The 72,089-nt window shown below is 31.0% G+C and overlaps 3 protein-coding genes and 1 non-coding gene across 4 annotated transcripts; 1 reads left to right on the top strand and 3 right to left on the bottom strand.

The window, feature by feature from the left end:
• The first annotated feature begins 16,346 nt into the window (after positions 1-16,346).
• Positions 16,347-16,454, top strand: LOC131175634 (small nucleolar RNA R71). Its single transcript, XR_009145828.1, has one exon. It is a non-coding gene; the product is annotated as a small nucleolar RNA R71 (small nucleolar RNA).
• Positions 16,455-43,467: 27,013 nt separating this feature from the next.
• LOC110657546 (ribulose bisphosphate carboxylase small subunit, chloroplastic 3-like) lies at positions 43,468-45,305 on the bottom strand. The gene is made up of 4 exons (XM_058139026.1): positions 45,298-45,305; positions 45,132-45,192; positions 44,221-44,350; positions 43,468-43,881 (listed from the first exon to the last, which is right to left on the bottom strand). The coding sequence occupies exons 1-4, from the start codon at positions 45,303-45,305 to the stop codon at positions 43,640-43,642; spliced, it is 441 nt and encodes a 146-aa protein (XP_057995009.1). The 3' UTR covers positions 43,468-43,639.
• LOC131175510 (pentatricopeptide repeat-containing protein At4g18840-like) lies at positions 44,751-46,562 on the bottom strand. The gene is made up of 2 exons (XM_058139968.1): positions 45,298-46,562; positions 44,751-45,192 (listed from the first exon to the last, which is right to left on the bottom strand). The coding sequence occupies exon 1, from the start codon at positions 46,339-46,341 to the stop codon at positions 45,355-45,357; it is 987 nt and encodes a 328-aa protein (XP_057995951.1). The 5' UTR covers positions 46,342-46,562; the 3' UTR covers positions 44,751-45,192; positions 45,298-45,354.
• A 3,789-nt stretch (positions 46,563-50,351) lies between these two features.
• On the bottom strand, positions 50,352-54,013 carry LOC110658782 (ankyrin repeat-containing protein At5g02620). The gene is made up of 4 exons (XM_058139025.1): positions 52,914-54,013; positions 51,878-52,371; positions 50,566-51,131; positions 50,352-50,469 (listed from the first exon to the last, which is right to left on the bottom strand). The coding sequence occupies exons 1-4, from the start codon at positions 53,860-53,862 to the stop codon at positions 50,352-50,354; spliced, it is 2,127 nt and encodes a 708-aa protein (XP_057995008.1). The 5' UTR covers positions 53,863-54,013.
• Positions 54,014-72,089: the final 18,076 nt, after the last annotated feature.

The raw sequence follows: 72,089 nt of genomic DNA, 5'->3' as shown, positions 1-72,089 counted from the left end.
ATCAAAATTATTTGAGCATAACGAATAAAGGCAAAGCTGGTGGGCCCCCAAATTGATTGTTTGATAAAAGTACAGTATTGTATGGATTTTCCGAATAGATACATTCCTATTATGAGGGCATTATTAGATACTCAACTCAACTCAACTCAGCTAAGCCTTTATGGGGTCGGCTATATGGATTCGCTTTTTCCACTCTGAACGATTTTGGGTTAAATCCTCAGAAATGTGTAATGCTTCTAAGTCATGCTGTACTACTCTCCTCCAAGTCAATTTAGGTCTACCCCTTTTTTTCTTTCTATCCTCTAGCCTAATGTGCTCTACTTGTCTAACTGGAGCCTCCGTATGTCTACGCTTCACATGACCAAACCACCTCAATCTCCCTTCTCTCAACTTATCTTCAATTGGAGGGCATTATTAGATAAATTTTGATAATTGTCCCTGAACTTATCTAGTTGTAATATTACAGTCTCTCAACTTAAAAAAATAACGTAAATCTCATCAACTTTTAAATTTTGCACAGTAAAATCATTCTAATATCTAATTATCAATTTTTCAGTTAGACGCTAACCTGAACAGTTCCAGCATTGAGCTTAGTTAGTATTTTTCTTTTCTCTTTCAAGCCATGTGTAAATTGAATCATTTTTCTCTCTATAGATAGAATAATTTTTCATGCGTAATGAGAATAATTTTACACTTTGCATAAGAGAGGAGAGAAAAATGTTGACTAAGTGTCATGCGAGAGCTATTCACATCAGTTTCTAACTGAAAAATCACTAATTGAAAGTCAGAGAGATTTTACTGTGTAAAGTTTGAAAGTTTATGGGGTTTTATGTTACTTTTTAAAGTTAAAGGACTGTAGTATTACAACTATATAAATTCAGGGACAGTTGTTGAAATTTATCCGGGCATTATTCCTTGTTTGGTAGAAAGCTAACGCCATGTTTGGATACAAAATGGGGAAGAGGGAAAAAGTCTTTATCTATTTTAATAATATTATAAATTTATAATTTAATTCTTAAATAATAAAAAAGGCTTTGTAAAGGGTGGCATCACAGTAGTAAAAAATGAAAATAATAAATTGATATCTACTAGGACTATAATTGGACAGAGAATGTGCATAGATTATAGAAAATTAAATAGTGCAACTAGAAAGGACCATTTTTCATTGCCATTTATAGATCAGAAGCTTGAGAGATTAGCTCATTGTTCTTATTTTTGCTATTTAGATGGTTATTCAGGATTCTTTTAGATCCCTATTCACCCAGAAAATCAGGATAAAACTATCTTCACATGTCCTTATGGTACCTTGCATATCGAAGGATGCTATTTGGATTATGTAATGCCCCAGCCACATTTCAAAGATGTATGATGTCCATTTTTTCTAACTTCATTGAGGATATTTTGAAAGTGTTCATGGATAATTTTTCTATTTATGGTAAATCTTTTGATGAATGCTTATTTAACTTGTCTAAGGTTTTGTAGAGATGTGAAGAGTTTAATTTAGTTTTGAATTGGGAAAAATGCCATCTTATGGTACAAGAATAAATTTTTTTGAGACATCTTATATCAAACAGTGGTGTTAAGGTAGACAAGGTAAAGATAAAAGTAATTGAGAAAATGCCACTACTAACATCTGTGAAAACAGTAGTGAGTTTTTTGGGACATGCTGAATTTTACATAAGATTCATCAAAGATTTTTCTAAGATTTCTAAAACTCTTAGTAATTTATTGAGTAAAGATGTGAAATTTAATTGTGATATTGATTGTATGAATACTTTTTGCAGGATAAAGAGGCTTTGATATCTGCTCCTATTATGCAGCCACCTGATTGGTCCTTACCTTTTGAGTTGATGTGTGATGCAAGCGATTATGCCATTAGGGTAGGGCAAAGAAAAGATAAGAAGGTGTATATTGTATATTATGCAAGTAGGATCTTGGATGATGCTCAAGCGAATTATGCTACTACAGAAAAAAAAAATTTTAACAGTAGTATTTGCAGTAGATAAATTTAAGTCTTATCTTACAGGGTTAAAGGTAATAGTGTACACAAACTATTTAGCTATCAAATACCTTTTACAGAAGAAAAGGGCTAAGGCTAGGTTGATAAGATGGGTACTACTCCTTCAAGAGTTTGATTTGGAGATTAAGGACAAGAAAGGAGTAGAAAATGTGGTAGGTGATCATTTGTCTAGATTGAGGCAAGAACAAGGAGAAAGTTTGGGGAAAGAACTTACAATTGATGATTACTTTCCTAATGAGCAGCTTTTGGCAACTATTAGTGAAAAAATCCTTTGTTATAGGAAATATGTGAAGAATTTTGTAAGCTCTTATGATAGATGTCAAAGAATAGGAAATATCTCCAAAAGAGATGAGATGCCCTTCCAAAACATATTAGAAGTGGGGCTATTTGATGTGTAAGGTATTGACTTTATGGGACCTTTTCCATGGGTAAATTTTGACAACTGTCCCTGAGCTTATCTAATTGTAATATTATAGTCCCTTAACTTAAAAATGTAACATAAAACCCCATCAACTTTCAAATTTTGCACAGTAAAATCCCTTTAACCTCCAATTACTAGTTTTTCAGTTAGACACTGATCTGGACAATTCCAGCATGGAGCTTAGTTAGTATTTCTCTTTTCTCTCTCAAGCCATGTGTAAATTGAATCATTTTTCTCTCTATAGACAGAATAATTTTTTATGCATAAAGAGAATAATTTTACACTTTGCACAAGAGAGGAGAGAGAAATGTTGACTAAGTGTCATGCAGGAGCTATTCACATCAGTTTCTGACTGAAAAATCAGTAATTGAAAGTCAGAGAGATTTTACTGTGTAAAATTTGAAAGTTTAGGGGGTTTAATGTTACATTTTAAAGTTAAAGGACTATAGTATTACAACTATATAAGTTCAGGGACAGTTGTTGAAATTTATCCTCTTTTCCATCATTCTTTGGGAATAAATATATCTTCGTTGGAGTAGATTATCTGAGCAAATGGATTGAAGCTATACCATCTCCAACTAATGATGTTAGAATTATGGTCAAATTTCTGAAGAAATTCATTTTTATAAGATTTGGAGCTCCACATGCCATTATAAGTGATGGAGGTTCTCACTTTTGCAACCATCAATTTGAGGGATAAATTTTGACAACTGTCCCTGAACTTATCTAGTTTTAATATTACAGTCCCTCAACTTAAAAATGTAATATAAAACTCAATTAACTTTCAAATTTTACATAGTAAAATCCCTCTAACCTCCAATTACTAGTTTTTCAGTTAGACGCTGACCTGGACAGTTTCAGCATGGAGCTTAGTCAATATTTCTCTTTTTTCTCTCAAGTCATGTGTAAATTGAATCATTTTTTTCTCTATAGACAAAATAATTTTTTATGCGTAAAGAAAATAATTTTACACTTTGCATAAGAGATGAGAGAGAAATGTTGACTAAGCGTTATGCAAGAGCTATTCACATTAGTTTCTAACTAAAAAATCAGTAATTGAAAGTCAGAAGAATTTTACTGTGTAAAATTTAAAAGTTTAGAGGGTTTTATATTACATTTTAAAATTAAAGAACTGTAGTATTATAACTATATAAGTTCAAGAATAGTTGCTGAAATTTATCCTCAATTTGAGAGATTATTGCAAAAATATGGAGTTAGACACAAGTTTACAACACCATACCATCCTTAAACTAATAGCTAATTGGGGATTTCAAATAAAAAGCTAAAAAGGATTCTTAAAAAGACAGTGAATAGTTTAAGAAAAGACTAGTCATTAAAGTTAGATGATGCTTTTTGGGCTTATAGGATAGCTTTTAAAACTCTCATTGGTACAATCCCTTTTAGATTAGTTTATGAAAAAGCTTATCATTTGCCATTGGAATTGGAACATGGAGCATATTAGGCCATAAGGACACTAAATTTTGATTTGAAGACTGTTGGAGAAAAGAGAATGTTGCGAATTTGAGGTGCTTAGACTTGATGCTTATGTCAAGCTTTACAAGGAAAGAACTAAAAGATGGCATGATAAGCACATTAGGAGGAGAGAATTTAAGGAAGGAGATGTTGTTCTTTCATTTAATTTCAGGTTAAGTTGTTTCCTGAAAAATTGAAGTCAAGATGGTCAGGGCCTGATACAGTAACAAAAGTATATCCATATGGGGCTATGATGCGTCCCAACCGCAAGTGCACGGGTCGTACAAGTAGTATAGAAAAATATCGATCCCACGAGGAGTTGTGTTAATGATTGAATTTTCGATATAAAAGTTGATTAAATTGAAGTATTTATGAAATTAAAATAATGAATTAATGGGTAATGGAGTATGAAATCTAAATGTGCAAAATTAATATTCTATTCAACAATGTATTAATTAAACTAAAATTGCATCAAATTGAAATAAGCAAGTTCAAATATGGCAATATTTAAAATGGCAAATGATTAAATTCGATTAGAAATTAACAATGGTAAAAAGGCGATTCCGGAGTTCGGGATTTCATATTCGAGCTATTTTGGGATTTTAAATTGGTTATCCAATCTTGTGAAACTAATGGGTTTTAAGGAGATTAATTCTTAAATCCTTTGAATTCCCTTTCGAGTGAGACAAAGAGTGCCTTAATCAAACTAATCCTACTTTCTTGGAGTTAGAATTAATTAAGACCCATTAAGTTCTTTAATTAATCTGTGAATCCTCTTAATCCTTAGCCTATTTCTAGGTCTAAGTTAATTAAGTCCAATTTCTTGATTATCTATCACAAGGCCTTCTCCTTTCGGTGCTTCAACCATGGATTAAGAACATCACTTAATGGGATCCTACACTAAGCATGTCATTTAGCATACAAGAAATGAATAAAACTCATTAAGACCACAAAATATGGATTACCCAATCAAAATCCACAAAATATCTCAAATATTACAACCCTTACTCCAGAATCAAAAGTAAACTACTCACTATCCATAATGCTTACAAGATATGATGAGTTTAAATGGAAATATAGCTTTAATCTAAGCTAAGAAGTAAGAAATTAAACACTAGAAATGTAGAAAAATGTAAAGGAAGGAAGAAATATGCAAATCTTGGTTGAAAATGGTGTGGAAGGTGAAAATGACTCCTCAAATTCTGCCTCTCTTCTCCTCTTCTTCTTTGCTCCTTGTCTCCTTTCTAAAATGGGAAAATGTGACTATTTATAGCATTTTTCTGACATGGAGCCCTAAAATAGTATGTTCTAGGAGGAATTAATTGAGGGAATCTTCTGCCAGCTCATTAATGAACTCTTTATGGGACTGCATAAGTTATGCAGTCCCTTATGCAGTTTTCGGCTGGTTCTGAGTCACTTATGCGAAGCTGCATGACTTGGTGCATAAGTTATGCACAATTCCGTGAAGGTGCATAAGGGAGGCGGGAATGTGCATAACCTATGCTGTCTCCTTATGCACACTTCGGCTGGTTCTGGAACAGTGACTTATGCAGATCTGCATAGCTTATGCGGCAAGTTATGCACAATTTGGTCAATGCATATTTCAGCTTGAAAACTTGTTTTTGACATCTTTGGCTGTAGAAGACACTCCTCAATGGCAAAATTCTCTTCAGTCCTTCAAAAACACCATTTTTCCCTACAAAACAAAGTAAAAATTACAAATTAATCCAAAATCGACAATTATGAAAAACTAACTAACTTACTAATGAAATTAGCTAAAAATGGCTAATAATCAAATAAAAATGGTTATAAAATTAGACCTAAATGACTATGCAAAATGTATGCATCAAATACCCCCAAACTCAAGCTTTTGCTTGTCCTCAAGCAAACTTTAGAATGTGATGCAACGTTTTTTTAGGGGTGCCTTATCCAAAGAGCTATGAAAATTACCTATTAAAGTAACTAAACACACCTTTAGCCATACCAACAATCCATATACCCATCCTTCAAAATGCAAAGAATTTAATGCTTATCCAAGCTTTCACCGCTTAGCCATCAAGTCAATTATCATTCAAAATCCCCAAACCAACCAATCAAAAGAGAGGGTCATGCTCAAAAGGAATTCTAGAACAATCAATAGTCAAAGTGTCTCTATATGGAATGATGGAATTGAATGAATGAATGAATAGTTCTCCAATCCCATAGGCAAATTCCCCACTCCTATCTCCACTAATGTAGCAAGTACTTTCAAGAGATCAAAGGTCTTTTTATGGATGTAATGGGGCCATGGGGTTCAAAAAGAGGCTAAGAAGAAGAATGGGTAAAAAGGATTCAAAGCATGAGAATATGTTGCAATTTTGAAACATAAGGTACACTTTATTATGTATTTTTTTCTTTTTCTCTTTTTTTATATGGGAGAGAGAAATACACAATGAGGATTGTCAAGTGCTAGCATAGTTTACAAAACACATAAAAATGGAGGGACATTTTGATACTTTAAACTTGTATTTTGCATTTTCTTTTGATGCTTGTCCCTAAAATTTTGCCACCCCTAAACTCATTTCTTTTAATACTTTGGGTGGATTTCTTTCATTTTGAATGACAATGGTGAAAAGCACATATACTAGCACTTTTTTACAAGATGACAAGCATTTCTTCTCCCTTTTATTGTATTTTTTTTTCTTCTTTTTTTTTATTTTTTTATTTTTTTATTTTTTATTTTATTTTTTTAATATATGTACCTAATGTTGTAAATAATTATTCTCATGAAAAAGGTTGGAGTGTTTGGTTCATTGGCTAGGTAACAATAAGGATGTCAAGAAAAATTAGGGATAAAAAGGTTCAAAGGGGTTTGCAAGGGTAAATTTTAATTGGGAAAAAGGGCCAAAGGTTTAAAATGAGAAGGTTTAAATCAAAGAATGCCTAATCATCTCTCTTTTCAAGTACAAGCTGGTATTTCGCCTTGAAAGGTTTAGAAAATTTGTTCTAGGATTGGTGAGACATCATTTGACTACCTTATATCCAATAACTCCCTCTAAACACTTCCATCTCCAAATGACTAGTTGGGTGGCTTTTTGGCTAAGAAGATATAGGCAAGGGATAACACTTCAAAACTTTGCACCTCTTAGGAAACTTTCAATCCACAAACCCGACTAAAAGGTGAGTCAAATCACTCTCATAGGCACATTTTCAATACTCAAGGGATTTGGCAAAAGATTTTAATGCATGGTGCATGATTCCTAAAATGAGTAATGCATGAACTAAATGGAGGAAATCTATTTGTATGTTTGTGTGCAATGTGATGTATAATGTGTGTGTATGTGTGTGTGTGTAGGGATGTATATGTGAAATATTTACAATATATGTAAATGAAATGGAATGAGATGCTCCTATACTCAAAATGTGAAAAATAAAGCTAAAATCAAAATGTGCACCCCCAAACTCAAAATTGGACATTGTCCTCAATGTCTCATGCAATGTATTATCAAAAGTCAAAGCAAATAGTAATTACCAGAAATTGTAAAGATTAAGAGCAAAAAGAAAGAGTTACCTGGTATGTAGCAGATGAGAATTCAAGATAAAGGGATGCATAAGAAACTGCATAGGTCATGCAGAGTTAAGAGCTGTCCAGAGTATGTGCATAGGTAAGGTGCATAAGCCATGCGGTGCTGCATAAGAGGCAATATATGTTGCATAGGCTATGCAGGACAGTTGCATAAGGGGAATACAACCTGTGCAGTTCTGCAGAAGTAGCAGAAAGAGTTGCACAGGCTGGGCAAAACAATTGCATGAGGAAATTCATAGCTGTGCAGTGTATACAAAAGCTGCTGCATGGGAATTGGCAAGGGGAAATGTACAACCAGCAGTAAAAGTATTGAAATATATACAGAGTATGGGCAAATATGTACAAAAGGGCAATAAGTGCAATAAAAACAAAGAAGACTAATGTAATAGCTATCCAATAAAACTTCAAGAAAAACAGAATTTAAAACAAACTAATTCAGAACTAACAAACATAATCCAAAACAAACTATAAATGTTTGAACATATTTACAAAGGAAAAGTCCTACAAGTTGGAACAAAAGTAAAACAAACACTAATCTAGTTCTATGGTCTTGCCCTTGTCCAAGGATGTTGCTAAGGAGCTTGTGGCTGCTGCCGGCTGTCGAAAAGATGGTGCTGGAGGAGGTGATGGAGGTGGGGGTGGCATGCCCAAAAAGATCATGAGTTGCTTCACCATCTCCTTCAGTTCTTTCTGTTTGTCCCTGGTTTCCATGACAAGGTCAAATAGTTGATCATGACGATCCTTGAGTGTATCAAGACCAGTGTCAAGCTTCCTATCCATAAAGAATATATCATCACTAAGCCTTTCAAGATAGGTGAATAAGGCTTTAGTGTTGAATGCAGGAGGTGCTGTGGATGAGGAAGGTTCAGCTGTAGGAGGTATGGGCCGATCGAGGTCTTGGGATGTCTGTGTAGGTGAGGGGTGGGGTAGGTGTAGTAGGGTCTTTGTGGACCGTGTGAAAGGTTGGGTTTCGGTTGCACCATAGGCCTGGCCACTGCAGGTGGGCGATGATCAAAACATGACAGATTGAACCCGGTTGTGGTTAAGTGTGCAGTATCAAAATATGAAGTGTCCTTAAGTGCTGGTATTGAGTGCTCTGCAGGATTAAAACCAAAATGCTTGGCTATGACAGTGATGAGCCCACCCAAAACAATGTCACCTATGGATTTGGTGGCAATATGCAGCACATGTTCACAAAAGAAGTAACCAGGAGATACCTTAACTTTGTGAAATGCACACCATAACATAAATAGTTGGATTTTCCCACAAAGACTGAACTAGTCCCTCTGCCCAATATGGTGCTAGCCATCAGCCTATGAATAAACCTAAGTGCAGGGTCAAGGATTTGGGATGTTTTTGATCTTCCAGCAGAGAAAGTTTGAGGTTGGTTTGTTATGATTCTCCAAAATTGGGCAGCATTCCAAATGCCCTTGTTGGCTACCTCTACTCCAGTATGTGGTACTCTAAATAACCCATCGATAGCAAAACCAAAAATGCTATGAAATTGGTCTAATGACAGTTCTCTATTTTGCCCCAAGCATCTAAATTTCATAATTGACTTATGATCTACATCATGCAAATTGAGGGTAGCAGAGAATGAAGAAATAAACTCCAAAACTAGAATTGGATAAACTACCTCTTGCTTATACACAAATTCTGTCCAACCCATACCATCAAGATATGTAACTACATTGTCAAATAAACCAAGAGATTGTAAAGCATCAGCAGAGATATACCTAGTGGGTTGTACCTTCCTATCCTGAAGTCGCTTAAATGCTGCTTTTTGAATCGTATCAGGGAGAGGCCAGGGTAGCTTTGATACAAATGGGGTTGCCGAAATTGTCTTTTTGCTGGAAGAGGGTATAGAGGCTGGAGCTTTTGGCTTTTTAGGAGGTGGTTCCGAAAATGGGGTGGGTGGGTCTTTGCGTTTGGACAGAGGAGGAGCAGAGGACATGGGTCGCACAGATTTGGACCGGATTTTGCGTTTGTATGTGGTTGGGGGAGGTGGTGGGGGTGTCGCTTGTGGAGGAGAATTGGAAGTGGGGGGTATCGATGACAATGGAGAGACTTCGAGAGGAGAAGCGGGGCGGGAATGTGGAGGGGACTCCATTGCCGATGGAGAAGAGATAGGGGGAAATGAAAATGTAGGGGGAATTTAGGGTTTTCGTGATGAGAGTGCTAGTGGAGAAGATGGGAGAGAGACAGCGAGAATGCCGGAAGGAATGGAGGTTGAAGGGCGGTCGTGGGGTGAAGAGTCGAGAAGTGGAGGTGGGAAGTTTTGTTTGCCGAAAATGAATTTGAATCGGGTTTGTAAGAGACTGCATAAGGGGAAAATGATTTATGCATAACCTGTGCACTCTTTTGTACATGTTTCAGAATGATTTAAACTTTAGAGAAATGGCTTATGCACAAGTGCATAGGTCATGCACTGTCCTTATGCATGTTTCGGTGACCCTTGAAATGTTGAGGAGCGAAGTCATGCGGGAGTGCATAAGTTATGCACTCCCCTTATGCATCTCTCGGCAGAAGTGGTGTTTCAGAAAATCGGGTCATGCAGAAGTGCATAGGTTATGCACTCTACTTATGCACTGTTCGGCAATTTTTGGAATTTTGGTTGGTGGTCATGCAGATGTGCATAAGCTATGCACTCTGCTTATGCACTCTTCGGTGGGTTTTGAAATTCAGAATCTTTGGTTATGCAGAAGTGCATAACTTATGCACATTGCTTATGCAGGTCTCGGCAACTTTGATTCTTTTGGGTTTCTGGTCATGCAGAAGTGCATAGGTTATGCACTCTGCTTATGCACCCCTCGGCAAGTTTGATTTTTCTGGATTTCTGGTTATGCGGAAGTGCATAACTTATGCACCTTCCTTATGCAAGCTTCGGCAAGTTTGATTTTTCTGGGTTTCTGGTCATGCAGAAGTGCATAGGTTATGCACTCTGCTTATGCACCCCTCGGTAAAGTTTGGATTTTTGGAGTTTTTGGTTATGCAGAAGTGCATAGGTTATGCACTCTGCTTATGCAAGCTTTGGCAGAGAGAGAAAATGAAGAATTTGAGGTTATGCAAATATGCATAGGTCATGCACTCTGCTTATGCAAGTTTCTGGAGATGTGAAATTTGACAAAATTAGGCTATGCAGAGTTGCATAAGCTATGCACCCTCCTTATGCACTTGCATTAAAGGGAAAAAATGGCAAGAATTGTGGTTATGCAGGATTGCATAAGCTATGCAGTTGCTTATGCACAATTTAACAAGATCAAGAATGCAATAGAACATGGATTGCAAGTGTGAAAAATACCCTAGAATGAGGAAATATAATTCCATGAAGCATAAACCATGAGAATTTTTCACCAAAAACACATCAATATATACAAAGTTCATCAAAAATGCATCACACAGGCATGTAGACATTGATCCTACATAAAAAAAACCTTTAAGAGCTATGCCATTTTGACTCAAATTCTGCAAATCAACATTCAGCACATAAAACTCCATAAAAATCTGCATAAAGTTGCATCTAACCACAAATGAGAAATGAACTCTCCAAGATTTGCCAAGAAAATGCAGCATTTCTACCTTGAATTCTACAACCCAAATAAGCTCAAAACTGCAAAAATGATTCACTTACCACCATATTAACATTATAAGCACAAGTATTAAAAAGTTACACACCCAACCTCACCAAAAGCACAAGTCATTAGCTGCAGACACTCTTTTTGCTGCAGAATGTACTTTTCCTCTGCATAAACCAGATTGCAGCTCCTGCACAGGTTATGCAGCAAAAACCAATCAGTTTTTGGGAAAATTTGAAGGACAAAATTTTCAAGTTAAGAATCACTTCCCCATCAGTTTACCAGCCTTTCTTCATTGAATTACATCTACAAGGGACAAGATTTAACAATGTCAAAAATTTAATTTGGGGAGATTTAAGATAAAAACAAAATTAATGAAAATGAAAGTAAATCAACAAAAGCAAAATAAAAGGACTTGGGATGCCTCCCAAGAGGGCTATTTTATAGTCCTTAGTTGGACTCTTCATGAATTTCACTGAAAAGAGGTGAGGGATTGGAGAGCTTGTAACAGTTTGCTCCCTTTATTGGGTCTCCAGTTATGTAATGCTTCAATCTATGCCCATTGACCTTAAAATTCCCAGATTTTTCACTCCAAATTTCAATTGCTCCATAAGGGAAAACCTTAGAAATTCTATATGGACCAGTCCACCTTGACTTGAGTTTTCCAGGGAACAATTTCAATCTTGAGTTGAACAACAAAACTGAATCACCTTCTTTGAATTCCTTTTTCCTCAGATGCTTATCATGCCAAACTTTAGTTCTTTCTTTGTAAATACGGGCACTTTCATAAGCATCCATCCTCAATTCCTCAAGCTCATTAAGTTGTAACAACCTTTTTTCACCAGATTTCTTAAGATCAAAATTCAAGGTCTGAATGGCCCAATATGCTCTATGTTCTAGCTCCACAGGTAAATGACAAGACTTACCATACACCAACCTAAAGGGAGTAGTTCCTATAGGGGTTTTGTAGGCAGTCCTATATGCCCATAAAGCATCATCTAGTTTGATAGACCAATCTTTCCGAGAATTGTTCACTGTTTTCTCCAAAATATGCTTGAGCTCTCTGTTAGAAATTTCAACTTGTCCTGAAGTTTGAGGATGGTATGGGGTAGCTATCTTGTGCACTACACCATACTTCCTCATTAAGCTCTCAAATTGCTTATTACAAAAATAGGAACCCCCATCACTAATTATAGCCCTAGGAGCTCCAAATCTGCTCAAGACAAATTTCTTCAAGAATTTCACTACCACTCTAGCATCATTAGTTGGAGTTGCAATAGCTTCCACCCACTTTGATACATAGTCAACCCCAACTAAGATGTATCTATTACCATATGAAGGAGGGAATGGCCCCATAAAATCTATTCCCCAAACATCAAATAATTCCACTTCAAGAATATTATTTAGGGGCATTTGATCTCTTTTTGACAAATTTCCACTCCTTTGACATTTATCACAATCCAACACAAATTTCCTCACATCCTTAAAAAGATTTGGCCAAAAGAAACCAGCTTGCAAAATTTTACTAGCTGTCTTAGAGATGCCAAAATGTCCTCCATAATCAGAAGCATGGCAATGATGCAAAATACTCTGTACCTCCTCTTCAGGAATACATCTTCTAATTAGACCATCACAACATCTCCTAAAGAGTAAAGGATCATCCCATCTATAAAACTTCACCTCATGCAAAAACTTTTTCTTTTGTTGCCATGTCATACCTAGAGGTAAAACTCCACAAGATAGATAATTCACAAAGTCTGCATACCAAGGTAGTTTAGCAACAAGAGAGAAAAGTTGTTCATCCAAGAAAAACTCATCAATAGGTATTTCATCTAATTCTTCACCATCCAATTTCAACCTACTAAGATTGTCAGCAACTACATTTTCAGCTCCTTTCTTATCTCTAATCTCCAAATCAAACTCTTGTAGCATCAGAATCCACCTAATGAGCCTAGGTTTGGCCTCCTTTTTACGGAGCAAATACCTGATGGCTGCATGATCTGAAAATATAACCACCTTTGAGTCAATAATGTAAGGTCTGAATTTTTCCAATGCAAAGACAATTGCTAAAAATTCCTTTTCAGTTGTTGCATAATTTGTTTGAGCCTCATCCAGTGTTCTACTAGCATAATAAATAGCATAAGCCTTTTTGTCCTTTCTTTGGCCAAGAACAGCCCCAATTGCATAGTTGCTAGCATCACACATAATTTCAAAAGGTAGGCTCCAATCAGGTGGTTGCATGATTGGTGCAGTGATAAGAGCTTGCTTCAACCTGCAAAAGGCATCCAAACACTCTTGGTCAAATACAAATGGTGTATCATTACTTAACAAATTAGACAAAGGTTTAGCTATTTTAGAAAAATCCTTAATAAAGCGTCTGTAGAACCCGGCGTGTCCTAGGAAACTTCGAATTCCCTTGACATTGGTAGGAGGAGCCATCTTCTCTATCACTTCAACTTTGGCTTTATCAACCTCTATTCCTCTGTTAGACACCAAATGTCCAAGCACTATCCCTTCCTGAACCATGAAATGACACTTTTTCCAGTTTAACACAAGGTCAGTATCTGCACATTGCTGCAAAACCTTAGAAAGGTTAGCCAAGCATATATCAAATGAAGATCCATAAACAGAAAAATCGTCCATAAAAACCTCCATTATGTCTTCAATGAAATCTGAGAAGATTGCCATCATGCACCTTTGAAAAGTGGCTGGTGCATTACACAACCCAAATGGCATCCTTCTATAAGCAAAGGTTCCATATGGACAAGTAAAAGTGGTTTTTTCTTGATCATTTGGATGGATAGGGATTTGAAAAAAACCTGAATATCCATCTAAATAGCAAAAGTAAGAATGCCTAGCCAGTCTTTCTAACATCTGATCAATGAAGGGAAGTGGAAAATGATCTTTTCTAGTGGCAACATTTAATTTTCTGTAATCTATGCACATTCGCCAACTAGTCACTGTTCTGGTGGGAATTAATTCATTATTTTCATTTTTGACAACTGTCATTCCACCCTTTTTTGGAACAACATGTACTGGGCTCACCCAAGTACTATCTGAGATAGGGTAAATGATCCCTGCATCAAGCAACTTCAAAATTTCCTTTTTAACAACTTCTTTCATATTTGGGTTCAACCTCCTTTGATGTTCAATAGATGGTTTACAATTTTCTTCCAAAATGATTCTATGCATACAAAAGTGTGGGCTTATTCCCTTAATGTCATCTATGGTGTATCCTAAGACTTTCCTAAATTGCCTCAACACTCTTAACAACTTATCAGCCTCTAAAGTACTCAAATTTGCATTTACAATTACTGGATAAGTGTTATTAGTGCCAAGAAATTCATACCTGAGCTGAGAAGGAAGTTGCTTAAGTTCTACCTTAGGTGCATCTTCTTCCTTGAATGATGGTTGCTTAAATTCGACTTTTTCCTTTTGTGTGAGTTGAAAAACTGGAGCAGAAATGAATGGTGGACTACCCTCTAGATGTTGAGCATATGCAGCCACATGAGGGTTGTCATAATCTATGCCTCCTCCATGAACCAAACAATTTTCGAGTGGATCTTCTGGATATTTCTTTCTGAAGTGTTCTTTAACCAGCTCATCAATGATATCAACTCTCAAGCAAGTATCAGCTTCAGAATGATGCTTTTTCATAGTGTTATTAATATTGAAAACCAATTGCTCTTCACCAACTCTAAGAGTAAGCTTTTCTCCCTTAACATCAATCAATGCTCCTGCTGTAGCTAGAAAGGGTCTCCCCAAGATAATTGGAATATTAAAATCTTCCTCCATGTCCAAAATGACAAAGTCAACAGGTATATAGAACTTTCCAACCTTCAGAGGCACATTCTCCAAAATCCCTTCAGGATACTTGATTGTTCTGTCAGCTAACTGAAGAGAAATGTGGGTTGGCTTTAGATCTCCCATGTTGAGCTTCTCATAGATAGAAAGGGGCATAAGGCTAACACTAGCCCCTAAATCACATAGAGCTTTTGTAGAACAAGACTCTCCAATGTGGCATGGAATTGAAAAACTCCCTGGATCCTTAAGCTTTGGAGGAAGTTTCCTTTGGAGGATAGCACTACATTCTTCTGTCAAAGCTACAGTTTCATCATCTTCAAGTTCCTCTTGTTTGAGAGAATTTCTTTCAAGAATTTTGCATAAGAGGGCATTTGTGAAAGAGCATCAACAAAAGGCACATTTATGTAAAGTTTCTTCAAAACCTCTAAGAACTTCCCAAATTACCTATCAAGCTTGGCTTTGTGAAATCTTTGTGGAAAGGGAAGCTGTGGCTTGTAGGGTTCAGGAGGTATATATTTCTCTTCTTTTTCTTCAAATTTCTCCTTACATTTTTCTGCACTCTCTTGTTTTTCACTCTCATCAGTCCCTTTTTCATTTTCTCTCTTCTCACTGTTTTCACTCTTCTCATCATTTATAACTTTTCCACTTCTTAAAGTAATAGCTTGACACTGCTCTCTTGGATTTTCTGGTTGACTTGGAAGCTTTCTAAAAGACTTAGCACTTGAGGAAGATGCTTGTTGTGCAATCTGATTTTCCAAAGATTCTGTATGTGTCTGCATCTGCTCCACCTTGCTTTCATCTCTCTCATCTCCTCATCATGCTTATTTTGGTTAGCAAGTATCATTTGCAATAAAGCTTGAGTGGTGGAATTTCGTTCTTCTTTGTTTTGGTGGAGGGTTCATATTTTTCTGCTGAAAATTAGGCAATGGTTGCCTATTTTGCTGATATGGAACTCCTTGTTGCTGTTGTGGTTGAAAATTCTGATTTTGAACTTGATTTTGCTGATTTCCCCATGAAAAGTTGGGATGATTCCTCCAAGTTGGATTATAAGTTTGAGAATAAGGATTCCCCATTTGCTTGTTTCCATAATTACCAACATATGCTGCTTGTTCTCCATAGTCTACTCCACAGCTGGTAGTTTCCTCTGCATAAGCCACTTGTTGTGAACTTCCAGCTGATGATGATGAACTAACCAACATACTCAAATCTTCCATCTTCTTAGCAAGGACATTTGTAAGTGCATCAAACTTTGCATTAATCATGTTGAATGGATCAAGATCATACATTCCAGCAGCTTGCCTTTTTTGAGTTGGAGCTGGTCCTCTTGGACTACTCCAAAGATGAGTATTCTTTGCAATTTTCTCCAATAGCTCATAAGCTTCATCTTCATGCTTAATGATGAATTCCCCTCCAGTTTGAGCATCAATGATTCCTCTGATAACAGGAGTGACATTTGTGTAAAAATTCTGATTTATCATCCATTTCGGAATGGCATGATGTGGGCATAATCTCTCTAATTCCTTCCATCTCATCCATGATTCATAGAGAGTTTCATCTTCTCTTGGTCTGAAAGCTGTCATTTGATTCCTCAACTCTTGAGTTTTTCCAGGTGGAAAATATTGTGCAAGAAATGCATCAGTGAGTTGCTCCCAATTTGTGATGGAGTTGCGAGGTAAAGAATCAAGCCAATCCAATGCTCTATCTTTCAAAGAGAATGGGAATAGCTTCAATCTTGCTGCATCATCAGACACTCCAGGTTGTTTTTGCATGTCGCAAATCATAGCAAATTTCTTCAAATGTGTGTGTGGATTTTCAGAAGGATGTCCTCCAAATTGAGAGTTTTGAATCATTTGAAGAACTCCAAAATCCATCTTGTAACTATTCGCATCAATCCTTGGTCTTGCTATGCTCTCTCTCAAGTCATCAAAACGTGGAAAAGCATGATCCATCATACTTCCCCTAGGCACGTTTGCATTAACAACTTCTTCCCCTTGGGCTTCATTTTCATTGTTTTGACCATTTCCAGCATTACCAACACCAATTCTAATTCTTTCATCAGCCATGTTTGCTTCTAATTCAGTCTCTCTCAAAGCTGCTTTCCTTCTTCTGGTTTCTTTCTTGTTGGCTTTACAAAACTTTTCAATTTCAGGATTGAACAATAAGGATGTGTCAGTTGTGCTTCTAGCTCTTCTCATAAAAGGTTAAAAGTACCTGAAAAAGAACAAACAAACACAAAATGAAAATATAACAAAAATAAAACTAAAAACAACTAAAATAATAAAAAAATTCAATCTTAAACAAACAACTCCCCGGCAACAGCGCCAAAAACTTGATGCGTCCCAACCGCAAGTGCACGGGTCGTACAAGTAGTATAGAAAAATATCGATCCCACGAGGAGTTGTGTTAATGATTGAATTTTCGATATAAAAGTTGATTAAATTAAAGTATTTATGAAATTAAAATAATGAATTAATGGGTAATGGAGTATGAAATCTAAATGTGCAAAATTAATATTCTATTCAACAATGTATTAATTAAACTAAAATTGCATCAAATTGAAATAAGCAAGTTCAAATATGGCAATATTTAAAATGGCAAATGATTAAATTCGATTAGAAATTAACAATGGTAAAAAGGCGATTCCGGAGTTCGGGATTTCATATTCGAGCTATTTTGGGATTTTAAATTGGTTATCCAATCTTGTGAAACTAATGGGTTTTAAGGAGATTAATTCTTAAATCCTTTGAATTCCCTTTCGAGTGAGACAAAGAGTGCCTTAATCAAACTAATCCTACTTTCGTGGAGTTAGAATTAATTAAGACCCATTAAGTTCTTTAATTAATCTGTGAATCCTCTTAATCCTTAGCCTATTTCTAGGTCTAAGTTAATTAAGTCCAATTTCTTGATTATCTATCACAAGGCCTTCTCCTTTCGGTGCTTCAACCATGGATTAAGAACATCACTTAATGGGATCCTACACTAAGCATGTCATTTAGCATACAAGAAATGAATAAAACTCATTAAGACCACAAAATATGGATTACCCAATCAAAATCCACAAAATATCTCAAATATTACAACCCTTACTCCAGAATCAAAAGTAAACTACTCACTATCCATAATGCTTACAAGATATGATGAGTTTAAATGGAAATATAGCTTTAATCTAAGCTAAGAAGTAAGAAATTAAACATTAGAAATGTAGAAAAATGTAAAGGAAGGAAGAAATCTGCAAATCTTGGTTGAAAATGGTGTGGAAGGTGAAAATGACTCCTCAAATTCTGCCTCTCTTCTCCTCTTCTTCTTTGCTCCTTGTCTCTCCCTAAAAAAATGGGAAAATGGGACTATATATAGCATTTTTCTGACATGGAGCCCTAAAATAGTATGTTCTAGGAGGAATTAATTGAGGGAATCTTACGCGACTCATTAATGAACTCTTTATGGAATTTGCATAAGTGGATGCATAAGTTATGCAGTCCTTATGCGATTTTAACTGGTCTGAGTCACTTATGCGGTCGCATGACTTGGTGCATAAGTTATGCACAATTCCGTGAAGGTGCATAAGGGAGGCGGGAATGTGCATAACCTATGCTGTCTCCTTATGCACACTTCGGCTGGTTCTGGAACAGTGACTTATGCAGATCTGCATAGCTTATGCGGCAAGTTATGCACAATTTGGTCAATGCATATTTCAGCTTTAAAACTTGTTTTTGACATCTTTGGCTGTAGAAGACACTCCTCAATGGCAAAATTCTCTTCAGTCCTTCAAAAACACCATTTTTCCCTACAAAACAAAGTAAAAATTACAAATTAATCCAAAATCGACAATTATGAAAAACTAACTAACTTACTAATGAAATTAGCTAAAAATGGCTAATAATCAAATAAAAATGGTTATAAAATTAGACCTAAATGACTATGCAAAATGTATGCATCAGGCTATTGAAAAAGGGAATGAAACTTTAGGTACTTTCAAGGTTAATGGGCAAAGACTTAAGATTATATTGTTGGAGAGTTCACACAAAAAGTTGTAAAGATTTCATGGCTTAGTTTCCCAAATCGGAGTTTTTAAGTGACTTGAAGTGGACGGTCAAGTTAAAAACCTTAACTTAGCACTTCTTGGGAGGCACCCCAATCTTTATTTTTGTAGTTTGATTATTTTTCCTTTATTTGAGTTTTAAAATTTTCAAGTTTTATTTTGGTTTTTACCCCATTCTACTCAAAAGTGACATTTATTTATCTTTTGTAGGACATTTTGAAAGATTGGACAAATTGAAAATTGTTGAAAAGAAGCAAAAAATGAAATTCAGCTATTTTAGGGAAGAAATTATACATTTTTGTTATCTCTGTGAATTGTAATTTTCTTGAATTTGTGCCAAATTGCTGATTTTGGAAATTTGATAAATAACACATGTTTAATTAAGTGTTCTAGGAATTTTTGTTGAATGAACTTGAATGAGGACTAAAGTTCATATTTTAGATTGATTTGAGCTTCATTAAAATGCAAAAATCATGTTTGTTGAATTTTACCTTTTTAGTGAATTTATAGTTTTAATTGTTTGGGATTAGAATTTTTAAGTTACTATTCATGTTACTATTCATGCTACTGTTCATACTACTTAAAACACTGTTTTTCATATTGCTTATGCAAATTTTGAATGCTTAACATGTGTTTTAAGTGCTGCTGGTATAGTTGCTTGACACTCATTTCATATAAGCATTCTAGGGTAGTTTTGCATCTATTTTGCCCTTATTGTTTAGTGTTTTTATGCTTTTAGTCTTTATTTTAGCTAAATTGTTAATTTTAGTTGATATTTGATTTTTATAATTTTGATGTTTTTAATAGATTTTTGTGATAAATTGAAGGTCAATGATGTATTAAGAGATAATTTGGAGAAATTTAGAAGCTTGAATAATGAAAAAAGTTGAAGAAATTAAGTTTTGAAGTCCAAGCTTGCCAAATTTTGCTTAAGATATTACTTGAGAAATTGCTTATGGTATGTCAAATTACTTAGCCTATGGCATAGGGCAAGTCACAAGTCAAGTGTAGCTGAATTCAAGCATCTTCAAAATTTTGAAATCCAAACTTGCCGAGAATTGCATGAGATGTTGTTGAAGAAGTTGCTTATTGCATGTCGTGTTGCTTAAGGTGCAGCTTAGGTCAAGCTGAAAGTTAAGTACAATAAAAATTCACTGAAAAATTAAAACTTGTCGAGATTTACTGAAGAACCTACTGAACCCTGTGTCGCTAGGTAGTGCGACGCCTGAAACCTTGCTTAGGGTTAAACAACTTTTTCAACAGAGACTTCAGATATGTGAAAATCACCTGCTGACCTGGAAATTTTTATACCTCATCTCCTATCTATTTATTTGTCCAGATAAATTTTGACAACTGTCCCTAAACTTATCTAGTTATAACATTACAGTCCTTCAACTTAAAAATATAACATAAAATCTCATTAACTTTTAAATTTTGCACAATAAAATCCCTCTAACCTCCAATTATCAGTTTTTCAGTTAGACGTTGACCTGGACAGTTCCAGTATAGAGCTTTATCACTATTTCTCTTTTATCTCTCAAGCCATGTGTAAATTGAATCTTTTTTTCTCTCTATAGATAGAATAATTTTTCATGCGTAAAGAGAATAATTTTACACTTTGCATAAGAGAAGAGAGAGAAATGTTGACTAAGCGCTATGTGGGAGCTATTCACATCAGTTTCTATCTAAAAAATCAGTAATTGAAAGTCAGAGGGATTTTACTGTATAAAATTTGAAAATTTAGGGGGTTTTATGTTACATTTTAAAGTTAAAGGACTGTAATGTTATAACTATATAAGTTCAGGGACAGTTGTTGAAATTTATCTTTATTTGTCCTTATCCATTTTTAGACCTACTTTAGGGCAAATTTTGGAATCATGTAAAAGCATCATTTTCTAGTTTTTGCCCAATGAAAAGAAAGATGGAGAAAAACACAAGAAAGAAAAGGAAAGAAGGGAAGACGCAATTGATTTTTCTTGGCAAGTGGCTGCTAGAGACGTCTTGAGCTGCAAAAACCCCAAAATCTTGGATTCTTCCACTTGAGTTTTTCTATTTTTAGTTTATTTTCAAGTTTCTCTCTTCTTCTTCATCATTTTCTCTTGTAAACAATACCACGAGTGAGTAGAAACTCTAGATTTCAGAGTTGGGAGTTATGTTTTAGATTAATTTGTGGATTTAGACTGATTTATTTTAGATTTTTATATAAATATGAGTTTTAATTTTTTTTCTTGTGTGCCTATTTTACTTGCCTAATATTGGTACCCATTGAGTATAGTTTTAATCTTTGATTGAAGGACCGAAATGTAAAAATCATTGATATATAATCAAGAATTATAACTTAAAATCACATAGATTTAGAAATAAACTAGGAATTTAAGAGTATTCATTAATTGGTTATAAAACTTAATCGGTTTTAAGTGAATCAAATATCGTACAAAAGTAGGTTTGATTTTCTTAAAATACTCTTTGGTTTGCTTGAAAAAGATATCAGAGGATTTTAGAATCATTCATCTTCAAACTCTATTTTCTCTTAAAATTAGATGGATCAAGATAAATCTCGATTAATTTATGCATAAACCTCAACTCTGAAATTATTTTTATCTTTAATTAGTCATTGATTTTAATTACCAGTTAGTAATTTAGTTTAATTACATCTAGATTAAAAATTTATTTGCTTTGTTATTTACTTGTTTTGTTTAGATTAACCAATTTTAGTAAGTTTATTTACGTTTACACTTTATTTCCATTATCATTAGTTCAAATAATCGCTTTATTCATAATTTGGTAATCAAACATAAATTCTTATGGGAATAATACTTGACTTATCACTTTATTACTTGATACGGCTCGTATACTTGTAGAAACCTCACATCAATATAATTGTAGTTTGATATAGACTTTGTTTCCTAGGCTGAGTATAATATAGGGGATATAGAATACAAATGGGACTAGAATTGTGTGTGGATCTACTCTATCAATTATAACTTATATTAAAACTAATAGTTTTGCCCATTCGTTGCATGAATTAGTTACTTTTTATTTAAAATAATTTAATATATAATTTTTTATATTTTGTATTTTTATAATCATATTATAAAATTTTAATAATAAAGTTCTTAATTACTTATAATATTATTTTAAGTTTTAATAAATAAATAAATAAATTGTTTAATACATTATATTTTATTACTTTTTAAATTATTGGAAATATATCAATAAAAGAATAAATAAAGTAAAAAAAAATCTCATATGAGACGTGGCGATTTTTTAAATATTATTATTAAAATTTTCAAATTTTAAATATAATAAGAAATATTTTTATAAATAAATTCACAATTTTTATTAATAATTTTTTATTGAATGATTATTTAAAAATATATACTAATATAATTTTTTAAAAATAATTCACTCTTTTTTTAATTTAATAAAAATACAGTTAAAATGATTAATTTTTACAGATATTATGATTTATAGAAAAAGAATTTTTAAATAACTGTTTATATTTTTATATAATATTTTAATAATTGAAATATAAAATTTTTTAAATAAAAAAATAATATTTAATGTAATAAGTTGCTTATTATATAATAAAAACATAAGAATAAAAAATTGTGTTATATATATAGCCTTGGATTGCCACAGGAAAGTGGGTGGCTTAAAAAGTGAGAAGCATGTGAGTTGAATTTACTAAAGGAAGCATTAGGTCCCAATCCATTAAGGAATACTGTAATTCAACGATGTGGGCCAGTGGCAGAATTAGCTAGCAAATTATGAGGGGACAAACATAAAATTATAAATACAATATATCTCTATATATGTGTGTATATGAATACATATTATTTTATGAAAATATATTATTTAGATAACTTATAATTCATATTAAATTAAATTATTAAAACTCAAAATAATTTAACCATCAATTAATTAAAAAAATTGTAAATCATATAAAAATAATTATAAAAATTCAATTTTAATTTTTTTTATTATAGATACAATTCATTGAGCAATTGCCCTAAAATCTATAAAGTTGATGAAGATTGTTTATAATTTGAATTAAAAACTTCATTGAAGGTTGATGATGGAAAAAAATTATAATAATATAATAAATTTATTAAATTATATTAAATTAAAACTAATTATCTAAAATTTTGAATAAATTAATATAATTTTTAATTATATTTATTTATGATTAAAGAATTTTATTCTTAAAAATAAAAATTCATAATCAAAATTATTTGAGCATAACAAATAAAGGCAAAGCTGGTGGGCCCCCGAATTGATTGTGTGATAAAAGTACAGTATTGTATGGATTTTCCGGATAGATACCTTCCTATTATGTGGACATTATTCCTTGTTTGGCAGAAAGCTAACGGTATGTTTGGATACAAAATGGGGGAGGAGGGAAAAAGTCTTTTTCTATTTTAATAATATTATAAATTTATAATTTAATTCTTAAATAGAAAAACGTTACGCAAAAAAATTTTAAAATGCATATTATTATTATTATTATTATTAACATCAACTTTCACAATATAAAATGAATAAAAATAATATTAATAAATTTATTAAAAGAAGAGGATAAAAAATTAGATGAGTTTTTATTCCAAGTCTTTAAAAAAAAAAAAAAAAAAAACTAAACATGCAAACCCACGTTTACTTGCTTTTTATTTTAAAAAAAATTAAATAAAATTATTTTGTAGAATTATATTTATTTTTTTAAAAAATATATACTAATAACCTTTTATATATTCTAAATAAATATAAATTTATATTATTATTCAATGAAATATTATTATCCTTAATATATTTCTAAATTAATCTTTATTGTGCTTAATATATTTTTATAGTTTATATATATTATTTTTCTTGATAGGGTAAGATAGGTCAAGATCCATCTTTTTAAATAAAATTATTTTGTAGAATTATATTTATTTTTTTAAAAAATATATACTAATAACCTTTTATATATTCTAAATAAATATAAATTTATATTATTATTCAATGAAATATTATTATCCTTAATATATTTCTAAATTAATCTTTATTGTGCTTAATATATTTTTATAGTTTATATATATTATTTTTCTTGATAGGGCAAGATAGGTCAAGATCTATCTTTGTATAAAATTGTGGACCAAGCCATTTCTACTATATAAATCCAAATGGATTCTTTTTCGAGTTAGAATATTTCAATTGATAATAAAACAAGTTTCAATGGCCATAGAAATGCAATCTGTAGTGAATTCATATAACATTGCTGGTCTCAGTGGGAGTAACATAAACATTGTCAAGTCAATTTATCAATTTTAGTCATGATTATTGAGTCGTGTACATATTCCCTGTCATCGTTTTGAGATTGAAGGGGAAGCATTTATAGTTACTCCATAAGATAAATAAGAGAGGTGATAATAAGTGCATCCCTTACGTGCCCTACCAAGGATGAATGAATTAATGTAATAGAAGAAAATATGGATTCTCTAAAATCAAACCAAGTATGGGATTTGGCTGATTTACCAAAAAGGGAGCAGATGGAAACAGTCCCTTATGCTTATACCTACTACGTTGTTAGGTTGGTTAGCAGATGCCAATCTGATTAAAGACATCAACATTGAAAAACAGCTAAGAGGATACAAAGGAATCTAAAAGCTTATTGATATTAAATATAATTATCAAAGACATGGTTCCAAGATAAGAGATGAACATGAAGTACACAACTATGCTTGATATGGTAACCTATTGTAAAAGATGTTTACAATATGCATGTTAAATCTTTGGGTTTGCATAGATGTTTGTTGTACATGTAATATGTATTTTTCCCAAACATGTTCATATGCCTAAATTATATTTTTCGATTCATATACATATGTGTGACTATATGTTTAGAACATATATTAGAACTTAAGAAGTATGTTGAATAGATAAAAAGATTGGCCTTCTCACACAGGCAATCGCCTCCATAGCTTTAGTGGTGGATGCGAATGAGACAGTTACAAGCTTATTATTTTTTATGTGATAATAATATAAAGAGCTCAAAGCTTATAATATGAAATGTCACCTCAAAAAAAAGATTAAAAAAAAATTAAGGTCATTGTAAGCTAAGTAATTACATTGACCATATGTGATTCAAGTTACATTATCTGTCTTAACTCCAAATGTGAGTTCTGATGTGAAAAGAGTAGACAAGTAAATTCAAAATTAGACATTGGGGTGTCTGAACTATTATCTGTATGGTATTTAATAAAGACATACCTCTATGAAAAATGAGCAAATACCATAGCATGTGATTCATACCACATGTGCCATTTGTGTCCATTAAGGGGAATACAGCTATGATGTTATGTGAGACCCTAAATATTATAATAATCTTTACCTAGTACTATCATGACTTTAATTAGTTATTTGAGACTTAATTTAAAGTTTGCTATTTTAGGGTGTTGCCAAAGGACTATGAAATATTCAGTTTGGAAGGTTGTTCCTAGAAAAGCAAGTTAAATTGAGGTTAAAAGTATCATGAAAAGAAAAGATCATTGGAACTGTCACATTAGTCTGTGTTCATAGGCCAGCCAATTATGTTTATCTTTGAGATAAAGACATAATTATGAGCTTAGGATATGTGAATGAGATCGAAAGAGATTTGAATGTGATAAATGATCTAAGGTGCTGCATACTACATCTACTCTAAGCTCCATCAATCGAGATGCTATATTATCCTAACAAGTATATAGCAACTGAGCTCTCAAGTATGCACTGGTCACAAGGTCTATTTGTAAAGTATGAAATTACAAAATTTGAAATGAGAGTTGATTCGTCATGTGTGAGTGGGAGATGTTGTAAATATGATTTGGGTCACCCATGTGGATCAACACGAATCCATTATACTTAAAATCAGAAGCAAGAACAACCTCATGAAAAGTCACATATATTGCCAAAAGGTAGCAAAATCCAAAAGTCGTGTACATTAGTTAAAAGATGTAATTACATGAAAAGATGTAATTCTTCTTAATAGTTACATGCATGAAGTGATGCAACTTTTGGCCAAAAGATTGGTACACTTTGAGTAGGTATATATAAGAGTCTTACAAGCCTTTTGTAATGAGTAACAAAAGGAAAAATAAGCGTGCATTTGTGTGTTTGCAAGTTTGGCTAGTTCTTAATCTTTAGAGGCTTTCATTTTAAACAAGTTGTAGAGTAATTAGTTTTTGTAAATAAGGTACACATCTAGATTGTGAACTAATCTATATAGTTTATATTATTCATGTGATTATATGATAGACTAGTAAAGTAAATGTAATAGAAATCTTAGGGTTGTATAAACATGGGTTAGGATCCATGTATTTGAATCCATGTGTCTGTCTTTATTTTTTTCTTCAAATATATCTACAAATTGTTCGATATAATATATATCAATTATGAATATTGTGTCATCTGTGGCAAGCCACGGGTATTCACGCTTGTTACATGATTAAAGTAGGATGAGAGGAAGAAATTAAAAATAAGCAATTTTTTTTTAGATATAATTGAGATAAGTTCAAAAAAAGGATAGCCTCAGAGTCTCTCTTGGACTGAAGATAGTCTAGAATGAGACCTTGAAAATAAGAAAATAGTGAGGAAAAGAGTGAGGAAGCATTAGTTCCCAGTTCAATGTGTAATAATGCAATTATTGACAGGAAGGCCAGATTGATGGACTGATAAAATAAAATTATAAATCGGAATGCATAGGACTGCAATTATAATATGGTTTTTTTTGGATAGATGCCTTTCTATTAGATGGGCACGATTGCCTATTTGGTAGAGTCTAATAATAATAATAATAATAATAATAATAATAATAATAAATTATTTTCAAAACTATGAATTTTCAAATTCATAATTCAATAAAAATTAAAAAAATATATTATGGAAATTCTTAGATTTTTATATTATTTATAACGTTAGAAATTCTAATGTCATTAAAATGCAATAAAAAGCATAATACCAATAATGAAAAAAAATATAAAAGGTTTTTTACTACAAAAATTACCATTAGCGACCCAAAAATCTGTCGCTAAGAAGCTAAAGCTATTTGCAATAGATTAATAACAACTAAAAATCCATCAGTAAAACCCTCGTTGCTAATTTATTTTTAATATATACTAGTGAGACAGTTGTATATCGTCATTCATTCCATCATTACATTTAAAAGCAGAAAAACTTCATTATTAATTTGTCACTAATATCACAATAATTATCATCGTTGCTAAATCCATCACTAATTTCTATTCATTTTCCTAAAATTTCATTATTAATCTACCGCAAATTTGATTATTGCTAAAATTCATCATAAAATTTGATTATTGTTAAAATTTCATCACAAATTTTGATTATTTCTAAAAGTTGATGGCTTATCTATCGGTAATTTGTTCTTTGTTTTATATAGTCAAGATTGAAGCAAAATAAGCATTAAGTGATGACTTTGGTTTACTATAGACATCCTGCTATAATAATGAGAAAGATTTCTGCATATATGCACAAATCGGTCGAGAATATCAGAATCGGATGAATCTATATTGACTCGTCTTTTATCTATATAAATTTGTCACAACACATGATTACATACTCTACACAAGATTAATAATGAATAAGTTCACATTAAAACCTAAAAGGTAGCACTGGTAACCACATTATAAAGTGCAAATACTAAATAATAATACATGCACTAATAGGTTGATCATCCTGTATAGGTGTGGATTTGATGTGTGTAGTTGTGAAGTTGCAGTAAACTGACACCCAAATAATTGTATCAATTGATCCTTGTGAATCTCAATTTTTATTGAACCACTAGCATATTTTGTTATTGAGCCATCCTTTTGTATCATTTGGTTAAGCTTACCAACCTCTAACTTCCTTCACCATTATAGGGTAGACAAATATGCAACTAGTTCATTCCATACCTCTGTCTTCATCTATTCTGGTCCTAGAGCCATCATGCACTTAGCTTCTCTTCAATCTCATTCCAAACAAAATGACCCTAAAAATGGAATTGTTAGATGTTATAACAGACATATTCTATGAAAATCCATCAACATTTCATCTAAAATTCAAATAGGGTATGTAATGCCCCACCCAAGCTAGTCAGAATCTAGGACCATAGATGCAATATTTTTTGAAGTCTCAGAGGATGGAGAAGCCATGAAGAAGTGAGTTTGGGAGAAAGAATATTTAAAAAGAGGGGTCTAACTTTATAATTCCTTAAAAAAGGAACTCGGCCGTTGAAATCTATATGTTCAGCTGCCAAACTTCCCCTGAATAGGGTATAAAACGGGAAAAATATCATAGTTCTCTAGAATCCTTCTTTTTTCTCTAACTTTTTTTTTATGTATTTTCTTATATGCATTGAACCAAATATTAATTTATTTAACAAGCATTTAAATTAAAGAAATTTTATTTGGATTTAACTAATCAATAAAAATATCTTTTTGAGCAAATTTTTTATCATTATATTTGAGCCATTATTGTGAGCTCTCTGCAATCAATTGAATTTCATTAAACTATTGGAGAATATTTATACAACATATACAATTGTAGTTTGATATGTACTTTGTTTCCTAAGCTGACTATAATATAGGGGATATAGAATACAAGTGGATATAAAATACAAGTGGGACTAAAATTATGTGTGTATATACTCTATCATACCCCTCAATTTAAACTAGGTATGGGTCGAATTGCCAATTGATGACGCAAGTGAAGATGTGCTAATTGGAAATTGCTTTAGTTAACAAATTAGTGAGTTGGTCTTTTGAGGAAATGAAACCAACTTACAACTTTTTCTTTGATACTTTGTCCTAAACAAAATGGAAATCTACCTCTATATGCTTGGTATGAGCATGGAAAATAAGATTTGTAGTTAAATAGTTGCTCCAATATTATCAAACCATAAAGTTGGTGGAGTAGATGGAGGGTGGCCGATCTCATGAAGAAGAGAAGTTAACCATATAACCTTCGCAGTGGCAGCACCTATAGCTCAATACTCAGCTTCAGTGGATGATTTGGCCACTGTTGCTTGGCGTTTGGTGCTCCAAGATACTAGATTTTGCCCCATAAAATAGTATATCTGGTGATTGACTTTTGATTGTCAATATTGCTAGCCTAATAGGCATCTGAATATACATTTATAGTATGAGATGAATATTTAGTAATATGAAGTCTAAACTTTTGCGTACCCTTTAAATAACGCATGATGCACTTAACGGTAGTCCAATGAGGCTGACAAGGGTCTTGCAAAAATTGAGAGACATTATGCACAGTAAAGGTAATGTCTGGACGAATGAATGCAAGATACTTAAGACCACCGACTATGCTTCAATAAAGTTGTGGTTGAGCAAATGGATCACCTTGATGTGCACTGAGTTTGGTGTTGGGACAAGCTAGCATTGAAATGGAATTACAATTGTCCATTTGCACTTTAGATAAAAGGTCATCAATGTATTCTGTTGTGTGAGTATGAGTCCAATTGAGATGGAGGTAGCTTCAATTCCAAGGAAATATTCTAAGGAAATATTTCTTTTTTATTTTAGATATCGTTTAAAAAGGTTTCAGATTTACTAATATTATATCAATTAATAACTTAAGATTTCAAATTTTTATTAAATAAAAAAATCTAGATTTAAGATATAGAAGAGAGCAACACAATCGGCAGAGTCTGGTAAAAAAAAAAAAAATGATGTGTGGAGCAAGAAGCAGAAGACTTTTTGTTATTGTAATTCAAATTTTTAATAAAAAATGTTGCTGAAATCTAAAACGCATAAACCTTTTGCCGCTAGCATTTTTTGGCATCAAGTAAAGCATCTTCTTACCCAAATAAAAATGGTGGGCCATTTTGATTGAAGACTAGGAAAGAGCAGTCCACCAAACAAGAAAAACCGTAAAATCGAATCCTCCAAAAAAGTTAACTAAATCGAATCAACATTTTAAGAAAAGCTGAATTAAAACCAAATTGATAAATAGTTGTTTGATTTAGTTCGATTACTTAAAAATTAAATTATTAAAAAATTACATAAAATTAGTTTACATCTAATAAATACATATCAATATTACATAAAAATTCATGTATAAGTCTACAAAATTATAAAGAGATAACCCATCCATATAAAACTGAACAATATAAAGTTCACAATCACAACCACTAAGATATGAAAAGAGGAATGAACTCCAAATCTAACTTAAATTAAAATAAAAACAGCTAACCATTCAAACAACTTACTAAAGAGTGGCGATATCTAAAGAACGAGTTGAAATAAGCAGTGAAGATAAGGCTAAAAATCTCAACTCTCAAACATATATAACCCATTTTTTTCAGCAACTAAGAAACTCAAATAGGGGGAAATATGCACAACACTTAAAAATTAACAAAAGGCTAGAGAAGAGAAGAGAGGAAGCTTACATTATAGGGCATGATCTTCGAATGGTAGCATTTCAAGGGACACCAGTGGGCCAACAACGACACCAAGGGTAGCTGACACATGCATTTTATATAGTCATTTAGGTTAAATTTCATAATCATTTTATTGATTTCTTAGTCATTTTTAGTTAATTTTATTAGTTATTTAGTTACTTTTTCATAATTATAAAATTTTAGACTAATTTGTAATTTTGCTTTTGCTTTGTAGGTAAAAAGTATTTTTGATTTACTAAAGAGTAATTGTGCAAGTAAGGAGTGATTTTTAGGTCCAAAAGTATCAAATAAAGCTTGAAAATTGAAGAACATAAAAATTGTCGAAATTTGCACAACTAGCTACACAACTTATGTAGCTTTTGCATAGAAATCAGAAGTAATTTTGGACTTGCCAAAATCTGCACGAAGGACTACACAGCCTATGCAGGTCACCTGTGCACTCTCATGGGAGAAAACTTACACCTGTCGAGATTTGCACAATATGCTGCACAGCCTGTGCAACTTGTTTATATACTTTCACAAAAGACATCTAAAGTTGTCGAAACTTGCACAATATGCTGCATAGCTTGTGCAGCTCGATTGTGCACTTTCACAGAAAATTGCCAAACATGCTGAAACTTGCACAACCTGTGTAGCTTGGTTGTGCACCTTCACGGAAGACCTCCAAACATGTCGAAACCTGCACAGCTAACCCGCACAGCTTGTGCATCTTCATGGGAAGCCTCTAAAACATACTGAAAAGTGCACAAGATCTTGCACAGCCACCTGCACAGCCTCTGCAAACCCTTATTAAATGTCTGAAGACAGAATTTTATCACATGTGTGATTAGCTAAGACACACTATTTTTAGGCCAACCTAGGGTTCTCTGTCAGAGGGTTATAAAAGCCACTCTTACCTCATTTTGCTGTAAGAAGAAAGATTGGAAAAAGGAAGGAAAAGGAGAGCAAGAGCCGACGCTTCCATTTTTGGACCAGGAATCAGATTCTTCTTATCTTCTTCTCATTTTCTACACTTCATCTGTCAGGTTTCTTTAGTTTTAGCTTATTTTCATGATTTATTTACTTTTTTGCTTAGAATTTCTTGTACTAAACATGGATAGTGAGTAGTTTTTCTAAGATTCTGAAGTTGAGTATGTAATATTTAAGATATTTTGTGGATTTGAGTTGATTTATCCAGATTTTATGGTTATTATGAGGTTTTATCTATTTTTTGTGTACCTAATAACATGCTTAATGTAGGAGTCCATTAAGTTTTGTTCTTAATCCTTTATTGAAGCACCGAAATGAGAAAACTCAATGATAGATAATCAAGAAATTGGACTTAATTAACTTAGATCTAGAAATAGACTAAGGATTAAGAGGATTAATAGATTGATTAAGGAACCTAATGGGTTTTAGTTAATTTCAACTCCACGAAAGTAGAATTGAGTTAATTAAGGCACTCTTTATTTTACTCGAAAAAGTATTCAAAAGATTTAAGAATTAATCTCCTTAAAACCCATAATTTCTATACATTTGGATAACCAATTTAAAATCCCAAAATAGCTTAAATATGAACCCCAAAACTCCATAATTACCTTTTTATTATTGTTAATTGTTAATTGATTTTGATTGCTTATTACTTTAATTCTTGCCATATTTCAATTCGCTGCATTTATTTCTTACAATTTTAGTGATACTTTCTATTCAATTAATTTCTTTGTTAAATTTGTACATATACATTGTACATCCCCAATCTCTTCATTTAATTACTTGTAGTCTAAATTTAGTTTAGATTAGTAAATTTTTATATAAAAAATTCAATCATTAACACAATTCTTCAAGGGAACGATATCATTATCTATATTACTTGAACGACCTATGCACTTGCGTTTAATCCACATTAATAGACAGCAAGGTAATGATGACTGATGAAAGTATGAGAAATGGATTGGGCGGAATGGTGAGTGGCAACAGCACACGGAGAAAAAGAGAGAAAAGCCCACACCAACAGATAAAAATGAGCAAAAAAGGGAAAGATGTCTTTGTAAGACTGAAAGTGACAAGTTCTCCTGGGCCTTAGCTACTAGAGAATTCTCTTGAACCTAAAATGTGGGAGAACCTTTGGTTTATTCGGGATTTCGGTTTTAACAAATGAAAAAATGAACCAAATTGATAACCAAATATATTGAAAACTTATAACCGAATAGCACTGATTTAATAAAAAAATTAAACCAATTGAACTGAAATAGCTCGATTTGGTTTGAGTTTTCAATTCATACTGAAATTTGCTCAAGCCTAGTGAAAACCACTCCAATTGACACATTCTATTTCTTATTCTTAATTATTAAATAATCTTGGCATCTATTTAGATGGCGTATTTGAAACCAATGAATATGGTTTTATATTTATGCTTTAAGTAAAATTTTATAAATATTAAAATAGTAACCATCTACCTATATATAATCTATCCATGATCTATTTATAATATCTATCTATAATTTATATCTATAGTCTATCTATACTATATATAAAAGTGGCAAGAGGAAGAATATTGGGATTACCAAAAATATTCATGATTATTTGATATTATTGCAATGAAAGATTAAATTTAATTGGCTACTAAAAATTAATTTATTATAAATTTTTATTAATTACTTAATTTTTAAAATTTATATAAATTTAAAATAAAATTTTATAAAAAATAAATAGATTTTTTTTTTAAATGTATAACACATGATCAACTAATTATAAAGATTATTAAATATATATTTTTATAGTGATAAATATTTCCAAAGCTATGATCATGAATAGAATTACTATACATACTCTTGAAAATAATTAACATGAAGAGGCTAGTGTATTCAAAAGAATTAATACTTTTTAAGTTTTCATTGTTTGTTAGTAAATTTATGCTTTTGTACTTATATGTGGAAATAAGTGTTTTAATATTTATATATAAATGATATAATAAATTCTATTTAAAATAGAAAAAAGAAATTTAACTCCTGTATGGACTTAAAATAAGAGGCAAAGATAGATGCAAATTCATAATCATTTCAATAAAGACCTAAAGTACAAGGTAAAGGTGGATATATATATATATATATATATATATATATATATATATATATATATATATATATATATATATATATATATATATATATATATATAATTTAATAATATTTTACTAAATATAATTTAGAATAATTTAAATTAATATAAAGATATTTATGTTTATTTTTAATTTATGCAAAATAAAATTTATTTTGTTAGCGTGTCTTGCCATTTTCGTCTCAAAAATGTTTTCAAGACTGGGAAACGCCAATGATTGGCCTTTTTATACTTGGCAGACAAATCTCGTGAATTGAAGAAGGACAATTCTGAGTAAAGCAAACATCCCCTATTGAAAAAAGGCATATGCAGCCATGGCGATGGCGTGGGCAGCAGCATTTTCATATTGCCGAACATGCAATACTGTGACCGAGTGAAAAGCAAGCAGCAAGCAGCTTAATTAATATCATTTTGGATCAATCCCATCCCATCATCCCTCCTCCCATTAAGCAGCGAAAACCACATCCTGGAATCAGCGTCGAATATAGAAAGCCAACCCAATGCTTATATATTTATGTTTCATGAATTATGATTTTTTTTTTTATTATTTTATTTATAATTTTTTTTTTTTTTATTTATTTGAAAATTTATTATTTTTTATATTATATATATTGTATTTAATTTTTTTTTTTTTTTTTTTTTTTTTATTAATATTTTTTAATTTTAGAATTATTTATTTTTATATTTAAGCAAAAAAAATTAATTCCAATTTTTTTTTTTTTTTTTTACCGCTACACACATCATCATTTTTTTTTTATCTGTAGTGTTATTATATTCACAAATAAATTAAATTATAAAATAAAAATTATAATTACATAATATCATATTGTATTTATTTTTATTTTTATAATTAAATATAAACATAAAATAATAATTACATTATTCTATACTACACTTTATTATTTATTATAATTTATGATTAATTATATTAAATTATATTTTAAAATAAAATACTCTCTTCGTTCACAAATAAGTATCGCTTTAGAAAGAAAATTTTGTTCATAAATAAGTGACGTTTTTAAAAAAACAAGAAAACAATTTATATTTTGTTCTAACTTTACCATTGCTTCAATAAATGACTTTTACAATTCTCAACTCCAGGTGATTGGATTGTGTTATTGTGTGAAAAAAAAAATTTAAAAAAAAAAAATGAATTAATAATTTTTCTAAAATTTTTTTTTTTTTATATTTTAGTTAATAAAAAAAATTTTTAAAAATTAAAAATGTCTAAATTCTAAAAAACTTAAACGATACTTATTTGTGAACGGAGTAAAAATAAAAAACAACAAAAAAATCTAAAATTCTTCTCTTTCTTTTTATTTATGTTTTCTTTGTATCATATATATATATACAATACATATTATATTTAAATTATAATTAAATTTATTTAATATTTAAAATTAAAAAAAAAAAAAAAAAAATTTTTTTTTTTTTTTTTTTTTTTTTTATATAATAAAAAAAAAAAAAATTAAAAAAAAAATTTTAAAAAAAAAATAAAATAAATTCATTTTTTTTTTTTTTTTTTTTATTTAATTTTATTAAAAAAAAAATTTACAAAAAAATATATAATATATACACACATCACATTTAACATTGCAAAAAAAAAAAAAAAAATATTAAAAAAAACAAAAAATAAAAAAATTTTTATATATAAGTTATTTTTGGTAAAACAAGTAAAATCTAAAATTATATTAAAATGTCTTCTCTTAATTAGAATGAAATCAAACTGATTGCTTTAATTTATTTGAAACTGGGATGAGAGGTATGGCATCCTCTCACTCTCAACTATATATATTTTATCCATTTTTAAAACAATTTAATTGATAATATTTATTACCCAATTTTCTTTGTTTTTAGTTTATTAGTTTTTTTTTTTTTTTATTGATGGTGGTGCTTTCTATAGTTACTTAGTTCCATACAAAGTAAAATTACTTTGTTATGGAAAATAAAGTAATTTAACATAATATACAACTAATATCATGATATTTTTGTAAAATGATTTTTTTTCTAAAGCAGTTAATTACAAAAAAATTCATTAACATTAATTACAAAAAAAATTCATTAACTTAATAAAAAAAAGTTTCCTCACATTAAAAATATATATAATATTTTAAAAAAAATCTAATACATATTATTTAATAAACACTAAATATGTTCCTATAATTTTTAAATAAAATTTGCTACATATAATTTATCTATTATGTTTTCAAAAAATATTATATGTGTTTTTTTAATGAAGAAATTTTACTTTTTCTTGTTAAGTTAATAAATTTTTCGTAATAAATTATTTCACAAAAAAATATCAATTTATAAAAGTCTAATAAGATGAATTGTAAAATTTTATTAAATTATTTTATTTTTCATAATAATGTAATTTTATTTTGTATTAAAACTAAGTAATCATAGAATACACCATCAGGATATTAGATATTTGCCATTAGCCTTAACAATAAAAAGAAAAATTTGTCTATTAGCAATTAAAAGGTGTTTGATATTATTATTGTTTAAAATTATAAAATTAAAAATTAAAATCAAAAATAAAATTAATAATAAAAAATAAAAAATTATGATGATGTTTCATTAGAGTTTTTTCAATTGATTATAGTTTTGCTATTAAAATCAAAACAAAAATATATTTAATAAAAAAATTTTCAAATTATATAAATTTTTTAGGGATAATCTCTAAAAAAATCGTGAACTTTGAGATTTGTAACAATTCTATCCTCTTTTTTTTTACAAAAATATCCTAGTAAACTTTAAACTTTTTAACAATCGTACCCTATCGTCTATTCCACTGTTAAAGATAACGGATTTTGCCACGTCAGCATAAAAAATGTCCAAAAAAATCTTAAATTTTGCCTTTTTTAACAATTATACCCCAAACTATTTTTTGTTAATAAATAGACCCTAAACTTGAGTTTCGCTATAATTAAACCCATCATTAGTTGCCCATTTCAATATTAATAGAGGTGTCAGTCGGCACTTCTAAATGTGCCTCATCTTGCATATAGGGTTGGCTCTTCCTTAGTCCTTTGTAATATATTTCACTCTATTTATCCCAAAAACAATGGCAATATATTGTGGAAATGCCAAGCAATCTTGGCTTCTCTTGGCTGTGACCACATTCATCTTAGAGTGATCAGTTTTTATCCTTTCTAATTGAGCAATATCATTTTGCATTGCTGGCCATGGTCTTGGTTTTTTTGTTGCCTAATTCTCTTTGAGAATGTATATGCATATGTTTATGTGTGGTTCTCTTCTAGTATGCCATTCTTTTTCTTCTAAGGTGGTTTTTCCACCATATGATATTGTACTTAAACAATACTAGCAGTGTTGTTAAAGGCTAGGTGCAATGCTCACAAGGCTTCAACCCTTATGCCTCTACAAGAGAAAGAAAGTTATGTGCCAAAAACATAGCAACGAAACAAGACCATTTTGGTAGCTCTTAAACACAAAGGACTAAAAGAACTACAATTAACAATTACTAAAGTAACAAATTAATCAACCAAATAAGATTAAACAAGAAGAAAATCAAGTTAGATAGAAGGAAAAAGAACACCATAAAGAAAACACAAGCCAAACGAATTGAAACTAAATAAAAGGTAAAGGGCAAGTAAAAATGCCTAAGTTTAGAATAAAGGCAAATAAAATTGAAAACAAAAGAACTAGGAAAGAATAATTAAACCACACAAATTGAAACAAAATAACTGTGAGAAGAAACTACAAGCCAAAATAATAAGATAAACTATTTTTTCTTTTTATTGTTTTATGAATTTAAGAGCATAAACACAAAAATAATGACAGAAAGATAGAAAAGAGATAGATAGGTAGTGATGTAACTCTGTTGATGAGATTAGATCGCCATAAAGAAGAAACACATCAAGGAAGAGGCCACATACTCCAAAAGCCATGGAATATGATAAGTCTAGATTAGATGCCACAATCAGGGTTGATTGATTAGTAAAAAACATTCGCCACAATTGCAATAAGTGATAAAAAGAAAAAGTAATACTTTATTAATTTTGAAAACTGAATAATTAGAATAATGAAAAATTACAAAAGTGAGACCTATTTATAGGCTTTTAAACAAAACATAATCCTATTAGGAGTCCTACATAAACTTGTAATAGGATAAACATAATAAAACTATCAAGAAACTGAAGACAAATATGAAAACTAGAAAAGTCATCACTTTAGGCAATATGATGCCACACGCCTAGGATGAAACAAATAGGGATGAAAACTCATTTTTCAACTTGTATTAGGGCTATGTTGAAGGATAAATTCATCTTCCTTAATTTAAGGCTTGAATTGAGGAAGAGATAAAATTTAATCCTAAAATGTCTTTAAGGGACAATGGTCAATTAAAACTAATCCCAATCAATTTAGAATCCATACTACACACCCAAAATAAGAGTTCATCATGCCTTGGACGTCCTTTTTAGTCTTACATGCATAACTTGGTGTTGACTTGGTCAAATCCTTGCATTCCTTATAGAATAACTAGGGCAGCCATGCTATAACAACTTGTGACACTTGGATTTGACTTCTACACACTAGAAAGACCCCAAACAATCGCATATTTCTTGGTCAACTTGGTTTTGGACCTTGACACTCTAGGTCCATACAAATAGCCCATTACATACCCTATTAGTTTGCTCCATTTTGGTTTGATCTTCTTGACCTCAAATAGGCTTAATTCCTTTGCTCCAATCAAGCCCATACAACCATATTTCAGGTGATCTGCATGTTTCTTCCACTTTCCATGTTTATGATTAACATGCTTTAAGGTTTTAAGCTTAATGAAAATTTTTGCCCCTCCATCCCCACTTAAAGGCACATCAAAAAGGCAGTCTTTAAAAAGTGCTTGGCATGAACCTTTTTCTAGGCCATAAGTGTCTAAAAAGGCGCATCTTCTTTATTTTCATCTCTGATGAGCACTTCCATTGGGAAAAAGATGCTACCACTAGAATCCCGTGTCGACGCACTAGGATGTTGCCAAAATTAGTGTTGTTGATCTATTAGAATTTGATGAATCAAAAGAGCTACTTTCAATCTTAGCCCTAGCATGGGTGAGTGCTTTCTTTTATTGATCACAGCCACAGGCCTTCTACTTTGACTTACCGTTCCTTGTCACTTCGATAATATATTCGTAAGGTAGTTATGTCTCCCTATCCTAAAGGTAGTTATGTCCCCCTCCAACCTATTAATCTTGTCAAGCAGCCTTCACTGCAAGTCTACTTAGGCAAGCTATCTAGAAGGTCTCTCTTCCACTCCTCTCCTAACCCTTTAGCCTCTTTTGTCCCTTGCAAACCTTTCTTGTGATGAAATAGAAGAGTTTTATGAAGGCTATATTCATTATATGTATTTTCTATGCTTATTAATGCTTTGTAAATTAGTGTTTGGATAAATTTGGTTAATAGAGCTATGTATCTATGATTACTTGATTTTATTTTAATTTTTTATTAAATTTTATTTTTTAGCTTTATCTCATCTAGGTGTGCACCTGTACTTTGCTCCTAGGCTCCAAGACTCTTTTACGCCTTGATGTGCCTTGCACCTTTAATAGCTATGAGCACTAGAATCTCTTATTTTGTTACTTTCCCTCACAGTGGCTCTAATGCCAAAATATGTCATATTTCATCATACATAGAATAATTTTATTAAGTCTCATTGTTGGAAGTAAAATAGTATCACTAGCTTGTGGCCCAAATTATTATGTTGTACAAAGTCATTATTCTAGCTATATTATTTCTCCTGTGATGGTATTGTTAAAATTAAGTTAACCAATGGATGATACTTTTTTCCCCTACTTTTCTGTATGCTATTCTTTCTTCCCTAATCATTAATTTTTTGCCTTATTTATAGATGCAAGTATCTTTGAGCATAAGGTGACATGGTGGTGACTTGAATGGTTGAATCATATCAATGGATCGAAATGAAATACCTTGTAAGCTAGAGTCTTCTGCATTATCTTAAGATAAGGTCTTTGTATTAATATTTTGTTTTAAATTTTATTATTGCTCTTCAAGAAGCAATCGGAGTGCTTGCATTTAAACGATATGGCTTTTGTTTTAGATGACCCCAACCAAACTCTATGATTGCAATATGAGATGATCCTAACAATCAGATCTTAGGCTGCAATTTATCTAACTGTCATTGCATGTAACAATGCTATATATGCCTAGGGATTATAAGGGCTTATTGAGACAGCCAATTCATTTTGTTTCTGGGTGGGGTGTGGATGCTTTTCTAGCAAGAGCAACCGCAGGTTAACACTCTGATGAATTACTGAGGATATGGGATTAATGCAGAACTTCTCTAATTATTTTACCATGTATTTTTTTTTTTTTTTTGTAATTTTATTTGGATAGACACTAATTGTTATTTTGTGAGCATGAAGGTGAGCGTTGACCCAACCAAGGCCTCAAGAACCAGAAAAGTGAGGGTTTGGCACCTAGATAATGTGGCACTTTTATGTAGTAATTGTTCATATGAATAGATGAACCTGAGATGCATCTGAATGAAGTTGCATTTAATTTATTTAATTTCTTAGGACACATGATTTAGAAATCTTCAAAATAGTCACAAAATGCATCCTGCTTTCAGAATGCTAGTACTGCTGAAGAAAGATCACCTTCAAATTTATCTTACCTCATCGAATTCAAGGCAAGGGATCCACTCCTCTTTGATCATGCAGTCAATCTCCTTGGCGATTGAATCATCCGAAAGTGGAGGAAGGTGGGACAAAGTCTCATGCTTCTTGTTATTGAGTGGGTTCCATATATATTTGATTAAAAGAAAAAATCATCAGTAGTGAGACACAGACACACACTGACTGAAATAAGCAGTTTTGTATTACCTTCATACAATATGTTATTGAGCCATTGGAGACAGTTTTGTGGCTCCATGCAATAGATTCATTTGTAGGGAACAGTTGGTACCCTACGGGTTTGTACCATGAGCAAATGATGAATTTCCATCTTCTCTCCATTAAAAGATATTGACGTAGGAAAAAAACTGTTAATGTAGAAAAGAAAGCTGCTAACATATAATATTAGTGAGGAAATTACAAAATAAGTATCTTATGATTTTATCCATTTTCAGTTTAAGGTCTGAAATTTACTTTTGTGACAAAGTGATATTTTATGACAATACTAATAGCAAACCACATCATTTATTTGATACTGTCAATTTTCATTAATGTGACATTAAAATAATATTGTTAATTATTTGTAATAATAAAAAATAAAAAATAAAAAATAATAATTCATATATTGTCAAGATATTTCATAAAAAAAAAAACTTTATCCACTTTAAATATAATAATTCCAAAAGTGAAGGTGCATGATGTAGAGTTTTGCAAAAAAAGGTTTCCTTAAACATAAGCTGATACTGCAGAATTCAATTAGCAAGTGCTCTTAAAGGGTCATGCGTGCTGGCATCCTTAAGGCCATCAAGGAAGGCCTCAAATTCAACTTCTAACTTTGGTGATTTAATAGTAAATATAACAAAAATATTTGTTATTTTTTGTGGCTTGAGTTTTGGATATGATTTTCATGGACTCGAATTGTAACCTAAACCGAAAGTTTCACGTTATGACCCGATTGGGATAAAAAGTGAGATTTGTGTTGATAGTGGAGGATATGAGCCAATAGGCCTGGGCTTGAAGGCTACCATTGATCTCCTTAGGGGTGCGGAGGCAACGCCCCCGCGGTATGAGTCAGTATAAATATTGTAATATTCTTCCTTTGTGGTAGAGTTGTGAGATATTCAGGAAACATACTGGGGTTAGGGTTTGAGAGTTCTGAGTAATTGTATCTTACTATTTTCGTCATAATGGAATTTTTTCTCTTATTTTGCCCGCGAACGTAGACCTTACGGTTAAACTACGTTAAATTCTGTGTTATTCTTCTTCTCTTTTCTATATTGTGTGTGTGTGACTTGTGTGTGTACTTTAGATTTGCGTGCTTATTATAACAAACTGGTATCAGAGCTTTGTGCGTAAAACCTAGCATATATATATATATATATATATATATATATATATATATATATATATATTAAAGATTAAAATTTTTAAGAGTTTGAGATGTGACTAAATTTTTTCATGAATTTATTATGTCGCATTCAATGTATTTAATAAATTTTAATTTATTTTAATTTATAAATTTTATATTGATATACATTTAATAGAGACATAATGCATAATTTAAATCATTAATACCATAATTACTTTTTAATTTATGCCCACATATTTATTATCATTTCCATATAATTAATATTTAATTGAAAAATATTAATTTTATTTATTTTATTATTTTAATTATATTTATTCAATAAAAATATATAAATCCTAATTAAATTGATAGAAATAATTATAAATATAATGGTAACTTTAACTTCAATACTACTAATACATATTAACATATATATTCTATATACCTAAACTTTATATAATACAAACATATTTTTTGTGTCTCTTTTGATTATCATTATTTTTGTAGAATAATATTAAAAATAATAATAAAGCTAATTTTAAGCATTTTTTTAATATATTAAGAGTGTATAATTTTTTTTTATATTTAAAAATGAAGAAGATGATATGATTTAAGCAATCTCAAATTATTTTATATTTTTAATTTATATTTTTATTTTACTATTATTTTTATTAAAAATATTTTTTATTTATAATATTATGAAGTCCTCACTAAAAAAACTGTGAGATAAAAAGCTTGGTGCACATAAAAGTTAATAAAAATAAAATATGAAGTAACTAACAAAAATTTAACATATTATTTTATTTTTACATATTAAATTAAAAATGATTTATATATTATGTATATAATAAAATTATTAATAGCTATGTGTAAAGTACTGTCGAATCCCTCTGAGAGTAAATGTGACTTTTCCATGATATTCACACATACCACTCTTTATAACGAATGAGTGTTTAATTCTCTTTTATGGTAACTATTTAATTCTCTTTTTATTTTTCATTATTATTCTCATTACTATATTAATTTCTATGATTTAAATGATTACTTTCTTTAACAATAGATTGTCAAAATTCAAGGATTTTATAATTAAATGTGTTATTTAAAAATTTATTGTATTATTTTTTTAAATAATTTTATTTATGTAAAAATATAATATGTGATTTATATTTAATTTTTATATTTTATTTCCGGTTAATGAAATATCTTTCTTTTTCATAAAAAAAATTAATTATTATAATTTATTTTACATTAACTAAATAATAAATGTATACTGTATATCGTTGTTATCATTTCAAGCATGCCTTGATGATTGAAGAGAATTTTGCATCGTTATTAAAACATTATCTCCTCAAATATCTTTTTTATTAAACCTGTTTACATATAATATAATTAATATATAAAATATTATTTAAACATTCTCCTATTATTTTACTTAAAAATATTATTTAATTACTTAGTTAATTCTAAAATTTTTTGAAATTGACTTTAAATATACAAATAAGAAAAGAATAACATGTTTTAATTGAGAGTATATATTTAAATATTTAACTCTTAAAATTTTTACAATCAACTTTAAATATGAAAATCAAAAAATAATAAAATATATTAATCGATAATATCATATTTAAAATGAAATGATTTCAATTTTTTAAATGCAAGTATATTGTTTTTGTATTATTTTTTTATTTATACATTTTTTATAATTATTTGAAATATTAATATAAATTTATGCTAATAATTATTTTGCTAATATTTTATATATGTCTTTTAATAATTTATTTAATATTAAATTTATATTTTTTTATTATAATTAATTAATGTTAATTTTAAAATACTTAAAATACCTTGAACCTCCTATGCTTACCTTCAGCTGCCTTGTACTTTGCATAGGCCGCCCTTATTGTCCAATTTCAGAGTGAATAGAATCGTTCATACACAATCACCTCCGTTTTGGAAAACCATGGGCATACCCACAGGTTATCTTAGAACAGAAGCCCAAAACCATGTGCTGCTTGCTCATTTGACAAATTAACAATAATAAAGAACTAATAATTCAAGCATATATAGCTTATTTCATTAGGTGTATCTCTCCACTAGCAAACCAAACAGACATCCACCCATCTAATGTGCATAACAGAATAGGAAACAAATAAAAGACATCACTAGACAGCAAAAACTAGGTTCTCCAACAGAGATCCAAATGTGAAAGGGCTTAGGGGGTGGTGGTGATGTTAGGCTTTTGAATGATGAAGGACATGCACTGACCCTGGTGCTTGTTATCAAATGCTAAGCACCGAATATAAGCATTTGGGTATGCTTTTTTGCATTCATGGATTTCACTGAGCACTTGAGACGAGTCATTGCATCCAAACATGGGGAGCTTCCACATTGTCCAGTATCTCCCATCATAGTATCCTGGCATCCGGCTATTCTCTCTATGCACATGCCCCACCTAAACTCAACAAAGAAAAAAAAATGTAATACTATAAATAAAGACCACCTATGTTACTTGTGCAATAAAAATTGAGGTGTTGTTTGGTTACGTTAAGTTCGCTCACAGGAAATAAATAAAATTAGCTTATTTAGTTGGAATTATATCTCACCATTTTCTAATGCTCTTAGAATATTGTAAATATGAATATGGTGTGAATATATAGACCACTTAAACTAAAGAAAGGGCCAACAAAATTATGTAGTCAATGTCTGATACAACTTTAATCTAAAAATAAAATAGCAATCTTTAGTATCTTTATGGGGAAGAAAAGGAAGATCACCTTCAATTTTATCTCAACTCATCGAATTCAAGGCACGGGATCCACTCCTTTTTGATCATGTAGTCAATCTCCTTGGCAATTGAATCATCAGAAAGTGGAGGAAGGTAGGACAGAGTCTCATACTTCTTGTTATTGATTGGGTTCCATGTCTATTTGATGAAAAATCCAATCTTCAAATATCACATATATAAACAAAAATCCAATCTTCAAATATCACATATTTTCCCAAAATATATTTGATTATCTACAGATAATCAACAAATTATAAAGTCCAAATCAAATATATAATGCAAACCAATATAAATTATGCCATATAATCTAGTTTCTAGCATGGATTGATACCTTGAAAATCAATTACTTAGAAAGTGGTTGTGGTAAATCGTCAGGTTGGCAGTGGCAACGATCATCTAGGTCAATTGAAGCCCTAGCTTTGGCCCGGGGTGATGAATATTGCTGGATCAAGCTTGATGGCAGTACGGGTCGCCATTTGTTGGTAGAGGAAGAGTCAGAGGAGGTGGGTTGAGGATTGTGAGAGAGGAGCAAGAGAAGTTTTGAATTTCGATGAGTATGGTTTATTTAATTTGGACAATTTCATCAGTTTAATGATATAATTCCATAGGAATGAAAGATACCCATACAAATGGTTGGGTATCACATGCTTACTGCTGGAGGGAATAAATGATTCCTAAGAAAACATTTTCTTTTACTTCCTAAAAATCAAGAGTATAACATTCTTGGTTATCTTATTCCTAGGAATGTCACTAAACGCCACCAAAACAGTGAAAGTTATCCAATGGAGGCCTCGGTGGCATAAGATCTATCTTTGCAAAGTTGAACAAGTAGCACTTCACTTTGCCTTCCTATGTGCACCAACATTCAGAGACCTGCCAATCAAAAGCAACATTCAGCTCGCTGCCATCCTATGGGCACCCGCCATGGGACTCTTGTCTCCAGTCCAACATTATTGCCTGGTATTAAAACTGTAGATAACCTATTTACATCAGCATGCATCATGAGCAACAGAATAATAATAATAATCAAGTTGCTTGTTGAGTTGATTCAGAAATTCAGTGATGCCTCCAAAATGAGAATGGACCTTATCATCGTCAACAACAAACTTGTGAACAATCCCATCAATCTCAATGAAACTCCATCAAGAAACGGTAGCTGCTCCCCTCTCTTTCATCATTTTCCTTAACCTAATCACCTCCTCCCAGCTTCCCTTAGTGGCATACCTGTTTGCTAGAAGGACATACCTTCCACTATGTTGTAGCTCTAATTGGATAAGAAGCCTGCCTACCCTCTCCCCAATCTCAAGATGGCCATGGATCAGACACCCATTTAGCAAAGAACTCCATATGGCTCCATCCGGCTTCATTGGCATAATATTAATCAATATCCCAGCTTCTTTAATCAGCCCAGCTCGTGCCAAAAGATCAATCATGCACCCATAATGTTCAATCAAGGGAGCAATGCCATAAACTTTGCTCATTCGTCCAAAGAACCGCCAAGCCTCACTCAACAAAATTTTGTGATTACAAGCAGTGACAACTGCGACAAAAGTTACAGCGTTGGGTGTAGGTCCCTTCTTCTCCATCTCTGCAAAAGGCTCAATTCCTCTTTCATTCTCTCCATTGACAGCCAGCCCTGAGATCATAGAACTCCAAGTTGTTACATCTTTATATAGCATCTTGTTAAATATTTCAACAGCCTCTTTTATGTGACCACACTTAGCATAAAAATCTATCAATGCAGTGCCCATCTCGAGCTCATAATCCAAACCGTTCCCATCTACATAGGAATGAATCCATTTCCCATCTTCAAATGCACCTACTGCTGCACAGGCATTAAGGACACTAACCAAAAGAGATCCACTATACCTCACACTACTACAACTCTTCAATTCTTGAAACAACTCAATGGCTTCATTGAAATGACCGTTCCAAACATACCCAGAAACCATTGCACTACAAGAAATTTCATTTCTCTCTGGCATTGTATCAAACATCTTGCGCGCTTCATTCATCAAGCCATTATAACAGTACCCACTAACAAGACTAGTCCAGCAAACCACATTTAGATCAATACTTTCATCAAAAACTTGACGAGCAAGTTCCATTGCTTCACACTTTGAGTACATATTAATAACAGAGCTAATGATATAATAATCAGACGTGTCCGAATTTCACTTTTGCAGAAGAGCAAGAATTGGAGAGTTTGATATCGAGAGGATTCCTCAATAACCTTGGATACTGCAAACTAAGCAACCCCGACCAGGGGGAGAAGAAAATCTCACATGCAGGGACCCTTGTCTATATTTTTTTTAAGGATGATTTGATTGATAAAAATTACAAGATAATATGTAAGAAAATAATAATTAAAGAATTGTTATTGTTTCAAAAAAAAAAAATAGAGAATTAAAAATTTATATAGAGTGATAATTAAATAAAAAAACTGATGAAAATTCAATAAAAATAATAAAAACAAACATATACAATTTTAATTACATAATAAATTCTTCATAATTTTCATTGAGAAAAATACCCTTTCTACATTTATAATTGCAATTGGAAAAATCAAAACTAATTTTAGAAGCAAGTAAACTAGAAGATAAACAAGATTTTCTTTTTTTTTTAACCAATTCCTTTAACATCTGCAAAGTCATCACTAGATCACATATCCATGATATAAGTATTAAATTGATTATCAAGAGTTATAAGTTTCACAGTAGAAAATTTCAATGAATAAAATTGAGCAAGACAGAAATAATTTCTCCTTATAAAAAGCTGAAAATGTATTAGTAAATATTTTGATACATGTTAGATTGAAAGTTGAAAATAGATATATTTTATATATATATATATATATATTAGATTGACATCAAACTAAATGGATTGAAATAATTTCTATATGATTAATTTATCAAATTTTATGTTAATTAAAAGAAAAAAAAACAAAATAATATACATACAATCAAGGAAAGATGAATTTTAATAATTTACCCAATTTGTAAATTACAAATCAATTTTCAATTGAAACAAACAAAAGTAGAATACCAAGAGCTTTTCCAATAGCTTTAGTGGGGCTGTGTTGGATTTTTGATATCGGAATGACAATTAAAAATTGGAGAGATTAAGAGTAAGGAATGAAAATTAAAAAAGTTACACTTTTTGTGGGTTTAAAAATGACCAATTTTTTTGGGAAAGTAAGTTTTTTCTTTCGTAATTGTGGGGTCAAAATAGGTTAATGATATTTAATATATAGGTACAAAAATACTTTAGTGGGTCATTTGACTCCGCTAGTATAGCTGTGGTGCCGCTACTTTATATGGTCATTATCATTTAAACTTAAGGTCCGCAGTTAAACCATTTCACTGCTCTTAATTTAATCCATTATATAAGGGATTTATTATCGTTCCAAGCGTTGAGAGTATAAATAATTCATAGTGGATTCACCCACCGTAAATAATGGAGACAATTAATCTCAACGCTAGAATGGAGAGTCAAGTAATAGTTTGACATATCCAACACTAAAGCTTATCACTAAGCCACCAAGTTTGATAGTAAGTATTTTCACTATTGATTAAATAATTATTTTCCTTCCACAAATTAATATCTTTCCACATTTTGCTGTAAAAATTTTTATTTAATTTGTAGATTTTTTTCATTATTAATACCTTTATTATCTCTCCTTTTTTTTTCTTAAGACTTCATTTCTTTTTTTTTTTTCCTAAAAAATTTAAATTATAATACTGTAAAATTTGGACGGACAAAGGTTATAATCGTGGTTATAGTTACAAGCTTAAGCATCCAATGTCCAAAAATGGGACCGTGAGTGTTATTGTCTGTTCCCGACTCTTAATGTAGGAAGTAAAACTACAGAGGAATAATTAGCTTTATTGAGGAACTAGTTAAATATGATGTATTTACAATTTTATTTTTTAAATATATTTCTAATTTTTTAATTTTAAAATATGTAATCTTTAAATTTTTAAATACTAAAAAAAATTTAAAAAACATTAAAAAGGATATTTATAGACGTTTAAGAATTTAAATAAACATTAATTTAATATATTTAATATTCTTATCAAGTAAAATAATTTTGATATTTATAAAATCTTTTACAATTAAAAAAATTAATTATATAATATAATTTTAATAGTCTCACCTTTATTCAAATTAATATACTCTTATTACTTTAATTTTTGTATATTGGGATTTATATATATATAAATTAAAAAGTCCTAAAATTTTAATTCACTGTTATTTAATTAAATTATTAATTCTTTCGAAATTAGTCCACTAAAATATGGCTCAACTGACATTAATAAATGATTATTGATCAATCTTATAAATTAATTAATGGACATTTGATGAAGCATACTAAAAACTTGTAAATAAGAAAAAAAAATCCATGATAAATGTATACATACTATGAGACGTATGAACATTAAAAAAGAATGATATTATTTCTATCTTTGATAAAAAAAATATGATAAATTTAATCACAAAAGTCTTAAGTTTTGAAAATTAATTACTAAAGAAAATAATCATTTGTATTATTGAAATTGAGCTAGGTAGTATAATGATAATAATAATGATATTTAAAAAAATAAATAAATACTCATAATAAATTAACACAATAACTAGTAATTATAAAGGAAGTCAATTTCTTTATGAATGATATTGTGCAATAGGGACGATAATGGGTCGGGTATTTATGGGTATTCGATCTAATTGAATCTTAATAGAACAAGTTTAAATAGTATGTAGTCAAATTTAGGACAGGTTCAAGTTTGAGGTATAATACCCATGATAGGTTCAGGTTTGGGTTTCAATTTCAGGTTCAAATTTTATATGTTGGGAATTCACTACTCAAACTCATTTATATAAATAAATAATTAAATATAAAATATATTTTTTATAATATATTTATAAATTTTTATAAATTATATTTTAAATAAATAAAATTTAAATATTTTATAGAATTATTAAATTTTTAAAATATAAATTATAAATAAAAAACATTTTTTTACATAAATTATTAATGAAAATATATAGAATTAAATAGCTTTGAGTATTTTTAAAATAATAACAATTATGTTTGGAATGAGTTTAAATAATTGAGTATAAATTTTAATTGAGCTTAGAATGAATTTAAATATTTAAAATATTAATTAAATTCAAATTTAGGTTGGATGATTTTTGTGAGCACTTACCCTTTGTCATCCCTATTGTGAAAGACTTCATGTTGTCATAATCTCCCTATGCCAATGTAACTCAAGTCCCATTCTGCTTATGTAACAAGTGTCCTATTCTAATGTAACCATGTATCTAGCTTGTGTATATAAGCTGAACTGAAACTATTTGTTAATTAATGAAACTTCAGTATTCACAAATATACATCTTGAATTTTTCATTATAAATATGGACCTTTATACGCTATGTTATACCCAAGTGAATATGTAGCACTTTGAGATTTTGGATATGTGGATGTAGGCTCCTAGCAACAGAACTTGGTGTGCACTTCATCATCAGTACATGCACAACTTGAGGAAGAATTTTGAAGAATCTCATGATTATGAGAAAATCATGAGATTCTTCAATAATATCTCCATCAAGTATGAAAGAAGGAAAGAGAGATTAAAAGCCTTAAATAGATGGACCAGTGTCCTCCTTCCAACTTCTTTTCCAAATTAGAACGTAATGAATTTTGAAGGATTATTTTTAGTATATCATTATTTTTTCTGAGATGATCTGCATAGTGAAGAACATTTTGGCTTACATTGTTAATGGGGTTGCAACAATCGGGCCATTTAGAAATATACTCATTCCTTGTGTGTTTTAAAGCCTTGTAACAAGGCTACAATGGGAAGAGCTGTTCTGTTCTCATCTGTATTGGCAATGTAGACAATGAAACCTTTATTTGCAGCATGCATGATGAAGTGGAGTTAACTTTGTTTCTCCAAGAGCAATATACTATCTCTGAAAGAAAGTAAACAAGACCAATTTTCCCATTATCTTGTAATTGAGCATGGATAATTAAGCATTCATAAAACATATTCTCTTGCTTACAATATATATTATCTCAGAAAGGGACATATAATATTTATTTACTATTAGCCGTTCAGTCCGCAAACTGAGTGCTCCTTCAATCCCAAATTTCATCTCGCCAATCAAGCAGCTTTTCACTCATTTCATCGACCAGATCAAGCAGCTTTTGAGGCATTTCATCGATCAACCACCGGCCTCCAAAACTTAGCCATGAGCTTCAATATTAAAATAACAATAATTAATTAATTAATTACATTATTTAAAAAATTAAAGAAATCAAAATTACCAGAAAAAGAGAAAGAAATACTTACAGAGTTAGAGTCCTTCCATCATCATCATCATCATCATCGTCATCACAAAATAATAACCTTATGTAGATATAAAAGAATAAGAGAAAGAAGATCAAACCAATGGCGCAATTGGCAATGGCAAGCCCCATGGAAGGTGCTAGAACTGCATAAGTGCCTGTAACAAATGCAACCACCATTGCTCCCATGGCAAGGAAGATAAACCTGAAGGCAGTTTTTAGTAACCAGTGGTATTTTGGTCCATATCCTAGCATCACCATGATGAAGTATATGAAGACAGAAGAAGTAGAAAGAGCCATAGCTAGAGCGTCTGATATAATAAATGCTTTAAAAGCTGAATTTTTTATCAGAATGGGAGTGCCTTTCCCTGAGTCTTTTTCATCACTTATATAACCACCAGGTAAGGTGATTGCGGCTGCAAAAGTTACGGTTGCTACAAGTGTTGCGGCCAACAGATGTGAGTCTTTGGCTTTTTCTAATTGAAGTATTAACTTTTCTTCTCTCTTTTTTTCCATTTCTGTTTTACGTTCCGGACGACGTTTCGTAACTTTGAAATAATCTTTGGAATTCTGCAACAATCTTCGAATATTAATTAACTAGATAATTTATCTAAACTATCAGAATCAAAATTTAATAATGCAGTCAATAAAAAATTGTTATCGAAGTTTTACTTTTAAAAAATTTTAAGTAAACTCAAGAGCAAAAGACTCAAATTCAGTGCAATAATTGAAATTCTATCATAAAAATAGATTAGTGTGAAAATAAAGTTTTAAAAAAAAAAAATTAACGGTGCAAATACTTTAAATTAATTATTATATAATCAATAAAAAGTCGATTTATAAAATAATATCATTTCAATTACAATGTTAAGAGATTTAATTAAATTAATATCGCTTAGCAATACATATAATAATAATTTATAAATATACATTTAATTTGTTAAAATATATTATTTATTTAATTTTTTACATAAAGTTTTTTTTGAAAAAATTAAAATTTAGCTACTATAATTATAAAAAAAGAAAAACAGAGAAAAAAGTCATGTGATTTGATGGTTCATTCTTGAGCTAAATTTATCACTGCCAAAGCTATTGATTTTTTTTTAAACAAAAAACAACTTGGCATTTACAATGTTTACCTTTCATTTTCTAATTAATTTCCCTTTTATATATTACTTCAAAAATTTTTATTTTATTTTTCATAAATTTAAATTTGACAGAATTTAAATTTAAAATATTATAATTTTAAAAATAATTTTAATATCATTAAATTAAAATTTATTAATATAAAAATTTCACACACACACGTAACTGACCTTTGTGGTAAAATCTTCGCGACTATAGTATAATTTCTTCCAAAGGATGTAGGCATCGGTATCTCCATCAAGTATGAAAGAAGATAAAGGCTGATTAAGAGCCTTGAATACATGGACAGGCGTCTTCCCATTATTATCTTTCTCAATTATGAGGGAAATTAATGATGACTCTTCAAGGATTGCTTTCAGTACTTCTTCATTTCTACTGGATACTGCATAATGAAGAACGCTTTTGCCTTCTGTGTCAGTGAGTTTACAACAGTCTGGATGTCTAGAAATAATCTCATTCATTACGTGTTTATAGCCTTGAGTGGCTGCAATGTGAAGAGCTTCCATAACCTGTAATTGACTCGCAATATATTCATCATTATCTAATAAAGTTGCCACCATTGAGCTAGAACCTTCATATGCAGCGTAATGAAGTGGAATCTTTCCTCGCTTATCTTCTTTTTTAGCCAAACTACTCTGTTTCTCCAAGAGCATACGTACTATCTCTGAAAGAAAGTCAACAAGGACGAATTTTGTAGTCAACTTTTGATTGAGCATAGATTTTAAACATTAAGGATAAAATAATCATATTTAAAAAATAATTTTAATATTTATAGAGAACTCAAAAAATAAAAAAACTCATTTTTAATGAAAAAACAAAGTGGAATTTGAAGGAATAATTAAACCATCCCCTTTTTTTTTTGCCTTTTTCAACCCATTAATCTATACTGATCCCCCTACCCTTTTCCTTTCTGTTTCTTCCTATCCATCAATCCAAACGAAGTGAACGTATCGAAATTAAGTATGTATAGACATGGCATTCATAATTCAAATTTTTGTTCTTAATTTGGCTACTCAAGATCTGAACTATAATAAGGCTTCTGCGTTTGTCTTAATTTTTCTCTGCCTAGTTTGTACAATTTGGTGCTTATTATGATTGTCTAATGTGATTTTTAAAATGTTATTGAGAAAGATCATTTCCTACACTAACAGGCAAATGTTAAACTAATAACTAATATAAGAGAAGCCTGTTATCCACTGATCAAACCTGTATCCCATCGTCTTACTGCTGTATGCAACACAGTTTCACCATAATCGCCATAACGGCGATCATAATCCAGAGATTGTGAATTGGGATTATTTAACAGTTCAGCCACTATTTTTGTACATGTGCTATCAACAGCCAAGTAAAGAGGAGATTTCTTATCTTTATTAACAGGATATGCGAACTGAGGATCTTCCTTGCTCAATATTGCTTTCAAAACACCCAGACTTCTTCCATTTCGTGCTGCCACATGCAAGGCCGTTTCTCCTTTTTTATTTACCTTCCTTAACATCTCCCTCACTACTCTCATTGCCCTCTCTGTTGCCATTTCTCCGCTCTGTATAACTACTTCATTATCTAAAGTCTCTATTGCCACTTCTCTGCTCTGTGTATCTAAGGTCACTGTTGCCACTTCTTCACTCTGTGTATCTAATGCATCATTTGTTGCCACTTCTCCGCTCTGTATATCTGCTTTATTATCTAAGACATTTATTGCCACTTCTCCGCTCTGCGCATCTACCACATGAAACGTCACTGTTGCCACTTCACCATGCTGTGTATCTACTGCATCATGTGAGGTCTCTGTTGCCACTTCTCCGCTCTGTGTATCTAATGCATCATATAAGACCTCTGCCAACCTGATTAGTTCTTTCGCTACATCAGTATGCCCATGACTAGCTGCAATGTGCAACGGAGTATTACCGTCACGATTTTCCTGCGATAACAACCTCGGGCATTTGTCAACTACTTGCTTAATAAAGTCAGTAGATATTTCCCTTTGACAGGAAAGATGAATATGTAGTATTGTGTTTCCATTTTGTGCCACAATGGAATCAAGATGATCCAAATGTTCATTGAACTGATCAAATGTGCCTGCTTCGGCTGCCTTCTTTAAGTTAACTCCCTTGCGTCGGCATGTCTGGTGGTTGCACTTTATGCTAGCATATGACATCTCGATAACTAGAAAGTGGTAGAATTTGAAACAGGTGTGAGCTTTAGTTGAAGACTTGATGACTTAAGGTAGTTCAAAAATATAGCGTGTCTCCCAGATTTAAGGGAGTTCAGAATCAAGAGGCATTGAAGATAAGAAACGAGTGAGTCCCAATCCAATTCAATGTGCAATACTTCAATTAATGACATGACATAAACCTTTAAAGGATGTGGGCCAGATTCATTTGATTTTTTTGTAAAATAATAGTATAAAAGTGGATATAAGTTGCCAAACCTGACTTGATTAAATGGTTAAATACATATTAGTCAGGTTCGAGTTCTCATTTCTCTCTTATCTTCATAAAAAAAATAAACCCTTTAAATATAGGATCACAATTATCAATAAATCTATTCGTATTAAAAAATCTGATCTACTGTGAACTCATATAAAATCTACATATTTAATAAATAAATCTCACCATAAATTTAGGTCTAGGCTTTTCATACAGATGACCCTTCTATTATCGGGGCATAGCTACTTTTTTGATATGATAACAAGTTAATTCAATAATATTAAAATTATTTTCTGAATTATAAATTTAAAATTCTAAATTTAATAAGAATAAAAAAAAATATGGATGGTGAAATTTGTGCACAAATAATTATATCTTACAACAATGAGTTTTAGCTGAATGTTACTAAATCATTTAGCTGCTAGAAATTGATTTTAATTCTAATTTAGTTATTAGATAAAAATTAATTCGACCTTTTTTATTTAGTTCTAACATAAAATTATTTTTATATTTTTCTTATATAAATTGTACCACATATTAATTTATTTAACAAACATTTAAAGAAACTTGATTAGGATTCAACTAATCAATAAAAATAACTTTTTGAGTAAATTTTAGGTCATTGCCTTTGAACCATAATAGCAAACAAATAAAAGTATGAATGAGGGCCAACTTGTAAACAGGTATAATTATGTTACAAATAAATTATGTTATAAATATAATTAAAATAAAAATATTATAAAGAAATTATCAATTATACGCGAAAAAGAAGCAAGGAGTTTAAAGCCATAGATGGATATACTTCGGCTTCAAGCAAGGAGTTTCTAAGAAATTGCTGAGCTCCAAATCCTACTCCAATAAGGATTGGGGGAAACAGTTTTATTTTTTCTAAAATTTAATTTTTTATAATTTATAATAAATATATTATTAATCATTAAAATAATACCAATAAGCTTTATGTCAATTAGTTCTTGAATTCTCAAGTTTCGAGTTAGAGTATCGATGATATTCAATTAGATCTATATTTATATTATATATAAATGTATGGAGGGGGCACATTGACTTTATCTGAATTGCCATTTATTCTTAAAAATAATTATAATCATATTTTTATTATTTAAATCAATTTTAAAGTTTGTATAAATTTAAAATTCTTAATTTTAGAGTTTATATAAATTTAAAATTCTTAATCTTACTTATACTTAACTTCAATTAAATATAAAATTTTATAAAAAGTAATTAACTAAAATATAAAATTAATAAATAAAAAATATTATTAATCTATTTATTATTTACAAAAATATAAAAAAAATATATTTATAGCAACAGATAAATAATTCGTCGCCAATAATGCATAAGATAATAACATGTCAATCACATAAATTCGTCACTAATACGATTTAGTGACAAAAATATGCATCACTAATAATTTTGGCATGAGTGCCTTCAAAAAAATATCGTCGCTAATTGATGTGCCACATAGTGACATAACATACGAGAGCCCGTTAACCAGGTCCAAGAGCAAGCTTATCACTTTGCTTGCTTGTATTCAGAATTAAAGAAGTTGTGCTGGACTTGGCAAGGCCGTGGGACATGTGTGTTGGAGCATGTTGCAATGTTTGGGCTTAAGTTAAAATAAAGATAATAAGCTGATTATGAAGAAAACAAGCTCATATGTATGTAAGAGGCCCCTATTTACTATTTGGAATTAACCAAGTCAAAGAAATCAGAAAGAAATTGAAATATCTTTCAAATAAGAAAGGAAATAAGGTTGAACAGTCACTAAATCTCATCAAATTCGTATATCACTATATGAGCAGATTTCTGAAGTGTGTTTTTTCAAAAATTCAATATTATTTCTTGTTTAAAAGACTATTCAAACTTCCTATCTAGTAACTTTGTTATCTTTCCTTTATAGTGCTTGTAACCAGCCTATATAAAAGCCAACTCTTGTAAGTTTAAAGCATTCTGAATTTTAATCACAATAGCAAGTGCTGCTTCTTCTTTCTTATCAAATATTATTTATTTGTGGCGAAGTCTTGACTTATCACAAGAGTTCCTTGTGTGGAGTCTTCATTGGAATTATATTCTTTGTGGCAAGATTACCCTTATCAAAGTTTACGTTCCATAGTTATCCTCTTATTTTTGTCTTTTATTACTGTTGCATCTTAAATCATAAAATACCAAAAAGAAATCCTTTCTTTTTTCTGTTGAAGTTGATTTGGGTGTTATATTGCTTGATTTTTACTTATTTTTGTTTCTCGATTCCTTCCAGCAGAATTTTTTATCTTTCATAACTAATCAATTCCATTCTCTCCTTCACAAGGCACATCAGTTTGGTATCAGAGCCTTAGTTAAGCAGCACTTTGCAGCCTTTGGAATGCAAACATGTGAGGGAGTGAACCAATCTGTCCTTTAACCAAGTGAAACACTCAGTGAGTTTGATTGTGATAGCAACATGTCTAATGAAGGAGAGGTGCCTCCACCAGTTCCAAGAGGTCTCACATTGGATCAAGCACATATGCTAAGACTTGAAAGACAGCAGGATGCAATGCAAGAGCAAATTGTTCAGATCACACAAGCTTTGGCAAGACTAATTGCACTCCAGCCACAAAGAGAGCACAATGGTCCTAGGCAACAAGGGCGTGGTGACGATGATGAAGAACCTAGAGTTGAAGAAGGTGCTTATGATCAACACCTGCTTAAGCGTCCACATGGCCAAAGAGACAACATCAAGATGAAGATTCCAACCTTTTGAGGTACCAACTCACCTGAAGAGTACCTAGAATGGGTACAAAAAGTTGACAAAATCCTTGAGTATCAGGAGTACAGCGAAGTAAAAAAGTGCAAACTTACTGCCATTGAGTTTGTTGATTATGCAAACTTATGGTGGGAAAACGTAAAGGCTCAAAGACGTAGGGAAGGGTTTGATGATGTACAAACTTGGCGTGAGATGAAAAGAATCATGGAGAAGCAATTTGTACCTGAATATTACAAACAAGAGTTGTATATCAAACTCTAAAGTTTGCGCCATGGTGGAATGTGTGTGGAAGACTATGTTAAAGAATTTGAGATGTTGATGTTGAGATGTTATGTGAGGGAACCACAAGAACAAACCATTGCCCATTTTCTTGGTGGTTTGAATTATGAAATTGCTAATACTATTGAATTGCAACCATATGTGTTTTTGCAGGATGTAATCAAACTTGCCATTAAGGTTGAAAGGCAAAGAATGAAAGGTAGATACAAGGACACTACCACCAAAACATTTACAAAACCTTCTGACACTAGCACCCCACTTACTAATGATAAAGGTGGCGTGAAGAAGCATGATAAAGGGGAGAGCTATACCAAAGGACCAGTTAGTGTGAGCAAGGGCAAGGAGAAGAAAGTAGATCTAGCCCTTCCCAAAAAAAGTAAAGACATAAAATGCTTCAAGTGTCTTGGCCATGGACACATTGCTTCAAAATGTCCCAACAAGAGAGTAATGGTGTTGAGGGAAGCCTAATGGGAGCTAGAGAGTGAAGATGAGGCTTGTGAAGAGGAAGAGGATCATGAAGCATATGGTGATGAAGAAGTAGAGTATGATAATGTTGGGGAGATGTTAGTGGTCAGAAGAATCTTAAGTGCACATGCCACAAAAGAGGAAGAGCAAAGAGAGAATATCTTCCATACTAGATGCACTATTCTCAACAAGATATGTAATGTCATTATTAATGGTGATAGTTGTATTAATGTTGCTTCTACTATCTTAGTTGAGAAACTTAATCTGCCCACGTTAGTGCATCCTCATCCCTATAAATTGTAATGGTTGAATGATGATGGTGATGTTAAGGTGACTATGCAAGTCTCTATAAGCAAGTATAAAGATGAAGTTATGTGTGACATTGTGCCTATGAATGCTAGTCATTTGTTGTTAGGGAGGCCATGGCAATTTGATAGAAGGGTTGTGCATGATGGTTTTAAAAATACTTATTCTTTTATAAAGGATGAGAAAAGTATTGTATTAACCCCTCTTAGTCCCCAATAAATACACCAAGAGCAACTGATTAGTAACAAAGAAAAGAAGGAGAGTATGTTCCTCAACAAGGGAGATATTTTGAAGGCTATCACTAACCATAATTTTGTTTTTTGTGCTTATTGTTAAAGAATTGCTAGAATCTAACCACAATGTAGTTCCTCTCATGGTGGCCGAACTATTAGAAGAATTCGGAGATGTTTTTCCTGAAGAGATGCCAGAGGGACTACCTCCCCTTCTTAGCATTGAGCATTAAATTGATTTAATTCTTGGAGCGGCATTACCAAATAGACCAGCCTATAGAAGCAATCCAAAAAAGGCTAAGGAGTTGCATAAGCAAGTCATGGAGCTGTTGAAAAGGGGCTATATTCATGAATCCATGAGCCCATGTTCTGTTCCAGCTTTGTTAGTGCCCAAAAAGGATGGTTCCATGCGTATGTGTGTTGATAGTAGAGCCATCAATAAAATCACTATAAAGTATCGCTATCCCATTCCTAGACTTGATGATATGCTTAATGAATTACATGGTGCTATTGTCTTTTCAAAAGTTGATTTGAAAAGTGGTTACCATCAGATTCAAATGAAGGAGGGGGATGAATAGAAAACAGCCTTTAAAATAAAGTTTAGGTTGTATGAGTGGATGGTCATGCTTTTTCGCTTTTCTAATGCTCCTAGCACTTTTATGAGACTCATGAACCATGTACTTCATCACTTTATTGGCAAATTTGTGGTTGTTTATTTTGATGATAGTCTAATTTATAGCAGGAGTTTTGAAGATCATCTCAAGCATCTAAGGGCTATTTTCGAAGTTCTACGCCAAGAAAAGTTGTATGCAAACATCAAGAAGTGCACTTTTTGCCACAATCAAGTCACATTCCTTGGGTTTATGGTATTCAAACATGGTGTGGAGGTGGACAAAGAGAAAGTGTAAGCAATACAAGAATAGCCAGTACCAACTATAATCTCAGAGGTAAGAAGCTTTAATGGCCTAGCCTTTTTTTACATGAGGTTTGTAAAGAATTTCAGCACCATCATGGCCCCCATAACTGAATGCTTAAAGAAGGAAAGGAAATTTAATTGGAGTGAAGCTGCCCAAAAGAGATTTGAACTCATTAAAGCAAAACTGACCTCTACTCCAATACTTACATTGCCAGATTTTTCGAAGACTTTTGAGGTAGAATGCAATGCTTTTGGAATGGGGATTGGGGTTGTTCTAATAGAAGAAGGACGCCCCATTGCTTATTTCAGTGAAAAGTTGAATAGAGCTAGTTTGAACTACTGAACCTATGACAAGGAGTTTTATGCTCTTGTCCATGCCTTGGAGACTTGGCAACACTACCTCTTGCTTAGAGAGTTTGTTTTCCACACAGACCATGAGTCCTCGAAGCACCTAAAAGGACAAAGTAAGTTGAACAAGCGGCATGCTAAATGGGTGGAGTTTCTTGAATCATTCCCACATGTGATCAAGTATAAGAAAGGACACTCCAACATTGTGGCTGATGCATTATCCAAGAGGTATGCCTTAATCTCTTTGCTAAATACTAAGCTGTTGGGATTTGAATTAATGATTGAGCAATATAAGTCAAATAGAGACTTTTCTTCTATCTATGATTCTTATAAAAAGAAAGCCTTTCAGGGATTCTACCCATATGATGGCTACCTCTTTAAAATAAGAAAGTTGTGTATTCCCAACTATTCTATCAGAGGAGGCATATGGAGGGGCTCTTGCTGGCCATTTCGGTAAAAAGAAGACCTTAGAAGTTTTAAAGGAGTATGGCGTGCAAGGTAGTGGAGAAATGTATGGCGTGCAAGAAGGCTAAAAGCAAGGAGATTGGGTAAGGGCTGTACATGCCTCTTCCAATTCCTAATTTCCCATGGGAACATGTGAGCATGGATTTTATGCTTGGCTTTCCTATAACTCAAAGGGGCAAAGATTCCATATTGGTTGTTATTGATAGAATTTCTAAAATGGCTCATTTTGTTCCTTGCTATAAAACTGATGATGCTTCTCTTATTGCTAACCTTTTCTTTAAGGAAATTATTAGGTTGCATGGCATTCCAAGGAGCATTGTTTCATATCATGATACCAAGTTCCTAAGCTATTTTTGGAAGACTTTATGGAAGAAGCTTGAAACTCACCTCCTCTTTAGCACAGCCTGTCATTCTCAAACAGATAGGCAAATGGAGGTGGTGAATAGAACTCTCTCTACTAGAACTATCATCAAGAAGAATTTAAAGAGTTGGGATGAATGCTTGGCCTATGTTGAATTTGCCTACAATTGAAGTGTGCATATGTTCCTTTTGAAGTAATCTATGGCTTCAATCCAATCACGCTAATGGATTTGATGCCAATTCCTATTCAAGAAAGAGCCAATGTTAACGAGGAGAAGAAGGCAAAGATGGTGAAGTCTATGCATAAGCAAGTTAGAAAGCTCATTGAGGCCAAAAATTAGCAATACAGCAAAACCACTAACAAGAAGAGGAAGCAAGTGCGGTTTGAACTCGGTGATCTAGTGTGGCTTCACTTGAGGAAAGAGAGATTGCCAAATCAAAGAAAGTTCAAGTTATTGTTAAGAGTTGATGGTCCATTCTGTATGGTAGCAAGGATCAATGACAATGCCTATAAGGTGGATTTGCTTGGTGACTACAATGTTTCTTCTACTTTCAATGTGAGGGGTCTTTTTCTTACTTGGAAGATGATTTTGAGGATTGGGAAGAATTGGATTTGAGGGAAAATCCTAATCAACAAGGGGGAGATGATGTGCCACACGATATGACATACGAGGGCCTGTTGACCGGGTCCAAGAGCAAGCTTATCATTTTGCTTGCTTGTATTCAGAATTAAAGAAGTTGGGCTGAACATGGCAAGTCCATGGGGCGTGTGTATTGGGGCATATTAAAATGTTTGGGTTTAAGGTACTATTATATATATATAAATTCTTAAATACGGTTCAAAATTTTTAAATTTTTCACGCTAATTATATGTGTTTTAAAAAAAATCATAAAATATTAAGAGCTAATTAATCTTGATAAACTCAATGCTTCTTTATTGAAGAAATTTAAACCGAAAATATATGAACCAACAAAATAATAAATAGTTAAATTTATATATTTATAAAACATTAATTATAAAATTATATTATAATAATAAATTTTTCATAATAAATTTTATTTCTATAATTTTTTATTTTCATTAATATACTTTCGTCTTCATTAATCTAATATAAAAAATATAAATATACATATAATACACGTGTCATGAAAAATAAAAATTATTATATTATTATAATAATAATTAATATAATATAATAATATTATATTAAATAAAAATTAATAAAAAATTTTATATGAAAATATTAAAATTACGGGTATATATATATATATGTGTATGTCTTTGTCTATTATAAATCTATCTTTTTAACAATTTAATTCTTGACTAAAAAAACAACTTTTTGTAATATTAATTAATAAAATGGAAATATAAAAATAATATTTTTATTTTTTATTTTATTTAATTATAATTTTCTAATTTTAATTAAAACATGAAAATATAAAAGTAATGTTTTTAATTTAAATAATTAACATGTATTTTAATAATAGTTTTTAATTTTATTACTTATATGAAAATATAAAATATATTTTTATTATTTTTCAATTTAATTAAATATAATTATTTTATTTGTTATTTTTAATTAATTATATGAAGATATAAAAATAATATTTTTTATATTTTATTTTTATTAATAATATTAAATAATAAAATAATATTTTTTATTTTCTAATTTAATTAATTATAAAATATAAAATAACATTTTAATATTAAAAATATAATAATAATAATAATGATTAAATATTTAATAAATAGTGCATGTAAAACAATTTAGGGAGATTATGCTAAATTAGACATAAACCAAAAGTTTAGACTAAATTGAACAAAAAATTAAAAATAAATTAAAGTGAACATTCCTAATAAATACATTGTACAAATTAAGCTTTATTCCAATTATTGTATGGATTTTTCCCCAATACATGCCTTTCTATTATGTGGCTTGGTTGCCAATTGGGTAAAAGGCTAATTAATAATAATAATTAATTCAATAATATTAAAATTATTTTCAGAATTTTAAATTTTGAATTCCAAATTCAATAAAAATAAAAAAGTATGGATATTGGTAGAAAAATTGGCAATTAACTATAATATCTTTTAATTTTTATATTATTTATGATATTAGAAATTCAAATGCCCTAAAGGTGTAAATTAAAACATAATAACAAATAGTGAAAAAAGAAAAAATATAAGATTTTTTAAAAGTACAATCAGCAACGGAACATTCATTGCTAAATGGCAAATCCGTTGCTAAAGCTATTTGCTATGGATTACAAACTGTAAAAAATTTATTGATAAAATCCTCATCAATAATTTATTTCAGATTCATCCCTAAAATTAGCGACGGATTCCAGCAGCTGTATAACGTCTCTAATTTCACTGTTAAATTTAAAGATGAAGAAACTCCTTGGCCAATTCATTACTGATGTACAAAATTAACAGCTAAAAGGACAAACAAAGAGGAGAAAAACACAAACAGACTAATGAAGATTGCATGGGTGAAACTTATGGCCAGTTTATTTTTCCATGGCCAAATTATAAAAATAAATAAATAAATAAACTTTTTTACATTGTAATAATCTAATCTAAATATTTAAATTTTGATAAAATTAATTAAATTTCTAAAAATTATTAAAATTTTATTTAACTTTAATCAATTAAATTTTAAATTTATTTTTTGATTTATTTATATTTATCATTGAAAATTCAATTTTATCATATTAATTAATTTTTTCATAATTTTATTTTAATGACTATTGAGTTTTAAATAGTGATAAAAGTTGATAATAATAAGGAGACACAAAATATGACTAAAATCATCTAATTATATCAAATTATTCAGAATTTTTAATACATTATAAAAATTAAAATAAAATTTAGACGCATTTGACAGTAATAATAAAGTTAAATTAGCTAACAAAATATAGAGAAAGGATACATTTAAAAAATTAAATATAATTTTAAATAAAATTTTTACAAAGTTCAAAAAGATGATCAATTATTTATTTCTGAGTCAGATGTCCAGATAATATATGGTTTTGTCAGTAAAAAAAATAAAAATAATAATAATAATAATAAAAGAAATCACGTGGGAATATATAGTACTGTAATTATTGACAGGAAGCATGGGGCCCAGATTGGTTGACCGATAAACCAACGTTGTAAATGTGAATGCATACGACTGTTATTATTGTAGGTCCCACTTCAATGTGTAATGCTGCAAATATTTACAGGAAGTACGAGGGCTAGATTGGTTGACGTATTAAACAACGTAATAAATCTGAATGCATAGGACTGCAATAATTGTACGGATTTTTCTGATAGATGCCTTTCTATTGAAAGGCCACGATTGCCTGTTTGAAAGAGTCTAATTAATAATAGCAATAATAATAAAAATAATAAAATTATTCTCAGAAAATTCATAATTCAATAAAAATTAAAAAAATATATATGAATGGTGGAAAATTTGTGCATAAATAATAACATGCTTAAATTTATATATTATTTATAATATTAAAAATTCTAATGCCATAAAAATGTAATAAAAAAACATATGACCAATAATGAAAAAAGAAAAAATAAAAGGTTTTTCACTAAAAAAACTATCATTAGCTACGGGCGCTAAAAGGCCAACGCTATTTCTAATAGATTAACAACAACCAAAAATTAATTGGTAAGACCTTTATGGATAATTATTTTAAATAGAAACTAATTTGATAATTGTATGCTATCATTCATTTCATCGCTATATTTTAAAACCAAAAAACTCTACCACTAGTTAATCATTTATATCACAATAACTATCATCGCTATTTAATTTATCACTAATTTGTGTTTTGATATCTAATTTTATTGTTAATCTGTCGCAAGATTTAATTATTGCTAAAATTTTATCATAAAATTTGATTATGTTTAAAAGTTGATGACTTATCTATCGGTAATTGTGTTGTCTATGCTAATTCGTCTTTTATCTATATAAATTTGTCACAACACATGATTAGTTAAATAATAAATAAGTTGACATTAAAACTTAAGAAATACCACTAGTAAGCACATAATAAAGTGCAAACATTAAATGTAACACCCCTAATCAAATATTGATGTTTTAATTTTATTTAAATTTTAGGAAATTATTTGAAATTTTTCGGATTTTCGAAATCGAGTTTGATTTCCTGAAAATATAAACTTTGATGATTTTTAAAAATTAATTTAAAGACCTTGTGGCAAAACTAAAAATATATTTGGAGTCTACGAATTTTTTTGAGTTTTCTAGAATTTTTTTAGAATTTTTGGGCCTCATTTTCGGTCCCAAGGCAGAGTAAAAATTCAAAATTTTGTATCCTGAATAGAACCGGCCGAATCGAACTGGACCGAATCGGACCGACCGAATCGGGCAGGCTCCTTTTTTCTTCTTCTTATCCTCTTCCCGCGCGCGTTCTACTTCCTCTCTCTCTCTCTTCTGTTTTCTCTCTCCTCCCACCTCCCCTCGCCGCCAGCCGCCTCCCCAGCCTCCCCAACCACCCCAGCTCGCCGGCCGCCGCCTGGAACGCCGGCAAAAGTCGCGCGAAGCGACGCAACGAACAGCGCGCCGCTTCGACTTTCCAGCCAAAATCTGGCCGATCCGGCCACCATTTGGGCCGAGTCTTGTGTCTAAACCCATCTACACCTCGAGAGCTTTCCATAGACACCAAGAATACCAAAATCCATCGAGCGGTTTGTCCAATTTTTGTCCGGGAAGTTTTAGCTCATTTTGATTTTTGGGCTAGATTTCTCACAAACCGTAAACCTCACGAGAAAACCGAGAGTACCAGAGCGCTCCACTCATCGAGAGCTTCGCGGGAATATAAATTTCAAAATTTTTCGACACCGTTTTTCGATGGGTCCCACAGAACTTCGTAGTGTTTTTCCGAGCATTAAATGAGCTTAGAAAATTTCGTAAAATTTATGTACTAACCCCCGTGTTGTGGGCTTCGTGTAGGTATCTTCAATTCGCGGAAATTCGACAGTTGTCCAGGTTTATGAATTTTCGGCCAGACAGACCGGCTACCGAAAAAGTCTCCGAATTGGATCGAGATTTTGGCTACCCCACCATTGTTAGATGTCCCGAGCGCGTCCCCAAAGTCGGAATCGGCATAGGTAAACCCGAACCTTACTTTTTCGTAATTTTCTGGTACTTAAATGAGATTAAAAATCCATAAAATATTCGTGGTAGCTCAGAAAATTATGATTCTTTTTGCAATAGCCTAGTAATATTGCTAAGGACCGCGGGGCAAAGTTTTAGAATTTTTAGAGCTTATTTAAGTAGTTTTTTGCAAAAAAGATCAATTATAAGGACTAAACTGTAAATTTACATATTGTGATTGAGAACTGTTTGGATGGGCCCAGGAGGGGCTGTGTGATGTGATTGAGTTGTGAGTGTATGAATTGTGAATATAGAAGTGCGTTTTGAGCCCTTTTGCAGGTTAGGTAGGTCCTAGGTATAGGGAGACTCTGCCGGATTTTCGGCACGACTTAGGACGTATTCAGTCTTTTCTTAGTTTGTATTGAGTCAAATTTATTAAATGATTGTAATAAAATTATCAGGTGAGTTGAGACAGCCTTCTTCCTCCGCCCAGCCGCCACAGTGATTGCTGTCAAGTTTGTGAGTAAAATGTTAATTTTAATTGTAATTTCGATATTATTATATGTTTAAGCATGCCCATGCATCACTTATATGTACGTATCTATGTAGTTAAACTCTAGGCACGTTTTATATTGCATTCACAACTGTTAAAGTGCCATGAATATTGTTGTGGTAATTTGGAGCAGTGTGCGTACGTTGGCGTGCGTGTGATGTGGTGTTGACTATGGATAGGACGGGTAGACACGGCTTGAGATCTTCGCTGGGACCCGGTCCTTCGAGGTAGACACGACTTGAGTTCTTCGCTGGCACCCCGATTTGGTTATTTAAGTGGAAGTCCGAGCTGAGTTCTTCGCTGGCACAGGTTGGATTAAGAGAGATATATAGGGGATCAGCTCCCATATATTATGATTGATATTACTGGGTGTGTGAGTACTCCAAATTACCTTTTTGCTGTTATGATGTGAAAATATTGCTGATGTTGCATTTCACTCTACAAGGTGCATTAGCTTTAGATAGTTATAGAGATTATGGTTAAAATTGATATTTTACTCTCTGAGTCGAACGCTCACTCCTGTTCAATATTTTTCCAGGCCACAGGAGGATATTTTTTAGGTTAACCTGCTTTTCTCCCTCGCAGGTCGTTTAATAATGTTTGTATAAACCTGTTAACTCTAGAATTTTCGCATGTGTTAGAAATAGTTATTTGATTTGGATCTGCAATATAAATTGTTATTTTGGACCTGTAAACTTATTATTTTATGCATGTTTGATGGACTGGATGAGAGAGCTGAGCTCCCATTTATTTTTATGACATTTGAGTATGTGGAGGGTGAGCTGAGTTCCCCAATTGATTATATATTGTGTTTACAGGTCGGGTGAGTCAAAAACTCCCGTTGAAAGGTCCATTTTATGGCCGGACTCTGTCCGGTTGAATTCTTGAAATTGGGCCCAAATGGGCCTTAGAGTTGGGTTAAGGAATAGTTAGGCTTACTACGGGCCTCGGGGGCTTTAGGCTGGCCCAGGTCCTAGTGCTGGTCCGGCCCATAGGTTGGATCGTGACATTAAATAATAATATAAGCACTAATATGTTGATCATCGTGTATAGGTGTGGAATTTCAAGTGTGTAGTTGTGAAGTTGCGGTAAACTGACTCCCAAATAATTGTATCATTTCATCCTTGTGAATCTCAATTTTTATTGAACCACCAACATATTTTGTTATTGAGCCATCCTTTTCTATCATTCGGTTAAGTTTACTAACCTCTAACTTTCTTTGCCATTGTAGGGTAGATAAACAGAGATGTAAATGAACCAAGCCACTCGTAAGCTACTTATGATTCGGCTTGATAAAAGTTTAAATCAGTTCAACTCATTTTCTAAATGAGTCGAGTTCAAACTCAAATTTTATATTCGTTTAATAAACGAGCAGAATTCAAGTTCAATAGTATTCGACTCGATCTCGAGTTTGAGCTTGGCTCGTTTATAAGCTCGCAAGCTGGATCGTTGAACAGGTTCTCAAGTGGGATTGTTAAACTGTCTCGCGAGTTAGCTCATTAAATATGTTCGTGAGTAGGCTCATTTGTAGGCTCGTTTTTAGACTAATTTGTAGGCTCGTTTACAAAAACATTTATATTAGTTATTGTAATTTCATAATGTTATAAATATATTTATTCTATTTATAATTATTTTATTTGTTATTTTTAATTAATTATATGAAAATATAAAAATAATATTTTTTATATTTTATTTTTATTAATAATAATATTAAATAATAAAAATAATATTTTTTTTTTCTAATTTAATTAATTATAAAATATAAAATAACATTTTAATATTAAAAATATAATAATAATAATAATAATAATAATAATAATAATAATTAAATATTTAATAAATAGTGCATGTAAAACAATTTAGGGAGATTAGGCTAAATTAGACAGAAACCAAAACTTTAGACTAAATTGAACCAAAAATTAAAAATAAATTAAAGTGAACATTCCTAATAAATACATTGTACAAATTAAGCTTTATTCCAATTATTGTATGGATTTTTCCCCAATACATGCCTTTCTATTATGTGGCTTGATTGCCAATTGGGTAAAAGGCTAATTAATAATAATAATAATAATAATAATAATAATAATAATAATAATAATAATAATAATAATAATAATAATTAATTCAATAATATTAAAATTATTTTCAGAATTATAAATTTTGAATTTTAAATTCAATAAAAATAAGAAAGTATGGATATTGGTAGAAAAATTGGCAATTAACTATAATATCTTTTAATTTTTATATTATTTATGATATTAGAAATTCAAATGCCCTAAAGGTGTAAATTAAAACATAATAACAAATAGTGAAAAAAGAAAAAATATAGGGTTTTTTAAAAGTACATTCAGCAACGGAACATTCATTGCTAAATGGCAAATCCGTTGCTAAAGCAATTTACTATGGATTACAAACTGTAAAAAATTTATTGATAAAATCCTCATCAATAATTTATTTCAGATTCATCCCTAAAATTAGCGACGGATTCCAGCAGCTGTATAACGTCTCTAATTTCACTGTTAAATTTAAAGATGAAGAAACTCCTTGGCCAATTCATTACTGATAACAGCTAAAAGGGCAAACAAAGAGAGGGAAAACACAAACAGACAAATGAAAATTGCATGAGTGAAACTTATGGCCAGTTTATTTTCCCATGGCCAAATTATAAAAAAAAATAAATAAATAAACTTTTTCACATTGTAATAATTTAATCTAAATATTTAAATGTTGATAAAATTAGTTAAATTTCTAAAAATTATTAAAATTTTATCTAATTTTGATCAATTAAATTTTAAACTTATTTTTTTATTTATTTATATTTATCATTGAAAATTTAATTTTACCATATTAATTAATTTTTCATGAGATTTGATAATAATAATAATAATAATAATAATAATAATAATAATAAGAAGGAGACACAAAATATGACTAAAATCATCTAATTACATCAAATTATTCAGAATTTTTAATACATTATAAAAATTAAAATAAAATTTAGACGTATTTGACAGTAATAATAAAGTTAAATTAGCTAACAAAATAGAGTGAGAGAATATATTTAAAAAATTAAATATAATTTTAAATAAAATTTTTGCAAAGTTCAAAATGATGATCAATTGTTTATTTATGAGTCAGATGTCCAGATAATATATTATTTTGTCAGTAAAAAAAAAACGTGGAAATGTATAGTACTGCATGACAGGAAGCATGGGCCCAGATTAATTGACTGATAAAACAACGTTATAAATGTGAATGCATACGACTGCAATGTTGTACGTCCCACTGCAATGTGTAATGCTGTACATATTTACACGAAGTACGAGGGCCAGATTGGTTGACGTGTAAAATAACATTATAAATTTGAATGCATTGGACTGCGATAATTGTACGGAGTTTGGTGATAGACGCCTTTCTATTAAATGGCCATGATTGCCTGTTTGATGAGTCTAATTAATAATAATAATAAAAAAATTACTCTCAAAATTATTAATTTTCAAATTCATAATTCAATAAAAATTAAAAAAAAATGGATGGTGAAAAATTTGTGCATACACAATAATGTGCTTAAATTTTTACATTATTTATAATATTAGAAATTCTAATGCCAAAAAAATATAATAAAAAACATATTACCAATAATGAAAAAATAAAAAATAAAAGGTTTTTCATTAAAAAAACTATCATTAGCTACGGTCCCTAAAAGACTAAAGCTATTTCCAATAGATTAACAACCAAAATTTCATTGGTAAGATCTTTATCGGTAATTTATTTTAAATAGAAACTAATTTGACAGTTGTACGCCATCATTTATTTCATCGCCAAATTTGAAAACAAAAAAACTCCACCACTAGTTAATCACTCGTATCACAATAACTATCATCGATGTTTAATTCATCACTAATTTCATTGTTAATTTATTGCAAGATTTGATTATTGCTAAAATTTCATCATAAAATTTAATTATTTCTAAAAGTTGATGACTTATCTATCGGTAATTGTGTTATTTATGCTAATTCATCTTTTATTTATATAAATTTGTCGCAACACATGATTAGTTAAATAATAAACAAGTTGACATTAAAACATAAAAGATAGCACTATTAATCACATTATAAAGTGCAAACATTAAATAATAATATAAGCACTAATACGCTGATCATCCTGTATAGATGTGAAATTTGAAGTGTGTAGTTGTAAAGTTGCAGTAAACTGACTCCCAAATAATTGTATGATTTGATCCTTGTGAATCTCAATCTTTATCGAACCACTTGCATATTTTGTTAATGAGCCATCATTTTCTATCATTTAGTTAAGTTTACCGACCTCCAATTTCCTTTGCCATTGTAGGGTAAACAAATAGGGATGTAAATGAACTGAGCCACTCTTGAGCTACTCGAGATTCGGCTAGATAAAAGTTTGGCTCGGTTCAACTCGTTTTCTAAATGAGTTGAATTCGAATTCGAATTTTATGTTTGTTCAATAAACGAGCCGAGTTCAAGTTCAGCAGTATTCGACTCGAGCTCGAGTTCGAGCTGGGCTCATCTATAAGCTCCCATGCTGGCTCGTTAAACAGATTCACAAGTGAAATTATTAAACAGTCTCAGGAGCTCGCTCGTTAAATAGGTTCGTGAGTAGACTCGTTTGTAGGCTCGTTTATAGACTCATTTGTAAGCTTGTTTACAAAAATATTTATATTAGCTATTATAATTTCATAATCTTATAAATATGTTTATTCTATTTATAATTATTTTAAAATAAAATATTATTTAAAAATATGATATAAATAATATATATAATATATTTATAATTATATAATTATTTATGCTTTAAATTTATTTTTTTACAAAAATAAGTTAATTTTTATATGAGAATAAATTTATAATATTAGCTAACAAATACATAAAAATTATTGTGAACTATTTTATCAATATTAAATTACTAAATAAATTAAAATTACATATTTTTGGTGTTGGTGTAATTTGAAACATGAAGCATATATATATCTCTCTCCCTTCCTCTTCTAGCAAGATTTTAAACTTTTAAAGATTATGATTCAAAATTAATACTAATATATCCAATAATTATTATTACTTTCTCTCTATATGTTGTCACGACCCAATCTATGGGCCGGACCGGCACTAGGACTTGGGCCATCCTAAATCCCCCGAGGCCCGTAGTAAACCTAACTATTCCTTAACCCAACTCTAAGGCCCATTTGGGCCAAATTTCAAGAATTCAACCGGACAGAGTCCGGCAATAAAATAGACCTTTCAACGGTGAGTTTTTGACTCACCCGACCTATAAACACAATATATAATCAATTGGGGAGCTCAGTTCACCCTCCACATACTCATATCAACATAAAAATAAATGGGAGCTCAGCTCCTCCCTCATCCAACCCAACACACATGCATAAAATAATAAGTTTACATGTTCAAAATGACAGTTTATATTACAGACTCAATTCAAATAAATATTTCTAACACATGTGAAAATTCTAAGAGTTAATAGATTTATACAAACATTAATAAATGACCTGCGAGGGAGAAAAGCAGGTTAACCTCAAAAATATCCTCCTGTGGCCTGAAAAAATATTGAACAGGAGTGAGCGTTCGACTCAGAGAGTAAAATATCAATTTTAACCATAATCTCTATAACTATCTAAAGCTAATGCACCCTGTAGAGTGAAATGCAACATCAGTAATATTTTCACATCATAACAGCAAAAAGGTAATTTGGAGCACTCACACACCCGATAATGTCAAACAATACATATATGGGAGCTGATCCCCTATACAGCTCTCTTAATCCAACCTGTGCCAGCGAAGAACTCAGCTCGGACTTTCACTTAAATAACCAAATCGGGGTCCCAGCGAAGAACTCAAGCCGTGTCTAAACTAAAGGACCGGGTCCCATCGATGATCTCAAGCCATGTCTACCCGTCCTATCCATAGTCAACACCACATCACACACATGCCAACGCACGCACACTGCTCCAAATTACCACAACAACATCTATGGCACTTTAACAGATGTGAATACAACATAAAACGTGCCTAGAGTTTAACTACATAGAGACATACATATAAGTGATACATGAGCATGCTTAAACATATAATAATATCGAAATTACAATTAAAATTAATATTT

Source organism: Hevea brasiliensis, chromosome 17 (genome assembly GCF_030052815.1).
Source record: "Hevea brasiliensis isolate MT/VB/25A 57/8 chromosome 17, ASM3005281v1, whole genome shotgun sequence".
Lineage (NCBI taxonomy): Eukaryota > Viridiplantae > Streptophyta > Magnoliopsida > Malpighiales > Euphorbiaceae > Hevea > Hevea brasiliensis.
Note: the sequence above shows the minus strand (reverse complement) of the source record. Positions and strands in the feature narration are given on the sequence as shown.

Excerpts from the sequence above, each read along its gene's own strand:
- LOC110657546 (XM_058139026.1), bottom strand. Across the intron at positions 44,351-45,131 it reads AGACAAGAGTCCCATGGCGG|ACATGGAACCCAATCAATAA; the intron begins GTGCCCATAGGA and ends TTCATCAAATAG. Across the intron at positions 43,882-44,220 it reads CCCGTGCCTTGAATTCGATG|AGGTGGGGCATGTGCATAGA; the intron begins AGTTGAGATAAA and ends TTTGTTGAGTTT.
- LOC131175510 (XM_058139968.1), bottom strand. The coding sequence starts at position 46,341 with ATGTACTCAAAGTGTGAAGCAATGGAACTTGCTCGTCAAGTTTTTGAT.
- LOC110658782 (XM_058139025.1), bottom strand. The coding sequence starts at position 53,862 with ATGTCATATGCTAGCATAAAGTGCAACCACCAGACATGCCGACGCAAG. Across the intron at positions 52,372-52,913 it reads AGTAAGACGATGGGATACAG|AGATAGTACGTATGCTCTTG; the intron begins GTTTGATCAGTG and ends ACTTTCTTTCAG. Across the intron at positions 51,132-51,877 it reads GCGAAGATTTTACCACAAAG|AATTCCAAAGATTATTTCAA; the intron begins GTCAGTTACGTG and ends AGATTGTTGCAG.